This window comes from Eucalyptus grandis, chromosome 3, assembly GCF_016545825.1.
Source record: "Eucalyptus grandis isolate ANBG69807.140 chromosome 3, ASM1654582v1, whole genome shotgun sequence".
Classification (NCBI taxonomy): domain Eukaryota; kingdom Viridiplantae; phylum Streptophyta; class Magnoliopsida; order Myrtales; family Myrtaceae; genus Eucalyptus; species Eucalyptus grandis.
In genome coordinates this window covers 30,180,786-30,252,242 of record NC_052614.1, presented here as the reverse complement: position 1 = coordinate 30,252,242, position 71,457 = coordinate 30,180,786, and the positions used below count along the sequence as shown (strand labels likewise).

The 71,457-nt window shown below is 40.1% G+C and overlaps 4 protein-coding genes and 1 pseudogene across 4 annotated transcripts; 2 read left to right on the top strand and 3 right to left on the bottom strand.

Moving 5' to 3' along the window:
- The first annotated feature begins 29,708 nt into the window (after positions 1–29,708).
- On the top strand, positions 29,709–30,128 carry LOC120291800 (G-type lectin S-receptor-like serine/threonine-protein kinase SD2-5). Its single transcript, XM_039309541.1, has one exon. The coding sequence runs from the start codon at positions 29,709–29,711 to the stop codon at positions 30,126–30,128; it is 420 nt and encodes a 139-aa protein (XP_039165475.1).
- Positions 30,129–39,148: 9,020 nt separating this feature from the next.
- Positions 39,149–43,882, bottom strand: LOC104437108 (pentatricopeptide repeat-containing protein At4g31850, chloroplastic). Its single transcript, XM_010049994.3, is given in 4 exon segments — positions 39,149–39,669; positions 39,823–39,943; positions 40,147–40,499; positions 40,502–43,882. Coding segments are annotated over 2 exon segments (3,339 nt in total). The 5' UTR covers positions 43,560–43,882; the 3' UTR covers positions 39,149–39,669; positions 39,823–39,943; positions 40,147–40,218.
- A 2,554-nt stretch (positions 43,883–46,436) lies between these two features.
- On the bottom strand, positions 46,437–46,718 carry LOC104439428. Its single transcript, XM_010052496.2, has one exon. The coding sequence runs from the start codon at positions 46,716–46,718 to the stop codon at positions 46,437–46,439; it is 282 nt and encodes a 93-aa protein (XP_010050798.2).
- Positions 46,719–60,103: 13,385 nt separating this feature from the next.
- Positions 60,104–65,800, top strand: LOC104437109 (BTB/POZ domain-containing protein NPY1). The gene is made up of 5 exons (XM_010049995.3): positions 60,104–61,102; positions 61,279–61,383; positions 62,838–62,907; positions 63,467–64,639; positions 64,975–65,800. The coding sequence occupies exons 2-5, from the start codon at positions 61,322–61,324 to the stop codon at positions 65,503–65,505; spliced, it is 1,836 nt and encodes a 611-aa protein (XP_010048297.2). The 5' UTR covers positions 60,104–61,102; positions 61,279–61,321; the 3' UTR covers positions 65,506–65,800.
- Positions 65,801–67,309: 1,509 nt separating this feature from the next.
- Positions 67,310–69,068, bottom strand: LOC120291342 (annotated as a pseudogene).
- Between the last annotated feature and the right edge of the window lie 2,389 nt (positions 69,069–71,457).

The window sequence follows — 71,457 nt, the reverse complement described above, 5'->3', positions numbered from 1 at the left end:
AAGAAACTCGGTTCGTTCATCCTCCTCCTGACCTTTATCAACCACCATATATAATTCATGTCCATTCCTAGTGTTAGATTCACGTGGTACGGACTTCCTTAACAACATTTCTCCTTGAAGAACACCCAAAACTCTTGGACCCTGACTCGGTTGAGAGGCGATTGTAGGTGCTCGTCTAGGACTAGAAGCTTTCGTGCTTTGGGTGTTTATTTTTGACTTGACAGGTTTGTTTGCCCATTCTTACCAGCATCTACGTCACTAAGGTAGTGCTATGCTTGAGAAATGTATTAAATATGACATCTCTAAATTAACTCACCAAGATATTGTGGTTATGTCGTAAGGCACATCCGTAAGTCAAGTCCAGTTTTCACATATATATTCTAGAATCACTCTCTTTCCGTTTGATGCACAATATGGCTCATTTATACGCCATTTGCCATTCTAGAAGTCTGCCAAGAGTCGATCCTTGTCCAGACCTTCTAGTCTTGACGACCACTCCTAGTCTTGTCAGATCGGATCGGATCGTTACATCAAGGTCTCTTTTGGCCGTCTTTGTCTTCTGCCGTCTTTGTCTTCTTCCTTCTACACTTAATCACCCTCACCTGTGTTCAATAGATCTCGCCCTCAAACGATCACCCTTGCCACTGCGGCATATGGAGAACTGTGAGCGTTCTATTTACACCATTGTTTACTTCCTTCACCTTCAATGCCATAAGCCCTATCCAGAAGCCACTTCGTCCGAGGGACCACTCGCTCTTCAACTTTATCAATTACAGGAAATTGAGAACCTCTTCTGTGTTGGCTTCTTCTACAAACTCCTCCGGGCAAAGAAACCCCCGATTTTGGTCAGAGCCTTCGAAAGCATCAACTACTTTGCAACTCCTCTGGACAAAGAAAGTCCCCTCTTGGGTTTCGGATCTTCAGCACCTGTTGCTGTTATGGTATCCATTGACCACATTTTGCTCAAGTGAAGGTAAGTCTGTAGGTTCTACTAGTTGAAAATAGAAGAAGAAATAAAAGGTGGGGAGAGAGAGAGAGAGAGTAATGGGTAAGAAACTAGGGGTAAACGGTTCCAGGGTGGGCCTGTTCCTACCCTGGAACCAGGAACTTGACTAGACGAGCCAATTTTCAATTCCCGCCTGGTCCTAGAATCAAAGGAACTGTTCCACCTTCTCTTATTCGGATGAAGCTGGTCCAGATTTTCGAGGAAACAGCCCTTTTCCTCTCTTTAGCTCGTTCGAAGAACTTCGAAAATCATTTTTCTAGATATGTTGGCTCTATCATTCCTTGCTCCATCAACATGCAAGCTCTATCTCACGTCCAAGAGCACCAATTTTCTTGGTTTGTTGTGTCTCCTTCATCCCAGGCGCTGGTTTTGCCTATTTCATGATTGTCGAATGAAAACGAGCCTGAGCTTGAAACACCGCCCAGACCAGTTTGAACTCAATATCCGGCATCCTTGTGCCAAAAGAAAAAAAGCAAGACAGGTAGGCAAGAGTTGAGACTTGAGATGAGGCCGCAAGAGGGAGGTGTTGAGTGAGAGAGTTACTAAATAAACCAAAAATTAGAAAGAAATCTTCAAACAAATAGGAAATAAACAAACAAAAATTCAAATTAAATAGTTTAATCCTTTCCCACGTCACCTCAGGAACAATCTGATTTTCTGTTCCTTTCCTTCAGGCAGAAAACTCCTGAATCTTGTGTCCTCAACAGTACATCCTCGTTCAACCCTAGAGTACTCTTGGTACTTAGAAGTTATCAGTATATATACACCACTCATATCATATCAGTCTTGATGAAGTGATAGCTTTAGTAAGCATTTACTCATGATAGATGTTCAGCAACATATACGTGCATCTGAAGTAGGCCATCGGGGTGGGGACTACCTGCCGTGAGCAAGACTAAAGCCAAAAACGGAGAGGCTGATAAATGACCTCGCAAGTCTGAAAGTGATCTCACAGTGCCAATGTATGCATGCCATACATGAAATATGCTTCACTATTCAAAAGATTTGAAAATGTATCAGTTTGTATTATATGTGCTATAACAGTTTGCTATCGAAATAACGCATGAAATTTTATGTTCGACAGTTTGAAGAAGATCAAATTAATGGCCAGAAGAATTTGATGGAGCTAGTAAAGATCGCCCATACAGGAACCTCAATCCAAACATCGTTCTTGTACGCTAAGCCAAAAGAATCATCTTCTGGAGGGGGGAAAAGGATACTAAAATGCTCTACCCTCCAGATCTTGCCACGCAACCTTCTTGGCCCTTTTGTTACTCTTCAAGGAGCTCTTCATATACGCAACTTGTTCTCCCGGTCGCAGCAGATTGGCCTCTTCCATGCCTTCTGCCGCCTTGTCTTCTTCCCGTTCAAGCACGGGAAGTGAATGCTCAGAAACAGCTTTTGAGGCACTGTTGTTCCACTCCTCCATGCCTGTATCTTCCACACCAAGAACTTCCTTAGTTCGAGTACCACGAGATTGTAGCTCCATCAAGTACTCATACCTTTCTCTCAGGAAACTGTCAACAGGCAAAAAGAGCAGGCGATCCGTGTTATTTGACTTCAGGCGAATAGAATACACATCGATACTCCACAAATGGAGTAGAGGGGTAAGAAAAAGGACTCACTGAACTTCGGCCAAAAGGTTTTGCTTCCTCTCCTTTGCTTCTCGCAACCTCTTCGTATCGGAAGCAAATTCCTATCGACAGGTTAAAAAAGGTCAATTGACCAAAAGAATGCTCACGTTTTACATGATGATAGGATACCACCAAGCAATGCAACAGTAATATTAACAGACTCGAAAAGGGTCTCTCACACTCCGCAAACTGGTTACAATCCAATAGAATTCTAAAGCCACACTCCAAGTATCAAGCTAGAAAACACAATAGCATACTAGACTAAAATTTCTAGTGACATATCCTTACCAGCTACGAAGCAAGAACTCGAAATCTTCGTTTTTCATGAATCTAGGGATAGCATCATTGTAATATAGATCATAATTCGAGGAGAATCGTAATTGCCAACTCATCATACTCACTTTTCTTTTGGAACTTCAACTTCGAATGGCGAAATTATTATAACATAAAAATAAAAGAAAATAAAGTAGACACATAAATCAAATGTAAATGGCAGGAATCGACTAACCTTTTGCAAATCCAGATAGTCTTGCCACAGATGCTCATGTCTGAGCTTAGCCCTACCTTCGGCGCTAGCCGGGATGGATTCGCGAGAACTCACGGAAAACCTTTTCATATATCCTCGGCTCATGATTCTTCCTCGAACGAGAGAGATTAAAAAGAGAAAAAGATCCAAACTTTCTGAGAGAGAGAGAGAGAGAGAGACGGCGAGAGTAATAGGATCGCAATCCTGAACCAATGACGAAAATCAGGGTCCTAGTAGGAGACGACGAGCTGCGTAAATATAAAGAGAAAAAAAGGCGAAGAGGCGCTTTGCTTATAGGGAAAAAACGAGAAAAAGAGGAAAAACGTATAAAAAGGGAATTGAGATTGAACAGAGAAAAGAGACGAAGAGATCAGAAAGAAAGAATATAATTAAAAGGAGGGAATGAGAGAGTGTGTGTGTCTGTGTCTGTGTCTGTGTCTTGTTCGTCTGGATAAGCAGAAGTTAAGAAGCCAAAAAAATCCCACAAGGAAAGAAGACGCGCCGACATCGTAGACGGAAAAACAAGGGAGGAAAAGGCGAGGGCGACTCGGATGAAGAGGTTCTCTTTGGTGGCTCTCCATGTTTCCTACTTTGTTCTCCAGTTGAGGCTACAACTTCTGATCGACAAAGATTCACGTTCGGACCAGCCATGAGAGAGAGGGAGAGAGAGAGGGTTTTGTATTTGAATTTGGCGTTGGACATGTGATCCGGGAGTTTCCTGATTGATAGGGGGTTTAACAGTGATCGCCGATGTTTTGTAAGAAATTTCTTTAGCGCTTCCTTACTGTTCGAATCTAGTCTTTTGTATATTGTTTTTAAATCACTTGTAAAGCTCAAAATATTTATTTTAGAAAAAATACCATAGAAATCCTCATTTTTTCGCCCCATTCCGACTTACCCTCCTTTATTTTTTAAAATACCTCACAGAAACAACTTTCCTGGCATATTCCACTCCTCAATGCCTGTATTTCCCACACCAAGAACTTTCCTTGTTCGAGTACCACGAGACTATAGCTCCATCAAGTACTGATACCTTCCTCTCAGGAAAACATCAACTGGCAAAAAGGTAAGGTGATTTATGATATTTGATTTCAGGCGAATATAATGCACACTACACAAATTGACTGGAGGGGAAGGAAAAAGGAACTCACTAAACTTCGTCCAAAAGGTTTGCTTCCTCTCCTTTGCTTCTTGCCACATCTCCATCTTGGAAACAAATTCCTATTGATAGGTTAAGAGAAAGGCCAATTGACCAGAAAACCACATAGATTTTACAGGATAACCAGATATCGCTAGGAAATGCAACAGTAATATTAACAGATTTGAAAAGGGTCTCTACAATCCACTAATTGATTACAATCCAATGGAACTCTCCTCAAGCAAGTGTTTGAACATATCAAAGTATCAAAAAACAAGATGCAATAGCATATAAGACTAAAATTTCAAGTGAAATATTGCTTACTAGCTACAATGCAGGAACATGAAATCTTCGTATTTCATGAATCTAGGGATAGCATCATTGTAATATAGATTGCAATTTCAAGCGAATCGTAATTGCCAACTTGTTATACTCACACTATTTTTTAAAGCTTCAGACTCAAATCACGATATTATTACAGTATAAAAATAAGAAAATAAAGCAAACACATAAATCGAATGTAAATGGCAGGAATTGACTAACCTTTTGCAAATCTTGATAATCTTGTGAGAAATACTCATGTCTAAGCTTAGCCATAACTTCGGCCCCAACAGTGATGGATTCGCGAGAATTCTCTAATACCCTCTTCATATTTTCTCAGTTCATAAAAGAATTCCACTAAAGAGAGAGATAAAAAGTGAAAGGATCCAAACTTTCCAAGAGAGAGAGATGATGAGAATGAAAGAGATGCATATTCCCAAATCGATGATGAAAATTAGAATCCTAATAGGAGACGACAACCGCATAAATATCTAGAGAACAAAAGGCGAAAAGTGCTCTACTTATAGGGAAAAAATGAAAAAATTATACTTTTAGGCCGCATTTGATAACGATTTTATTCCTTATAAAATGTTGTGGTTGAAGAAAGGCACTGAGGTAGTTGTTTCAAAACGATGCCTTGTTACGACAAGATATGGTGTGATGTTCTGCGATGGATGTTAATCACATTATTCTTGGTCAACCATGGCAATTCGATAGGATGAATACGCATGATGGTTATCGAAATAGGTATTCTTTTGATTTTGGAGGCAAGAAAATTACGTTGGCACCTAGTATGGAACCTTTGAAAACTCCTGTAGTTGAGAATTCCTTCTCCCCTACATTGCTTACAATGAAGGATATGAAGGATGCTTTGAAAGGAGTTCATATCTTGTATATTTTACTTAATAAAACAGGTGGGAAGAATGAAGTTGCCTTTGTTGTTCCTCATTGAGTTCAACTTCTTTTGGAAGAGTTCAAGGATGTCTTCTCGATGGACTTACCCAATGGTTCCCTCCTATGAGAGATATTCAGCATCAAATTGACTTGATGCTCGGAGCCTCTTTGCCGACTCTCGCTCATTACCAAATGAGTCCGACCGAACATGAGGAATTGCATCGACGAGTTATGGAGCTATTGAATAAGGGTTTTATAAGGGAGAGCCTCAGTCCGTGTGCCGTTCCAGCTCTTTTAGTGCCTAAGAAAAATGTTACCTGGACGATGTGTGTCGACAGTAGAGCAATCAAGAAGATCACCATCAAGTATCGATTTCCTATTCCTCGCCTTGATGATCTCTTGGATCAACTTTCTGGTGCAATTATATTCTTGAAGCTGGATTTGAAAAGTGGATATCATCAAATTAGAATCAAACCCGGAGATGAATGGAAGACAACATTTAAAACGAAAGATGCGCTATATGAGTGGCTAGTCATGTCATTCGAATTGTTGAATGCACCATCGACATTCATGAGGTTTATGACTCAAGTGTTGAAGCCTTTTATGGGAAAGTTTGTTGTGATTTATTTCGATGATATCTTGATTTTTAGCAAGTCTACTGATGAGCACTTGCATCATCTTCAAGAAGTATTATGTGTGTTTTAGCAGGAAAGATTGGACAGCTCTCAACAAGTGCTATTTTATGGTACCACAAATCATTTTCTTGGGGTTTCATATTTCAAAGGATGGCATTTCGGTGGATGATTCTAAGATCAAGATGATTTGAGAATGACCAACTCCAACAAATGTGCATGAAGTGTGAAGTTTTCATGGCCTCGCTTCGTTCTATCGACGGTTTATTGTGCATTTTAGCACCATTGTGGCGCCACTCACGTCTTGCATGAAGAAGGGAGTTTTCGAATGGATGAATGCAACTCAAAAAAGTTTTGAACAGCTCAAAGAAAAATTGAGCACAGCCCCGGTACTTGCATTGCCTAATTTTGATCTTGTTTTTGAAGTGCATTGTGATGTATCAGGTACTAGCAAAGGAGGAGTTCTAAGTCAAGGAGGTTGACCCATCGCCTTCTTTAGTGAAAATTGAATGGTGCCAAACTTCATTGCAACACCACATTATTTCGCACACTTGAGTATTGGTGGCAATATCTTATTCATCGGGAGTTTATTTTATATACTGATCATGAAGCTCTCAAGTATATTTTCGGACAGCAAAAGCTTAACTCCAAGCGAGCAAAATGGGCTGAATACATCCAGGAGTTCACTTTCATTATTAAGCATAAGGCTGGAGCTCAAAATTAGGTTGCCGATGCCCTTAGTCAAAAGAAGAGCTTGCTCTCTACAATGCATTCTACTGTTCTTGGATTTGATTCTTTTCACTCAGCCAAGAGCTAGTTGAGATTCCTCGTGTTTGCTCTACTCTCTCTCACATGTGTCTCTCTGAAATTCGGAATCCCCCCCTCTCAAAGTTTACTACTCTATTTATAATATGGCAGCTCCAAGTTGGTCAAATACGTGCCAAATATTCTCTTTTGATTTCATTTCTTCAAATTGAATATCAGCTCGCAAGTTTGTCGATTTCTTCCCTTTCTTGCTGTGAATAGAGCCATGAGTATATCCAACAATATTTCTTTCTTTGTCTTTGAGTTAGTGCAGAGAATTCGTTTCCTTTTTGCTCAAGCTTATGAATGCATGCGATTTCTTTGATGGTGCACTCTTTCTTGTTTTAAAACAAGAAGTAATGAAGCATAAATATCACACTTTTTTGCACCTAGTTGATCGAGATTACCTTCTATTCCTCCTTCAATCTACCAATATATTGATTCTTTCAACTTTCTCGCCCGTATCCCTTTTCTTTCCTATTCTCTGCCAGCTTTTGTTTCCTCAAAGACGTCTCCCCCACATATTTCCTTTCCTTAATTACTGAAAGTCGCGTGCCCACTCAAAATTGAAAGAATTTTTGCATGGGTCAATGGGTCAAAACTTTCGCTTAACAGAATTAAAACTCTGGCATTTAAAGAGTGCGGTCATCATAGCCTTTCAATGAGCTTGACCCCATTTTGCGATCCAGTGGACTGGAGATGTTTTGAAGCCGCAGCCAGCTGTGCAATTGTGTCCCATCGTTATCTTTGGTAGTCACAAGGTTGTCCGCATCTCCATCTTCGACAACTTCTTGAGCGCATCGGACTGATCGTTCTTCACTTGACCCTACGCTTGATGGCCGTGTAGTGGAACGATGTCCAGCCACCTTTGTTCTTGATCATGCAAAGATCAGGGCCTACTATTAGAAGCTCTCTCGTGACTTCCTTGCAAAATTGGGCTTTCCTATGTTTCCTGATACAAGAGTACAAGGAAAGATGGCTACACAAATATAAGATCCAACACTCATGCATTGAAACATAAAATATACTTGAGGGCGTCAGTAAATTCCAAACCGAAAAGGAATGAAAAGTTAGTGATAATAGTGAGCTGACTGATGATAACACCATGTGACAATCATCACAAGCTTTTGGACATGTATGCAATCTGACACATTGAACTATGAACTTCCTAAAGTAGCTTGGAACTAGTCAGTTTCGACCCAGTCTTGATGATGTTTCCAAAGTTTAGCATGTGAGCTGTCTATGTGACATCCAAAATTTTGGGTTTTAATTTCTACTGGATAAATATGGCCATTTTCGTTCAATTGAAGCCATAGATTGTGAAATGGGGATGCAAGTGGGCTACATTGGTAAGGGAAAAATACCAATTGGAATGATGAGGTGTTGGATAAATTAATGGGGGCCAATTTGATTTAATTCAAGAGGAATTAAGGCTCAATTGGAAAGAAAACCTAGCAAAATTCGTATGCCACCTCTACCCCCACATTTTGGCCTATCTAAAGCTTCTAGAAGGGCATTTTTGGCAAGGAAAAGAGAGTGGAAGACAGCTGGTTCGGCTGACCTAAGAGAGAGAGAGAGAGTGAGAGAAAAGAAAGAAAAATTGAGTTTTCTTCCTCCCTTCTCTTCTCCTCCGTCGACGGATTCCCCCTTTCTTCCTCTTCTCTTCGGTGGCTCGGCACCATGGAAGCCGAAGAAGCCGAAGAAGCTCCGCCGTCGCCGCTTCTCGCCGCCGTCGTTGCCCACCGGCCGGAGCCGCCGCCGCTGCTCCACGGTCGTCCGCGCATCTCCGCCCTCTCTCCTTCCTCTCGGTTCGAACAGAACCGAGGCCAGCAGGAGCGAAGCAACGATCGGCGTTGCTTGAAGGAGCCGCGGAGCCGCGCGCACGCCGCCTCGCCGTTCTCGGCCCGCGTCGCCTCGCCGTTCGCCGTCCCGTGCTCGTCCGCCTCGGCCTCTCCCTCGCTCGGCCCTGTTTCAGCGAAGTTTCAGATCTGGTGGAGCTCGCCGAGCCGTCCACCCCTCCTCCGCCACCGTGAAGCCTCGCCTTGGTTTGGTTCGGCCCCTCCGTCCATTTCCGACCCAACCCAGCTCCGGATCCGCCCTCATTCGCCCTTAACCAGCCGCGCACGAGAGTGCGGGAAATGGGTTTCTAGCTGGTTCGGGCTCGTTTTGGGTCGTTTCCGCCCCGAACCCGAGGCCCGCTTTGGGAACAATCGTTCCTCGCGTCGCGCGGATTGATCCGATTTGCGCGCGGGTGGTGAGTAATCTCACTAATCCTGAATTAGTTGGCTAATTATGCTTTAGGTTGGTTTAGTTTTAATTAATTATGTTTAGGTTGTTAGATTAGAATAAATTAGCAATTATTAGTCAATTGTGATGCGATTTAGATAAATTGATTGCGCAATTAGCAAGTAGACGCGGTCTACTAATTGTTGGAAGCATCTCGGAATTTTCCGATCCCGAATCGGGCTTCAATTTGGCGATTCGGGCCTAAGTGGGATTTTTGGCATTTAAATATTAATTTTCGAAATTAAATTAAATAATTATTTATTTTCCGAAAATTCAACTGAGATGGTCCGAACCGAATATTGTGCGATGACCGTGGTGAAGTCCGTTTATTTAATCGGGCTTTATTTTGGGCCAAATTGAGTTTTAATATTAATTATTTAATTCTAGAAATTAATTATTTATTTATTTATTTTTCGGAAATTAAGTTTGAGATGGCCGATGACCGAATTTCATGCTGATTGTCATGGTGTGGTTCGTTTATTTATTCGAGGCTTAATTTGTGAGAAATTGATTTATTAGTGATTTTAGGATTTATTCCTAAATTGAATAATCTTTGGTTATTACTTGAAGAATAACCGGGCATCGGTTGATAATGCCAATATATTGAAAAAGTTGTCGAGTGGGGCCGTGATACCACTACATATGACATTGCCGAGTGGGGCCGTGATGCCACTACATATTGAAAGTTGCCGAGTGGGGCCGTGATGCCACTACATATGACATTGCCGAGTGGGGCCGTGATGCCACTACATATAACATTGCCGAGTGGGGCCGTGATGCCACTACACATTAAAAGTTGCCGAGTGGGACCGTGATGCCACTAAATCTAAGAAAATTGCTCGGTGGGGCCGTGATTACCACCTATAATTAAGTTGTGTCCTAAGGACCGTGATTCATAATTGGGAATTGAATTGGAATAGTTGAAATGACCGGAAGTGGTCTTGTTGATATGTAATCGACTAGGTCGGTTGATCATTGCTTGATCTGATGTTGTGAATGGGCGATTGATTGGAAATGACCATGAGATGGTCGATTGACTTGTAATCGACTAGGTCGATTGATCGATTATTCGATCTGAGTGTGACTTGATGTGATTCATTGCCTTGGTTGGATGTTGTGAATTGAATGATTGAATGGAGGTGATCATGAATGGTCTTCCTGGCATATAATCGACTAGGTCGATTTGATCGATGCTTCGATAAGTGATCGATTGCTTGGGTGCCTATTATGAATTGTACTAACTCGCGGGTGGGATATGAGGCCAAGGTACGTCTTCTGCCCTATGCGTGTATAGGCAGCCTATAGTATAATAGTTTACTAATTGGGCTTAGTGGGGTAGAACTCGCTGAGACGTAGTCTCATCCCAGTTTGGGGAAAAACATTTCAGGACCCCGTTGAGGAGCTGAGGAGGAATCTGAGAAGGAGAACTCGGAGGTGAAACCTGAGTAGAAGGACTTTTGGAAGAAGAAGATAATACCGAGAGAGATTTTGAGTATGACTGAAGGGATTGAGATTTCATCTTCTTTTGTGAACTCCAATTGATGTGAATAGTTATGAAGTTCTTTAGTGGATGTCATGTACAAAAGTTTGGTTATAAATTTCAATATGAAAAATATGACCCCGCTTTTCTATCCCATCGTTTTATTGTCAGGGGATTTTAAGCGCTTTCCGCATGTGCTTAAAAATGAAAGGGTCGGCGATACATTGTCCTGGGATATCGCATTATAAAATCGACCAAGTGAGACGGATGTGTGCGTGCCTGAGGATCGGGGCGTGACAGTCTACACCTCTATCCAAACACATCTAATGGTTTTGCATCAACAAATAACACCATGCTGACTTAGCCTTCTTCATTGTAGTCTTCATCATCTTCATCGGCTTCAAACTTCTCATTCTACACAGTTGCATCCCCTCCAAGGCTCAACAAATGTATACTTAAATGAAATATGCCCCTAATATCTATATGCTAAGCAATTTAATTTAAATAATTTTGTTTAGGGGTTAAAATTAATCCCTAATTTTTTAATACGATAAATGACTAAACGGATTGCCAAAATTTAGGTGTCAACATGCGCAAGAGTGGGGTGAGAATGAGAGAGGAAAGAGAGAAGGGGGGAGAGAAAGTCCAACCTTTGGCCAATTGGAAGCCTAACGAAATATCTAAGCACTCAAGCAAAAATGCCTCAAAAGTTTCATGCCAAAGGTCAAGGGACCCTCCAATCACCATTTTCCCTTCAAATCCTCACAAATAAAATCCTTTTGGCAGCCAAATAACCCACTTAAAGAGCCCATCCGAATTTCACTTTCATATTCCGATTTGTCCAAAATTCGATTTTCCACAAAAATTCCGAACTCGTCAAAATTTCTCCGAAAAATGAGATGACGTTTGATAAATTAATCATGACACACTCGAATGTCTGAATCCTAAAACTGAATTCAATTTCGTGGTTAAAATCAACCGAACGCGATTTTAGTACAACCTAACCCATCGGATAGCTTTTAGGGATTTTAGCGTGTTTGACCCGTGGTCAATAATTTTCGATCCACGTTTGTACATCTTCGACTCGTCGGCGACTCTCGGTTGTCGTAAAAATTGCAAGGTTTCAATTATGGGTACCGAGTATAAAATCGACATAAAATCGGGTTAGTGCCATTCGACTCGAATTTCGCAATCATGCAGAATCACCCACAATTTAATTACGTGTTTTTGTCGAATCAACCTATATCTGATCACTAATCGATTATAACGGTGTCGTATTGACCCTTGCCGATTATTACAGTTGAGTGATCAATTTTTGATTGAATTCTCAAATATGTCGCATTTATATCTCTTAACGGCTTCATCTAATAAATTAGTTAACTAGTGAGTGGCTAGCTCAGAGTAAAATGACCATAAGCGCGTCAATGAAATGTCCATTTTATATTATCGAGACGGGTCAAATTTCATGATGTCACATAAAGCTTGCTGATTTTGGGTTGTTGAAGCTAATTGATAAAGACCAAAGCCATGTCATGACGACCATGCGAGGAACACCCGGTTACCTTGCTCCGGAGTGGTTGAGCTCTATTATCACAAAAAAGGTAGATGTGTACAGTTTTGGCATTGTCATGTTAGAAGTCCTATGTGGGAGGAAAAATATCGACCTCTCTTTGCCCAGTGAAGAAGTGCATATGTTGACCCTTTTCAAGTGCAAAGCAAAACAATAACAACTAATGGAGATGGTTGATAAATCTAGTGGTGACATGCAACTACATGGCCAAGAAGTTGTCAAAATGATGAAAATCGTAGCACGGTGTTTGCAAGATGATAGTAGCAAGAGGCCCCCCATGTCGAGAGTGGTTAAATGCTTGGAGGGCTCAACTGATATAGAAGATTGCTTGAGACATAGCTTCTCAGTTCCTTCCAGTCACAGCGATCACAGTGTTGATGATGCTACTCAGCTATTGCCATCACAACTATCAGGTCCTAGGTGATGAACAAAACCAGCTTCGGACATGGAACTCTGATGCTTAGATGGGATAACTTCTTTTGGCATTTCTGCCTTATTAATTTTCTGTCTCGTACTAGTACTTATGATCCCATAATTTTAATGAAATTCTAAGTGGCTTGTCATTTTCGTTTAATTGGTTGAAATGTCATGGTACAAATAAAGATTCCAACCATAAACCAGTTGGCAGGAGACAATGCTCGATTCCATCACTCTTTCTTGTTGCGATCCAAATAGAGGATGGACATCAAGTTAACCTTTTTTGTAAAAGACCTTTCGTAAATCACCATACTGTTTCTTGCTGTCATGACTACGGTATATGATATTTCTCATTTCCAAACAAAGCAGCAGGTCAACACACAAAGCACTTTGTCCTGTTTGAAGTGTTTCCGGGCCTCATCATAGCAAAGATAGCTTAATATTACTCTAGATGTAAACTTCAAGTTTTTCTATACCAACCCTAGTGAACTAACACATGGTCGAATAGCAAAACATTGCTCTAAAGAAAGAAAGATCCTCTCTCTAAATCAAGATGTGTAACGCATCATATGTACTCATTAACATTTTGAACACCATAATTTGATTAAGAAGAAGTCTGACAGGATGGATCTGAAACTGTTTATAAAATGGGTTGCTAGTAAAAATTTCTACCACTCCCAACTTCAGAGATGCACCACATTAATAATTTAAATTCCAGAAAAGAGATGGGTAAATTTGGCTAAAATGGTGTGTGTAAGTTTTGCCAAAGGAAGGGATTTTCCAGAGGGAAGATGATTTTGCTCTTAGTTGGGGAGAGGAGGGAAGACTATCCTGAGCATAGAGTAGCTGAATTACAAAAACTACAGGATCTACATAATTAGACCGCTAGAAAAGAATCATGGGCAACATACAAGGCAAAGATTAAAGCACGATCTTAACAGACCATATGGAGCAGTTGTTAATGAGTCATTGTTGACTTGTGGAGTTGTGTGAGCTTCTTAACAGACCATCAGATGTGAGGAGAAATGAGCAAAACTCGCCAAAAAGTCAGAACTTTCAGTGATTTGTTAGGGATCTGTGAGTCATCAAAGGGCAATTGACAATCATGACATGATGGAGTTGTCATGATCAAATGAGCCATTTTATTCATCTTCTCAAGCAAAATATGAACAATGCAATGAAGACATCAGAGATACGTTATGCAGATGATGACAGAAGTAACCAAGTGGAGATAAGGGAACTCATTACCTTGAGGAGAAACGAGTATGTTTGGTGTGAGGCACTAGTCAAAAAGTCATGAACTTTTGGTGAACAAAGCTCAGAACATGAAGGGATCCGTCCAGCCAAGAACAGAATCAGTCCGAATCTGGAAGTCATGGTTTAGCAATGAGGGAGACGCACAATCAAGCAAAAAGAGTCAAAAGAACCTAAACCATCCAACTCCTGGGGATGCTCTAGTCATAGCATGTGGATTGCAGCTGAAAATTGCCTTGCTTGCATGCACCTACCGATTGGAACCCTCTGTAAATACGCTGCCAATTGCACGTTAGAGCTTGTTCATCAGTATTATATCGATTTTCTTTTTCTCCTTATGGGTTCGTTGCATCATTCTGGCCTTTGAATAGTTGGTATGTCAAATTAGGTACTTTGAGCAAGTAACCAAAAAAAAAAAAAAAAAAAAAAAAAAACATAGAATTTGTGAAGATATCTTCATCACAGTACTCTTTAATTTTGAGTACTCTCTGCAGGAAGATTTGTCCCACAGCTTAAAAATGAGACTTCTTGGAGGGAGGGAGAGAGAGAGAGAGAGAGAGAGATCTATTCGGCAAATTAAAATGTGTTTGGAGTTTACCGTTTGGACAAAAAAGGCATCTCGACATTCTACCAACAGAGCAATCTGCGGAAGAAATTGGAAAATTTAGTTCATACGGGACTACGTTAATGGGATGAGTTGTGATAACATATTCTAAAATTGGATTAGGAAAGTAGTTCAAAAAATATCAGTTTTATTGCGCGATCTTACGCCTAATATTAATAGAATCACATGCGTATTGCACCTTCGCTTTTCTTTTGTTGGGAGTCGCCTATATCACGATAAATTCGAATAATTAGCTAATTACCACAAAATTTTTTAAATATTTATATCACGGGGTTGGCATGTTAAAAAATAAAATAGACAACTGTTTGATTAAATGCCTGAGAGGCACTCGGAGATGAGTACACGAGTCCGCCCTTGCTTGTCATTGATTTTTTTTGTGCTGAAATATGCAGTGGCAACCACGGACGGTTTGATCAGCATGGTGTCTGCAAGATGATTTTAGTAGGAGGCCTTCCATGTCTGCAGTGGTTAAATGCTTTGAGCGATTATTTAGTACAGATAGCTCAAGTTATTAGCTTCTCAGTTCCTTCCAGTCACAGCTAGCAGATTGTTGACGAAATTACTTAGCTGTCAGCCTTGCAATTATCAGGTCCTAGGTGAAGAAAGCTAGCTACCGATATCAGCTCTGACACTTCGATGGAGGGAATGCTAAGCTTCTCATTTCGTTCGGATCACAGCGATCACATGGTCAATCAATTTACTAAGCTAGCTTCGCAATCTTCAGATTCTGGGTGGACAGGACTCGTTTCGCTTATAAGCTCCTATGCATTAATTCTTCAAGAGCCCTCATTGCAGTATTAAACTTTCACTCTCAAGTGGTCCTTTCAGATAATGATACGAGAGGGGTAAATGAGCTTCTTTTGCAAACATTGGAGCTGACATAATCTCAAAGGAAAAAAGAGGACGATGAACCATGGTCAAAGGCAAAATTTAAATGGATTATCCAAGTAGAACATTTTCTTTCTCTGCTTTACATGCCTTGGTTTGTTGTTCTCGAGCGAACACTGAGCCACTGACATGTCTAATGTAATTTATTTGAAGATGCTTGTCAACCTGTAAAATTTCCATTCCGATCAGCTTCGTCAAAGCTTTGAGAAATTGTCTCGGTCACTTGCTTCTGGTCGCGCCTCGGTTTTGCGGGCTTGCCGTTTTGATGACAGCAAGGCCCCTTCTGCTTCTAATACGAAGACAGGCAACTTGGAGTGCTCACAAGAGACTGCTAAGCGGTACATCTCCATATCCTGAGATGGACTTCCGATGGGATGGCCGTTTTGCCTTATTTTCCAAGATGTTAATAATGTAGAGGACCGCTGTCAGCTAGAATATTTTGAGCATTTGGCCTTTTCATTTCCACCTTTTTCTTCTACTCTGCCTTCTCACTGGCCCATTGTGGGATTTTCATTGCTGCGACATGTGAACACATTATGTGTAATTTATTTGAGCGAGTTTCTCTGTCTGTCGTTGTACCTTGAGAGTTTCCCTCAGTTGACAGGAATGTTTTCATTCGTCTTTCTAAGAATGTTCAATCTATCCTGCGTCCGAAACCAAACTGTGCCACATGTTTTCCCAGTATCATCACAGAGACCTACCTAAATTGTTTTTCCGTTCATCAGACTAAAGCAGCTTATGAAGAACCTACGAAAATTGCAAATCAAGTGCTCCCGGAAGAACTCAATGGCCAACAATCAACACAAAAGAGTTGTGACATTTTCTCGATTTCAGTTCAAAGGAAGTGAGAGAAAGGTGTTTGATATCACTTTGTGATTATAGAAAGATCACTAGCAGCCCAATATGTCATTAGTATATAAAATCTTGGGATGTGACAAACATTCTAATTTGACCAGCATTTTAAGGTCCGTATATTATTTTTCATCAAGATAAAACCCAATGTTGATGAAAAGTTATTTACATTTCCAAATATGAAATTTCGAAGTGATAACAAATGATCTATAGATTATATGAATCAATATCATCATTTGGATCATCGTTCATGATGAATTTAGTTTAGATGGTGGACGAAAGATCATTTGACTTTTTTTTAAGACTCCCGTTTAATGTAGAATGTCAAAATGGTAGAGAGGCTACTAAAAATAGTTCTAAAAATATCTCTAAATAGACGACACATTTGGTCGACCGATTGGCAAAAGATGAAAACCACATAAGTTAACCAATCGCACGTTATTTTATAATTCACAAATTGAAACGTCATGGGAATAGATACAAGAGGGCGTTGCACGTTTTAACCTCATTGCGGTCCGCATTAGAAATACTGCAGTCTGAAGTACGAATAAAGGAAGAAGGTCCGAAGAAGATTAGGTTTTGTTCTCTTTATTTCCGCAAGGTTGAGTTTGGCAATAAAATTGCTACAAATCTAGTGCGGTAGTGTCACACGATGTCAATTGTCAAGTATGGGGATGCCTCACGCTTTTGACATTGGGGAACGTTGAATTTTCTTTAACTGAGTTAAGCCTTCGTTTATTGAGAAATAAATTGAGAAAATCTCATAATTTTGAATGCATTATCTTTCTTGTATAATGTATACTCAATATCTGGAAATTGAACTAGTTCGTGGTAAATATGCATAGGCACATATGGCCATGACTTACGTAAACAGAGAAGTTTTGTCACTCAAATCATCTTGTATTTACTTGATTCTGCAATCTTTTTGGCGATTGTTTTCCCTCATTGATGCTTATATAATTAACACGGTTGGGTGTTTGATATGGTTTATGATTCTACTTTGAAAATATTTTACCCAAAATTGGTGAGATAAGTATGACGGTAGAAGAAAGCGATTGTATGTGGGGAACACACGTCACAAATACGACCCTCTCATTTCATATCTGGGGTACCCTGGTCTATGCTCATGATTTACCTTTGTTTATGGTTTTTGTTGTCATATTAATGCGGAAATGCTAACAGATCCCGCAACAATTCAATACGAAATCATCAGAGAAATAAACGAGAAACAATAAAAACATCATATATTTACGTGATTGGATCCTAGTGTCGATGTCTACTCTACAGGAAAATTCAATAATAAATAATTAGCTAATAATTGGAGAATCAGAATTATAACTACTTACACGCTCGATTATTTTCTCCGCCTAGATTGAGCCGAAACTTACATTGTTCACAAATAAACAGTTCAATTAGATACAAAACTCAAGGCCCAAATTAATTTCCGTGTGTGCTGCTCCTGTGCTTGGCCGAAGAACAAACTCTTTCGTGCGTCCAAGCAAGAGTCCTATGTTCGGTTTGTTGTTAATTCTTTTTGGAGGACACCGTTCGGCTTAAACAAGAGCCGCCCTTTTTTTTTTGTGTTTCTTGTGCGCCTTTTATGTTGACTAAGGAAGACTAAGGGTGCATGGTTCCACAGAAAATGAGTAATTTCGAAAAAAAAAAAGTCAAAAAATTAAACTTTTCCATCACATATAAAAATAAATGAATGGAAAATTTTTTTCATTGCCTACAAAAGCAATTAAGCATAGATTATTATCAATGATTAAATAATTTTTCTAAATGATACCGGCTATTATTTTTCGAAAAATATTTTTAAAATTATTAGTTTTCCGAAATCTTTAAGAAAATCAAATTCAAACTTGGAGAAGTCACCACCCCATATCTTGTGCTGAATCTTGGATTTTATATATATCCCCTATAATCCAAGATTATCATCCGTCAAAGGCAACACCAGATTTTGAACAAATCAAAATCTTACCATAGATATGAATTTCATACACAGCACAAATTCGAGACATAATCAAATGTTATTTTGTAGACTTGAAGTTATCTTTTTAAAGTGAGCTTAAGAAAAAAGGTTCATTGCATGCAAACATAGTCTTAAAGTTTGGTTGATTAGAAGATTGCGCGTGTTTTGGGCAAAATCAGGATCCCACCACCGACCATGAAGAAAGAAGGTTTGAAGATTACAGGAGCCGAACAAGACTAAGCAATGATTTTTACCGAGGTCCGCAACAGAAATAGTGCAGTCTCATTGCTTTGATCTCATTGCTTTTAAGTTTTGAGAAGGTTGACTTCGTCAATAAAGTTGCTGGACATCTCACGTGGCAGTACCCCACCACGTCGATTGTCATGCAAGGGATGCCTCCCACTTTTTGACATCAGGGAACGTTGAATAATTGTCAGCCGATTTAAGCCTTCGCTCATTAAGAAATAAATCAAGAAAATATTCATAATTTTGAATACACTTACTTTTTCGTGAATCTTGTATGCTCAATATATGAGATTGAACTAGTTCATATTAAATGTGTATAAACACTTGTTAACGTGGCCATGAACCAATTATATAAATGGAGAAGTTTCATCACTCAATTCGTCTCATATTTGCTTAATCTTATAATCCTTTTGGCAATTGTGCATATTGCTGCTTGTATTATTAATATCAGTGTGTGTTTGATTTGGTTTATGATTATGCTTTCAACAAGTTTTACCCAAAAGTCTTAGGATTAGTAGAACAATTAAAGGAAGTGCTTGTATATGTGGAGTAAAGACACGACACGTATACGGTTTTCTATAATTCATAATAGGGTAACCCATTTGGGTTTGGGCTCATAGATTACTTCATCTATGGTATTTCATACACTTATCGTCTTTAAGAAAACTGTGTTCCTGACATACAAAATAAGTTAATCTTTCCGTATCGGCACGTTTGGTTGATTGGAAGATTGTCTAAGTTTTTGCCAAAGGATCAGCGACCATCTTTAATTTTTGTCAAAAAGGTCTTCATAGAGATAGTGCTGGTCTAAGGTAAATAGAAGAGTCGATGTAGTAAAGAAGCCGAATAAGACTCGCAATGATCTTTATTTTGCTAACACATTAAAAAGAATTCTCATTTTTAATTTAACTAGCATTTTCTTTTTATCATACTCCGTATTGCCCATTAAACGTTCATAATACAAATGATTTGGGTAAAAGATAATATTATTGATTGATTATTTTTATTTTAGGAGTACAAGAAATAATTAATACTTATTTTCGTGTTATTTCAAAAATCAGCTTAGTCTCACTACCCTTGATTTTCCTTCTCCCATAATTATTCTTAAAATCCAACAAAAATTGCTCTCTATCCATGAAACTTAACTCTCTATTGTTACATTTAAACTTTCCAAATAACATCTAATTACCTCCTTAGGATTAGCTTTATATGCAATTGAACTCATAAATTAACTTTATCTATCTTATCAATGTTCTCAATAATCCCATGAAGCAAACTTCTTTTCATTTTATGTATTCATTTATTTACAAGTGATCCTCTTGTATCATTCTCCGGAGTAAATGCTTTCGTGGACCGTACTGTTGTTCATTTAGCACGTGAATGGTCTCAACTTATAAAAAAAAAAAAAACAAAAAAAAAAAAAAGAACAGGGATTTTTCGCGGTATGAGGAAGGAATGGACTTATTCCAAACTTTGAAGTCTTTCAACAATAAAAGAGACCTCTTGTTTATAAAAGGTGCAATCTTTAGCAGATCTCTAGTAATAGAGGCATTCCTTCTTCTAGTTGCCTCAACTTACTTGCACACGACTCAATGGCCCTACGTGGTCGAATAATCCCTTCTTGTTTCCTTGCTCCTTTCCAAGCCTCCTCCTCCTCCTACTTCTGCCACTAACTATCGCCAAATTCAAGAATGGACCTTCATCGGTCAGTGTTCCTGCCCTATGGACTGCCGGTCAGTCTTATTTCAATCTAACCGATCCCTATTCAGTCACAAGGTCGTGCTTTACAGGCTAAACTCAGGCCCAAGTTTCTTTTTCGGCTTCTTATGCTCTGATGACGGTAGCTGCTCTCTAGGCCTGTTTATTTTCCAACCAACAGAAGACATGAAAAACATCCATCCGGGGTCAATTGCGACGGTTTGTTATTTTGGGGAGGCACCCTTGAACAGCACTATCCAATTGCTACTCACCCAGGAGGGTGATTCACTAAGGGCCTGCATGGTAACGTTTTTATTTCTCCTGATTTATATTCTTTTGTTCCTCAGAACAAAAAAAGAACATAAATCCGTCTTCTTCCTTGTTGTGGCCACCGCCGGCCGCCTGCCAACCGTTGGCCACCTCCTGCTGCCCGCGACCACCGTCGGTAGCCGATCGCTGGCGATAGTTGCCGTCGCCCGTAGCCCATCAGCCGATGACCTTCATTGTTCGCCGGCAGCCTGCCGTCGCCAATCACCGTAGGACCACCACATGACCGTCGACCATTGGTAAAAATTTATAAATTTTTGTATTGATTTGTTTTTTCTTCTTACTCACGGACCGCCGATTGCCGCCCGCCGCCGCACGATCAGCGCACGACCGTCGCACGATCAGCACGTCGCACAATCAGCACACAACTGTCACACGATCAGCGCACGATCGGCGCACGTGCCGCACGACCGCCAACCATCGCTGTCGATCGCCGCTGTGACATCCTGAAATCTAGGTTCTGCTTTCGATCGAAATAGTTGGGCATTTCATCGACGCATTTATAGTTCTTTTCCCTGAACTGATCACTCATGAGATGACTAGTCTATCAGGTGAAGCCGTTAAGGAATTTCAACTCATTAGACTTGAGAATTCGATCAGGAAACGATTGCTCGATCGTGCAAATCTGCAAGAGATCATTACGACACAATAAGATCGATTAGAAATCGGAGATAGGTTGACTCGACAAAGGTATGTGATTAAGTGTGGGTGTTTCACCTAATTGCACAATTCTTGTCGATCAACACTAGACCGATTATTTCGTCGTTTCGATACCTCGTGTCTGTTTTTGAAACCTTGAGATTTCTACGACAATTGAGAGTCGTCAATGTATCGAAGATGTACTTTGTGGCTTGAGAATAATCAACCACAGGTCAAATGCAAGAAAAATTCCTAAAAGTTACCCGGTAGATTAGGACGCACTAAATTCGCGTCGAATTAAAATTAACCGTGAAATCGAACCCGAAATCAGAAATTGAGAGTTATGTCAAGTCACAATTCATTTTAGGAACGTCGACTCATCTTTGAAAGATTTTTCTACAATCGAGATTTTGCGAAAAGTAAAGTAAGGCCGTTTTTGTTCGAATCTGTCAGAGGGCCGTTTTTGATCGAATCTTTGGGAAGCAAGTTGGATCATTTGATGGGGAAAAGTCATAAGAAGGTTGAGGACGCATGGGCTAATTTAATTGAGCTTCAATTGGATGGGATTGATTGAGAATTGGTTGAATTAAGTGTACGAGATTTTATGCCACGGCGGAAAAAGAAATTGGACCCATTGAACTAAGATTGTGAGAAATTGGAGATAGTGAAACATTACATCATCAAGTGATGTCATGGTGGGCCTTTTTGGGGGATTAAATAAAGAGAAAAAGAAAAAGGAATTGCCTCCCCCTCCCTTCTCTCTCCTCCCTCTCCCATTCGTGCGACTCCATCGGCTCCTCTCCATCTTCTTCATCTTCTTCTTCTTTGAAAACCCAGCCCGGCCGAAGAAGTCGCAAAGCAAAGAACCCAAGCAGCTAACGCCGGTCGCCGTAAGCCCACCGGGAGGCCGTCGCACGTCCACTGCACCTCCGCCTCCCTCTCTTCCCCCTCCCCGCCGCCGACCGACCAGCTCTTCTCTTCCCTCGGGGTTGTGCCTTTCAAACCCAGAAATTTCATAGGAGAAGCCGCACATCGCCGGAGCCGCCGTACACCGTCGCCGTTCGTCGCTCCTCGCACGCGCACGACCGCTGCTCCTCGCCCGCCTGTGCTTGGCCGAAGCCCAGCCACCCTCGTCTGTCTCGGTCCGCAAGTTCTAGGAGCTGTCGGAGCTTGTCCCCACCGCCGTGAGCCACCGTACGCCTCCGCCTCAGCCCGCTGGAGCTCCGCCTAGCCCTCTCGGCCCTTGCATGCCCCAACCGAACTTGGATCTACCCTTTCTCGGCCCTAAACCGCAGCGAACAGCAGCAACAAAAAATGGGTATGGCAGAGGCTTCGTAGCCCGTTTTGGCCGGCTTCCCGACCCCGGAAGCTAGGCCCGCTTTGGAGTGAATCAATCCCCTCAGCGTCCCCGTCGATTTGAACTGCTCGGATCGCTAATCGGGTGAGTTTAACTCACTAATCCCCGCTTAGTAAGTTAATCACGTTTAAGGGGTGTTTAGATTAAACTAAGTAGGTTTAGGTAATTAGATTAGTTTATTTAAATGTTAAGTGGATTAAGGGATGTGATTAGTTTAGTGAATAATTAATTAAGGCTAAGTAAATGTTTGGATTAAAGTAATATTATTTAATCCTTAATTAATTATTTTAAATTAAATAATTAATTGAATTTGTACTATTATAATAATATTATTATATTATATTATTATTTTTTAATTTTCGGAATAAATTTAATTATTTATTATTTTCCGGAAATTTTGACCAAGGATAGTGGTGACCGGAATTTTATGCGATGATCATGGTGAAGTCCGTTTGTTTAATTGAGCTCCTATTTGAGCTAAATTGAATTTATTTTAATTAATTATTAATTTTCGAAATTAATTAATTAATTAATTAAAATTCGGAAATTAAGATTTAGATGGCCGCGACCGAAATTCCGTGCTGATTATCATGGTGCGGTTCGTTTATTTATTTGAGCGTTAATTTGTGCTGAATCAAATTAATTGTGAATTTAGGATTTATTCTAAATTATCTCGATTTTGGTTTATCAATGGAGAAATAATTGGGCGTCGGTTTACGGTGCCAAAAAAAAAAAAAAAAATGTAATGGGCTGATGAAATTGGTGGGATATTTTTAAGTAAAATTGTTATATTTTTTGGCCAACAAGTGTACCCACACACGACTATTTATCGTGAATGATAAAAATGATGAATTTACTATATGGTTGGAGTGGTATACTAAATCGGCCTTCGGGTGATATGTCAGCTTTGGGTGAGCAGTATACCGGTATACTATATTGACCTACGGGCGATATGTCAGCTTTGGGTGAGTAGTATACCTTATTATCAGCTTTGGGCAAGCATATATAGTATACTAAATTGGCCCGGGGGCCCTTGTTGCGACCCGATCTCGCCGCCCCCTCAAAAAGTGTCCAAGGTGGGAAAGGTCGGGTTTAGGGGTACTTGATCTCAAGATCGCGAGCTCTCCCAAGCTCGTACCCCGCGTGACAGCGGATTTATTTATATGATCTAGGTATTTAACAACCTAAGAATATACAGGAGTCGCCACTAGCCTCAACTTTAGGGGTCGGCTAGAAACCCAATCGAGGGTCGGGAGTGTTTCCTCGATTCCTACGCAAATGGAGATATCTAGGTTCGGGGGACTTGGGTTACGCTAATATTGCTATTAGCGCCCTTTCGATACCTAAACAATATGTTGTGTTTTTCCTAACATGTCCATGTGTTTCTTTTTACATTTTTCAGGATCATCAATTCCTAGACTAAGTGATCATGCGTGGTTGATCATTTTCATTCTATTTTATTTCTGAGAAATGAAAGGAAATCAAACAATAAAAATGAAAATTAAATTGCAAGACATGAAGTAAACAATCAAGATAAAACAGTAAACCTAATCATGCAATTCTAAAGAATATAAAAGAGAAAACAATCGAGAAAGAAAGGAAACCCGCAACTCGTCGAGCTTTATACAATGCATAAAACCCGAGACATATGTCGGGAAAATGAGCATTACATGATAATAGTCGGAGTAGACATCGACCTTCACCATCTTCACACCTTCTCCATCTTCGGGATCCTAATCTAAACCTAATCTAATAAACCTATAACTAGGTATATGTAGTGGAAGGAAACAAACAAACATATCAAAACATCAAAAGAACAAGACATTATTAGTGTTCAAAAATAGTGACTAAAGTCATGAAGTCCTTACACCAAATTCTAAGTGAAATCCCAAGATTTAGCATCATTATGTATTATTACACCTAAATCATATATCTAACGATCACACACAAAGCATATAACATGACAAACATTCAAGCCACATGACCTTGGTCCTCAATCAACCCAAAACAATGAATGAACCAACTAAAGATCACTTATTCCAAAACATGCACCATTGAATTCACTCAACATATGTATTTAAGGTAAACGGAGCAATCAATGTGTAACCCATATGGTACCTAAAACCGTTTTGTAGACAATTGATAAATAATGTCATTCCATGAAGGAAGCACCTCAAGATTCCTAACGCATGAATTTCTAAAAATATTAAGAACATGAACAAGTCAATCAAGAATAGATCATAGTAGCATGTCACACCATCATTCTACAACATATTAAAAGCAATTTGGACAAATCTACTATCTCATCTTAAGACTAACAACAACTAGCCACAGAAAAGACAGCATTGCAGTTCAAGACAAATTCCAAATTTCAAAGCTCAATTTGAAGAAAAAAGAAAAAAGAAAAGGGCAGGGCAAATGATGGCCAAATCGCACATATAATATGTCAATGGAAATTTTGAGAAGCCTATTACGAATCTTTAGAAGACATTAAGTCCTAATAACATCATCTTCCAGCTCGTTCCAGTTAAAACAGAAAATTGCAGTAGGTCAAAACAGCAAATCAACCTAAAAAACTATTGCATAATTGACAGATTTTGTAGGTGTTTTTCAATGACCGAATGACGTCCGTTCAGGGCATGCAACATATCAAATCAAAGCTTGAGAAGTCTATTTTCTATGTCTAAAAGGGCTCAAGACCAGAAAGCCTCATCTATCACCTCATTTAAGCCAAAACGGAAAGTGACATATCAAGGCAAATCAAGTTCAGTCAACTTCAAGTTCATGATCATTGATCATCAATCCACAGAAATTCATTAACCTCAGTAGATTATATCAATATATTCAAGACAACGTATGACTAGAGAACAAACACAGATCATGCTAGAAACTATCATTGAAGAATTGAAGTCAAAATTCCCAGATTCAGCTCCTAGATTTAGTGGCTTGTTTCTCACAGCAAATGAACTTCAATTTTAACAGGCACCCTACTGATTCGAAGCTTTAAGAAATCAGAATTATTTTTTCTAGCTGATTTCTTCCATTAATCTCTGCGTTTAATTGTCCAAATCAATCTATTAATCACATTGACTCATTAACCTCCAAAATCCTAGAACAGATTAACATTGGACGATCAATCACCAGTCAACTCCTACTCGGCAGACTCAACATCCACCTCCCCAAAAATCTTTCTTAAGGGCAGCGAGATTTACACTGATGGAAACATAAAAACTAAAGGGGGAACGAGACCATAGCACCTTTTTAATATTTGTTACTAGGACAACTCTTCATTAGAAAGGACCCGTTGGAATTTGTTCTTGATTTGCTAGTTAAACCAGATGAAAAAACGCAGTAGAAAAATAACGCTATCTGCAGCTTGCGAAGACTAACTGAGTTGGGTCAAACATTTGGTATGAGTATGATTGAATGGTTGCTTGCCACTGAGGAACAGTATGAACAAGTATAAACGGTTTTTTTTTAGTCTTTTGAAAAGAGAAAAATAGAATAGTTCTATTCAACAGAAGGTCAGGTTGAACAAAAGTCAAGTAAGCCACCACACTCGCAAATAACAATGACAACTTGCTTTCTCACGTTTTCATCATAATCCAGCAGTCAATCGCATAAGGCATCAATTATTTGAGGAGATTAAGCTCTAGAAGGATTTCACAGCAGGAAGTTCTTGACATAGTCAAGTACAGATATTCATACCTCAACAACTTTATCAGTCAGCCTCTTCAAGAACTCTGAAAAAATTGTCTCTGCTTTGCTGCGTCTGTCTTCAGATGATTGGAGCTGTTCTTCGAGTAATGACGAGATCTGAGAGGAAAAACCCTCGGAAATGACTCGATTAAGAGGGAAATCGTTGCTGAGCCTTCTCTGAACTCGGTGCGGATCCGAGCCTCGCACCTCCACCTCTTCAATAGGCAATTGCTCTGTCTTCTAAGGTTTGAGGGAGTTCCGACGGTAGATGATGAACAAGAAGATGATCGGAAGCCGCTGTCGTCACCGCCATCGATCGAGCTTCGAAGCTCGGAGCACGGAGTCAGAGCCGAGGCGAGCAAGCGGTTGATAACGAACATAAGAGGTCGAATCAAGCTCTACCGCTGCTCCCGTCGTTGCTACCGACGCCGATCAGTTTCGGAAACCGGATCCTCGAGTAGATTCCTCGCCGAATAGAGGACACACCTCCAATCGCGCACCGACGAAGGAAAACCCTAGCCTCGATTGAACCAACAAAGAATCAACTTCCAGAGATGTCCGCTTTTCAACGATGATGAAGCCGCTCTTCGATCTCGCTTCAGGAATCACCGGACGTTGAGAATATCGAGTTCGATTCCGGTACGAGAGTTGTTCAACGCCGATCTTCAGATTCTGATTTGCTGGAACAGAACACCAGCAACCTCTAATGGCCAAAAAACCACGTCTGATGGCTAGATCAGCAAGAGGAAAATCCTCCATTGTCCTTCGGCGAGAAGAAGTCCATGCTCGAATGAAACAAAACCAGCAAAAGAAAGCCTCCGTGGAGAGAATTGCCGAGAGGATTTTGTTATAAAAAAAAAAAAAAATCCTGCTATATACAGAGAATCGGTGGTCGAAGAGGGCCAAAACGTTGAAAATTCCCCAGCCTCTTGAGCGAACACTTGTTTCGCTTTTTCCTTTTGTGTCGAACGTGGAGTTCTCGAGAAGAGAGAATTTTTAGAGAGAGAGATATAGTGAGAGAAAGTAGATCCCCCAGAGAAAATTCCCGTGCGAGCTAAAACCCCCTTTTTCTTTTTGTTTTCTTCTCTTTTTTTTTCTTTTTCTTGTTTTCATTCTTTTCTTTCTCTCTTTTTTTCTCCTTTTTCTTTATTTCTCCCTTTTTTTATTTTTCTTTTGATTCCTTTACTTCTTCTTTTTCTTCTCTCTGTTTTTCTTTTCTTTTCTTTTTTTTTTATGTTTTCTTTTTTGCTTTTCTTTTTTTCTTGGCTCTTTATTTATTTTTTTGTATTTTTGCAAAATGGATGATTAAAATGTTGACGAAAATTTCGGGTGTCAGCCCTAATCTATCGGCTTTGGGCGAAGATATACATAGTATACTATATCTATCGGCTTTGGGCGAGCTATGCTATCTATTATCACTTTGGGTGGAGTCTAGACTATGGTCGGACTTTATAGATAGTATTGAATGTACCGAAACCCAGGGGAAAGGTCATGGTGACATGTAATCGATTAAGTCGATTGATCGGCGAGTCGATCGATTGGTGGAATGTAATTGTTCTTTGTAGTTATCGATATTATTAATTGAACTAAAGTGCGGGAAAGGAACCGATGCCAAGGTAAGCCCTTTGACTGTGTTGTGCTTAGGCGACCCTTATGGCGTATTGGCTTCCTAATTGGGTCTTAGTGGGGTAGAACTCGCTGAGACATAGTCTCATCCCGGTTTGGGGAAAAATATTTCAGGTTCCTAGATGACGATTGTGGAGGACTAGAAGTCTTGAAGTTCGGAAGGTGGAGGCTGAAGAATCGGCAAATGGGTCTGACTAGTGGATGTTAAGACAGTCCCCTTTTTGATAAGCCGTTAATTTTGTAAACAGCCTAAGTTTGTAATTAACCAGTTTGCTTATAAAGACTCGTCTTGGTTTGAAAAATATGATCATACTCTTCTATCCCATTGTTTGATTGTCTTGGGATTTTATTAAGCTTCCGCATGCGTATATAAATGAATGGGTCGGCGACCTTCCTAGGATGTCGCAAATAAATCGACCAAGTAAAAGATGGACGCACGCCCGAGGATCGGGGGTGTGACGTCGCCACGGGACCGCCGCCCCAGCTCACCGGCCACTGCCCCCTCTTGCAGCCAGTGGGCTATGGGCGACAATCTTGCGACAGCAGTCGATAGCGACGGTCGATGGTCGTGCGGCATTCGTGCGCCAGTTGTGCGCCGATCGTACGGCAATCGTGCGACAATCGTGCGGTGATCGTATGGCCGTCGTGCGGCGGCGGGCAGCAACCGGCGGTCCGTGAGTAAGAAGAAAAAACAAATCAATATAAAATTTATAAATTTTTACCAAACGCATTTCTATTCTTTTTCTATTCTAAGAATATAAATTTTGTATAATTACCAAACATCTTATTTTACTCAGAAATTGTTCCCGAAGTAGAAATAGAAAAAAAAAAAACTCTTTCTATAAAGAAATAGTTCCCATAATATAAATGTTGCCATGCACACCCTAATTTTACTTGGTGATAATGGAAACAAGATTTGGTCGGCAAATACCGCTAGCAATTTAGTTGTAAGCTTAAACCTGACTGAAGTTGGAAATCTCATGCTCTACGACAAAAATGATGCCATCATTTGGCAGTCTTTCGATCACCCTACAAACAGAATTCTTCCTAGATAGGAACTACGTCTCAACATGACACTAACCACGCCAACATATTTGCCAAATGAGATGGGCTTTGTCGCATCTCTACTGGGAGTCTCTTTTCCCCAAATTTACTACAAAACAAGCAATGTAAGCAAAATGAAGAGCGATAGTGGACAGGTTGCATCACCTTACTAGAATGAAAGCTTCGGTGAGTTTCATTTCTCCCAACTTTATCGGCTTAGTATATCTAGCTAGATTTTGATGGGCATCTGAAATGTTATATTTATGATGCATTCTCCAATTGCTGGAATGAGGACGATCTTCTTGAAATTGATGATTGCTATTATCCACTGGCGTATGGTAGTTATGGCATTTGCTCATTTTCCAGTCAGTGTTGGTGTCCAAAAGAGAACGCAAATTGCACAGACGTCTTTGTCCTACAGTTGCAATCGCAACTTACCTTTCTCATGTGATTCACACAATAACTCTTTCGTAGAAATTGTGAATGTCACCGTCTTTACTTTGTGGGACGACAATATTAGTGTTGACCTGTCAAACACAACTGTGGAGAGTTGCAAGGAAGAGTGTATGAGGAAAGGGTGCTCATGCTCAATGGCACTATTTCGTAATCGAACCAATTTCTTCGGTGGATACTACTATTTATTATCATATTCATTTTCCCTCATAAACGATACGTACAGGCTGTATTCCATCTCGGCATTTATCAAAGTCAACCATAATTCAAACACACCGATGCCATCATCAATCTTTCAAAGAAACAATAGGGGACGAACGATGTTAATCCTAAGGACTACTGTTGGAGCAGTTTTAATGTTCTTAATAAGTATATTTGGGATTCATATTTCAAGTAAGGAGAGAAGAAATACTGTTGAGGATGATGATCTGGACTTACAAAGGCTTCAGATATCTAGATTCCCTTATGAGGACTTGAAGGCCGTGACAAGAGATTTCAACATCAAGCTCGGGGAAGGAGGATTTGGCTCGGTGTTTCTAGGAACTTTATGCAACGGCATTAGGATTGCAATCAAGCGTCTTGATGGTTTTGGTCAAATAAAGAAGTCATTCTTGGTCGAGGCCAAAAATTTTGGCACAATCCATCATGTCAATATGGTAAGATTACTTGGATTTTGTGCAGATAAATCACATAGGCTTTTAGTCTATGAGTACATGTGCAATGGTTCTCTTGATAAGTGAATCTTCCAAAATGATCAAGAGTTTGAAGTCTGTTGGCAAGTGAGGAGAAAGATTATCCTCGACTTCTCAACATTGCCAAAGGACTAGCCTATCTCCATTAGGAATGCCATCAAAAAAATAATCCACTTGGACATCAAACCCCAAAATATACTTTTGGATGAACATTTTAATGCAAAGTGTCACGTCCCAAATCCCGGGCACGCGCACATCCCTCAATAGTCGACTAAAAATGCGACGTCCCAAGACAAGTCACCGACCCTTTCTTTTTTTGTTTTTCTTTTTCTTTCAATTAAGCACATGCAAAAGCGAATTAAATAAAACACCCAGTCAACAAATAAACATAGGGATAGTAAAAACAATGGACAATTTCTTCACCAACTATTGACCCTAGAAAGTCTATTAATTGCAAGCCTCTCATCGGCCACTTCCTATCGACCCTCTCAACAACCTTTAGGGATCAAGGTCACCCTAAACTTTGCTAATGGCAGGACTAGCCAAAAGGTGTCGCATCTCACGCTCACCACATCCGCACTCAATAGATCTCCATGCTACAATCATGAAAAAGGTTAGTCACGATGGGGTGAGATAAAATCTCAGCAAGTTAAAACCCTAAACCTCAATTAGGACGTAAATTCGCCTCGAAAGGCAATCCTAAACACACACCGTATAAAACTTACCTCGCCTTGGCATGTACCTACACGTTAGCTCAACATATATACCATCATCAGTGCAGCAAACACGGTTTAATAACTGGAACACATCATTTCAATCACGTGGATTCCGATTATAAGGCCAAACCGTTATGACACGTCTCATACCGTACCACACAATTTTGTCCCATAATCAAGTGCAACTATCACAACCATACAGGCGTGTTCTAGTTACTACGACCCAATGAGCGCAGTCAACTCAATAGTTGGCGGTCTTCCGGCATAATTGGGCATCGTCCTACTCCGTCGGGCATGATATCATCCGCGTATTCATACGCATCAGGACGGTATTCCACACAGGAGCATCGGCCCGGCCTCCATGGCGACCGACATCCGTTGACATGGGACATCCGAACTTAATCAGGCATCATCCCACATATTCATACGCATTAGGATAGGTTCATTACCCCGCATATTCATACGCATCAGGGTATTAGGTGATCACACGAGCACACCCTCAATCAACCCATTTCTTATCTTCCTTATTAGCCAAGAATACCAAAAATTCCTTTTAAACCAATAAATCTTGCAATCCCTTTTTTTTTTCAAAATCTTCCGAAATAAATTTGTACGGGGTCACGTATTTGATATTAACTTGCCAAACTTTGCACGCATCTAGTATAAAACCTCCTCGTTTTATTGAGCACATAAAATCTGACGTCCAAACCCAACACCTCATTTATTTTCTATTTTCTTTTCCAACTACCCCTTTTTAGAACTAAACTTTAGTAACCCCTTTTTTTATTGTTCAAAACTCTTAGAAATAAATCCATAGGTGCTCACATACTCAAAATTAATTCGTCAAACTTTGCACACACCTAATTTAAAACCTCATTGTTTTATTGGGAAAATAAATTTTGGCGTCCAACCCGACACCTAATTGTTTTTCTAATTAAAAGCTCATAAATTTATCTTTGGCAATAATAATAAACAACCAACATAGAGCAATCAACCTCATGATGTCACACATGAGTTCTCAGCATGCCAAACATCAACCAAATCACAACATATTCATTTCCCAGCAAGTAAGATATCAAAAATAACTACAAAACCACAATCGGCCCTAACCGGCAAAAACTAGGTCACTTGCGCGTCTCCAAGTTTTATAGCTTTAAATAAGACTCCATCTAAATAAATGCAGCTTTTTTGTTCTCTGTGTGTGTAATTACTCCTTCTTAGTAATTAACAATCAATAGGCAACACTAAATCTGCCAATCTCGCCAAGCAGTGTAATAACACCTTGTGCAAAACGTAGTATTTCAATGGAAAAACACTACTGTTCAGATATCTACCCCTTGATTCAAGGTCTCGGCGTTTTGACAAAGCTCTATAGACTGTCATCTTATCCACTTCAAATATCTTGCAAGCCAACACCAGGCATTTAAACTATTCTCTTAATCCTTATGGCACTGTCCTCAATTGGGGGAACTGGTCAACTTGTGGTTGAGGACAGCGCCGTAAGGTGTGTCAACCCAGCTATGAGCATTTCACTCACCCTTACTTACTTTAGGCGCAAGAAGCTACTATATTTGCCTACCCGGTAGTAGTCAGAATCGAAGTCCTGACATAATATCTACCTTCACAACCGTGAGGCCCCCTAATTCCCTGTCTATCTTTGTCTTCTCGACAGAGAGGGAATAGGAGAATAGCGCGAGGTATCCCACCCCAAGGCGGTTCTCCCATATGTTTCCTCCATTAGCATTTTAAGGACCTACTCAAATCCAGATTTAATCTCAAATCAAAACCTAATAATACAAGGACTATCTCCATGTTGACACCTAAATTTTGGCCAAAGATCATTTTCATCTATTTTGAAAAAAATTGGAAAATGTTTATAAAAAAAAACAGGGGAAATGTGTCCCATGCTTGCGCAGATGGCTGCGTAGCGGAAGAAAAGTTCAAGACGCTGGAAGGCTTGGAGATATCGCAGGCAGCCGAGGGCTTGACACATTACTCTAAGCTCGAAGTACCAGACATATTCAATGTGCCAGACTTAGTGAAATACGATGGTTCTTGATGCCCCAAAGCCCACATCCAACTCTACATGCACAGGATGGCTCATTATGCTGAAAACGTACCACTCATGATTCAGGCTTTATTAGACAGCCTAACTGGATCTTCCTTCTTGTCGTACACAAATATTAGGGCCAATCAAATGAAGACATGGGAGGAATTGGCCGAGGCCTTTGGGCAGCAATTTGAGTTCAACCTTGACTTTGCCCTCACTCGAGATGACCTATCATGTGTCGAGAAGAAAAAGAATGAGTCTTTTAAGGAGTATGCTCGAAGGTGGCATGGACTGGCAACTCAAATCTGCCCCGCTCTAATTGAACGAGAGATGATTGAACGGTTTTTCGAAGACCTTGCCCCAGGATTTCTACTCTTACATGATTGGGTTCACCGGCGATACTTTCTCTAAGCTGGTGCCTATTGGCAAATGCACTGAAACTAGATTCTTGACCAGGAATTATGAAGTACCTAGAAGAAAAAGAATGAGTCTTTTGAGGAGTATGCTCAAAGGTGGCATGAACTGGCAACTCAATTTTGCCCGCTCTAACTTTACGAGAGATGACTGAACGGTTTCTTAAGTCCTTGATTCAGGATTTCCTCTCTTATATGATTGGGTTCACTGACGATACTTTCTCCAAGCCGGTGCCTGTTGGCGATTGCGTTGAAACTAGAGATGAGCATAGCTCTAGGGCAGAACTTGGAATTTGAGAAACGGAACTTGTTCGATTCCAGGTTTCAAGGTATGTAAAATAAGTTCTAAATCTCAAAAATTGATAAAATTATTTTTTGACAGATAAGTTTCAAGTTCTAAGTTGGAGGAACCTATAACATATAATCTCGAATAAGTTTTTGTGTTTTTTTGATCCATGTCTTGCATGCAATCCTAAAGTATTCCTTAGCATTTGATGCTAATTGTATAATTTAAAACCACTAATCTAATTAGGAGTATGCAAAAGAACTAGGAACCGCCTAGACCGCCTGGGACCAAACCGAATCAAATCGGAACCAATGGTTCCCAAGGGACCGGTCCAATTCCCGGTTTTAGGTGTGGAATTGCTCACCCACCTACTTAGACCATACCAATAATATATAAATATATATTTAATTTTTGAGAAAAATTTAAAACCAAAAATATTAAGAAAACGAAAACCTTAAAATCCCTAATCTAAAGCTTAACACTCATTAACCGAGTGCTTATCTTGTCTCACTCTCACTTCGCATGAGTTGTCCCTTTATCTCTCACTCATAGCCTTCATTCTCAAGCTCAATGCCCATTGACTCACGACATCAATTCTCAACTTTTAATATAAGTCAAATCTTTTTACTAATCTTGCAATTAAGAATAGGGAAATTCTTTTCTTTTTGCTTTAATTTGGCTTGTTGGAAATTGTTCTTGAAGCTTAATGTGGCCAATTTCCATGGACTTACTCGGGAAATGGATTGGACCGGCAATCCAATTCTTAGGTAGATCCATGGAACCAACGGGCGGTTACCGATTTTAATTTTTCAAAACTAGTCCTTAGTGAGTGGTTCCCAATTTCAATTTTTTGGAACCATCCATCCAAATCATGCTTACCCCTAGTTTGATCTTCTATTTAATGACTAAGACTTTTACTTTCTTAATTCGTATGTCTAAATATAAATTATGGCCAGTGAATTGTAGCAGCAAGTGATGGCCATTAAATTTGATAATTCATTATTGTCATTCAATTAACAATATAGGTAGAACCTGAGTAATCCTTGAAACTTGTGACATGATAGGTTCCAAGTTCTAGAATATGTAGGATAAGTTTTAGATTCCAAAAAATAAGGAACTTATTCCAACGTCTAAAATCACTCACCCCTAGTTGAAAATTATATTTGCCAGCGAGAATTGTCCAGGCTATCTGAAAATGGCAAGATGGTTTTCGAAAAAGAACCAAGACAAGGGGCATGCCATAGTGGTAAACATTACCTGGAAGACCCATAACTCGGTAGATAGGCATTTTCGTTCAAGACAGAAGGGGCAGCAGCCTAGCCAATTGGATGGAGTTTCATTGTCCTTTCTTTGTTTCCGTCCTCGAACGTTTACCATTTCGCAAAGTAATTATCTTAGATTACTGTTTAGTAAAGATGATTGCACTCGGAAATTGTATTTCGCATTAAGAGCACGTAAAATATACCAAATTAACCATGTGATGATCCATCTCTTAAGGCTAGGGTTTAAATATTTTTGAAAAATGAATTTCGATGAAACATGCACATTTCATATTGTCGATTCTAATAACCATCTTTTTGTCCCAAGTCCGCAATGGCATGGATCTTTTCACCGTCAAGGGGTAGTAGGATAGTATTCTCTTCTCATAAAAATAATTAAATAGAAGATTAAAAAAAACAAGGGAAAAAGTATTTATTATCTCATTATGGGAAAATTACCAAAAACATCATAAACCTTTTATAGTTGTGTTAATTCAGTCGTAAACTTTTTTTTTTCTTTTTGTTAATTGAATCATAAATATTTTATAATTGTGCCAGTTCAGTCATTTCGGCCAAAATTGACTAACCAACGACCGACATGGCCACCGGCCAATGTAGGCAACAAATTTAAAAAAAAAAAAAAATTTATTTTTTCAAATTATTTTATTAATTTTTTAATCTTTTTAACTTTTTTCTCTTTTTTTTTTTTTTTTTTTTTTTGCTCCTTCCTCCCTCCTCGTCCCTCCTTCTTCCTTTGGCTCCGACAACTGGCCAGCCCTTACCGATCACCAAATTGATGCGGTGGGCCAACTTACCTTGCCATCTCTAGGTGAGGGTGGCTCACCTGGGCGCTAGCCCGGCAGGGTTACTAGGCGAGGGGTAGATCCCCCAACCACTAGTGGGGGGAGCTCCTACTGGATCTGGCGAGGGCTCACCTCACTATCTCGAGCGACAGCGATGCCCCCCTCGTCCAACGATGGTGAGGGAGTCCTCACCCCTCGCCCAATGATAGCGAGTAAGGGTGAGCATGGTCCGGGTTGGTCCAGGCCACCCCCTAACCCTAAGATCGACTCGTACAGTGTCGGTCCTCAATTTTTAGGACCGAGGGCCGAACCTATTGAGCCTGGGACCAAGGACCGAACCAACCCAATGGGTTCAGTCCGATTCCAGGGTCAACCTCGGACCGATCGATAATTTATTTTGTCTTGTTTTTTATACTCCCTAAAAATACAAACCTACAAATTCAAATTACACATCCATCGACAATGCAACATTGTGCAACTAAACTATAAATACCAATACAAGATCTCAAATGAAGCACAAAGTAGAACTCACTAGCCAAGTTGTGTTCGGAAAGCAAGGGCGAGCCAAGCGTTAGGGTTTCTAGTTAAGGCTTCTCTTTTTTTTCCTTATGATTTACTCGGCAATAAGTGAGGCGATTGGCGCAAGTAGCGAGTGGCAAGCGTCGAGCGTCGAGTGGGGCGAGCGTCAACTGGCAAGCGGCAAGTGTTTAGTGAGGCCAACGGCAAGTGTTGAGCGAGGCTAGCGGTGAGTGGTGAGTAGCAAGCATTGAGCGAGGCCAGAGACGACATCAAAGGGCGAGTGGTGAGCGGCGAGCGGCGCAAGCAGCGCACATGGTCAAAAGTGAGCAACGCGGGCAACCAGAGGCGAGCGGGATGTTGCTACTTTTGATTTTGGCAAATTGAAGAATAAAGAAGACATAATGGAAGAGAACGTACTCTGGGGAAGGAAGCCGTGAGGAGATTTACGGTGTAAACTTCACGCCGTTTTAGACGTCGTGAGTCCATGACCTGTGAGGAGTCCTTGGTCCTCACGGTGAAGAACGTACTCTGGAGTCTGGACTGTGGAGGAGGAGGCCGTAAAGACCTTTACGGCATAAATTTCATGCCTTTTGGAATTGGATGCCGTCTGTCCGTAATTGTGAGCCTGGAGGAGTCAATAACTTTAATATCATTTTACTTAGATTTTTTTAACATACATTTTACTTAAGTTTAAATATATAAAAAAATTATATATCATATAATATAACAAAAAATTTACTTAATTTTGAAAATATAAAAGAATTATAAATAATATAATATAATATAATATACAAGATTGGTCTAGGTTGGACCGACCCAAAACTCTCGGGGACCAAGGATCAATTCACACGGTGTTGGTCCTGGAATTTCGGGACTAAGGACCGACCTAGTCCCTTTGGGAATCGGACTAGGGCCAGGTAGGATTGGGCCGGTCAGTCACCCAAGGTTGACCCTAGGCGCTGCTCAACCCTAATAGCGAGGTGAGCCCTTGCTAGATTCGGAAGGCTCACCTTGTAGTGGTTGGGCAAACTCACCCTTGCCCAACAACGGCAAGGCGAGCTCACCCGATCGCCAAAGCCAAAGGAAGGAGGAGGGGGAGGAGGAAGGAGGAGGGAGGCAAAAGAAAAAGAAAAAAGATTAAAAAAATAATAAAATGATTTGAAAAAATAAAATATTATTAAAAAATTTGTTATCGCAGCCACGTCAGCGCCCTTACCGGCTAATTTTGGCCAAAATACTAAATTGACACAATTGTAAAAGATTTAAAACTTAATTGACCAAAAAAATAAATTTAAGACTAAATTGGCATAACTACAAAAGTTTAAAACTTTTTTGGTAATTCTCTCTGTCTCATTACCACAATTGAAGAAGTTCAGATTCTTTGGAAAATTGAGTTTAGCCTTACACTTTTCATGCCAAATTGTCCCAACAGCTTTCACCAAGTTCGAACATTGAATGACACTATGAGAATGCTCTGCTTAAGACTCACTCCTGAATTATTTTCCTATTTGTGGAAACTTCATTTTACCAGTAAAACCGCAACTTCTGGAAATTTACCAAAGAAAGAAAAATATCAACTGCGTTCGAAAATTACAAAAATTCAATGAAATGTAGAATCCAACATGTTGTGTCCAATGGTGAAACGGCATCAAAGTCCAGTGGAGTGAACGGTACAAGCCATTAGAAGTTATCGGCACACTATAAATCATGGAAAAATCTGGATTCCACCATTCTTTTAGGAACATAAATTGACTCGATTTAGATGAGCTTTTCTTTACCTAATCGAAAAAAGAAGACCAAGGTGATTCCTCCAATAGAATAGGATTCTTCTTCAACTTGACTAATCGGAAAGAAGTCTAGTCAAGAGCTATTTTGATTTTCCAACTTGAATTGAACGTTGAAAGCTTCCAAGTGACTTTTGAAATGTTTCACAGTACCCAATTCACTGACTTGGCTCTCCTACTAAATGCGACAAAATCAGGTGATCGTGGTGTCGAAGGAAATATAGCGCGACCCATCACAACCATGCGACAAGTTTAGATCATGAACATGACTCGAACAGGTCCAAAATCAACAAGGAAAATACCTGTTCACGAGCTCGAACATGTAATCTAGAGGGTCAATTCCCTTGGACGGTTCATCAGATTCGAGCATTGACAAATTGCAGAGTCCCGTCTTGGTGAGGAAGAGTGGTTCTACGTTTTCGGTTTCGGCAAAATCGTCGAGAATTTGCCGGCTTGGAGAGAATGCAAAGTTACTTTAAGTACCGAATTTGAAACTTTTGATGCTTGAAACTTGAACGAAAATGGTCATGAATACTTCAGAGCAGCGATACAGTTTCCCGATGGAAGACCAACAGTTCGTGCTTCGACTTTTCCATCTCTCCTCTCTCGGTCCCTCCGGCGGTGGTGTACGTGAACAGAGTTTCTGCTGAGGGAGCAGGTCACGTTTATGTAAAGGAGCAAAACTTGAGCTGATAAAAATTGGGTTCAACTGGCCGGTGGCTTGTCAGGTTTTCGAAAGGCTCAATGACGAACTCTGGCAACAAATTTAAGTTCGATAGCGGAAAAACCACAATCTATTTTTTTGGATGACTGAAGACGAATGAGGGCAGATAAGAGAACACTTACAGAGCCCCAGTTACGAATGAAATAGAATTACAAAACCAGTAAGTTATCTTTCTCCAACACAGCCCGTTTCCGAATCAGCTTTGCATGTTGGACATGGATCAACCCAACAGGCCGAACTTGGAACGATCAGGCAAAGCTTTCTCAGTTACCATGAGCAGCTCATCACTCCAATTCATTTAAACGGAACTCAACCGGTCCTCACCCAACTGTGGGTGCTCAAGTACAAAACTGATCTGAAAGCTTCGAAGAGAAAGCAGAAGTTATAGGAGTCACAGCCACTCGAAATGCTCTACCATAGTGTAGAGCATACGGTCCAATAGCATAGTCAGAAATATACATTATAAATTTTACTTTTTTTTTGTTAAGAACTTAGAGAAATCAATAACGCCAGATGCACCAAACACAAGGCTAGGCTCCACTCCCCCATCACCAGTAATCCCATATTGACACTTCCTCTGTAAGCTATCCTCCCAGCAAGACAGGAGATAAATACTTCCTATTGAAATTACAAATTCCTATAATACATTTGTAATTGCTGTACAAATGTTAATTACAAGGTGTCATCCTAAAGAACAGATCACCAAGAGTCAACCAGGTTGGATGCTACCTAGAGAAGAGTTTGATCAGATAATTACCAAAGCTCTTCCTAGATGAAGGGATCAATCAAGTGATTTAATTGGAAAATGGCTACAGAAGGAAAACATTTGATGCTGATAGAAGCTTCAAAAATAAATGTAGCTACCAAGAACTATGGTATATATAATTTGCTTTATGGATGAACCCGCCATCCAGGAATTCCACAGTGATATCCTCAACAACAGCAGCTTGCTCTCCACGTTCTGATCTCCATTACAGTTGACTCTGGAGTATGTACGACAGAATAATGACAACCCACACATACGCGGAAATGTACCTGGACCATCATAGCACACCATTCATGAATTCTACTTACACAGTATTCAAAAGTAGGCAAACATCTAGTCTGTCTTAGCTCTAATAGGTGACCTCAGTCAGAACATATCTATTTAAATGCTCCACTATTTATTGTCCTGGTAAAAATCCTTACCAGAGGCAATGTCTTGCAAAGAGGAAGAATCTGAACTCTTAACTTCAGAGAAGCATCTTGTGCAGCATGCAAAGCATAAACAACTGCCATGTCAATCGGTCCAAATCTTTTGCAATTCAACCTAAATAATCAACAGTATTCTGTAAGAATCCCCCCATGGGCTTTGAAAAAAAATACTTTTACCAAGATAAACAAGTTAAAGTGCATGACGGAAAATCTGCTCAAACAATATATGAGAGTAATGCACATTTTACAAACAATTTAACAAAAATTGTACTGTACATAAGACAAAAACATCACTACAGGTTCAAGAAAGGAGAGTACCTAACTTGTCTTCATTATGGACTCGCCATAAGGAGCAACAGATTGTAAAGCAGGGTCAAAAGTCAACAGTGATTAATTAGGGAGCTGTGCAAATGTTCCCTGGTTGGGGCTGCAGCCACTGACCCTCATCCTTTTGTAGACTGCATATGCAGAATCTGGTTTTCCTGACAAACTGTATCCCCGAATAAGAGCATTATACGTGAAGACATTTGGTTTAAGGCCATTAAGGCGTATTTCATCATACATTTTCCCAGCTTGTTCTACCATTCCAGCAATCCCTAGATTGAGTATCAAGGAATTGTACATGTAGAGGTCAGGACATAAACCTTTATTCTGCATCTCTTTAAAAAATAGAGAGCTTCATTTATTCTACGTGATCTGCCGAGTCCATCAATTATAAGATTATACGCAATTAAGTCAGGATCAAGGCCAGTTAGTTTCAGCTCATTAAAATAGTGCAGAGCATCATCCACTCTGCCCACCATACAGAAGCAATCTACAATAATGGTGTATGACCTCAAATCAGGCCTTATTCCCTCCTTGACCATCCTTCTAAATAGAAGAGATGCATTTTCCACATCTCCCATCTTCCCATACCCATTAATCAGTATGTTGTATATTGCACAATTAGGCCTGCAGCCATAGTCCCCCATCTCTTCAAAGATCTTCTTTGCTTCCTCTAGTCTTCCTGACTTAAAGAGACCATCTATGAGAGGGCCATATGTACAGGGAGTGGGTCTAAAATCTCCACTTACCAGATGGTAGTACAAGTCCACGGCTTTATCCAAGTCATTTGACTTCACAAGACTGGAGATGAATATATTGTGAGTCACGGTGTTAGGCTTGCAGCCCTTCCGGTGCATCTCCTCATACAATAAAAAAAGTTCCTTGAGTTTCCGAGACTTTCCAAGGGTGTTGAGTAGAAGGTTGTATGTAAAAATATCTGGTGCACAACCTGCAGTCTTCATATCATTGAAAACATACCATGCCTTTTCCATCTGATGGATGTCAATAAGCCCATTAATCAAAGAATTGTATGTTTCTACTGTAAAAATTACCCCTAGGTCCTTGGTAAATTTTTCAAATATGGCATATGCATTAAGGGCTTTCTTATGCTTACATAACATTCTGACCAGAGGTATCAACACAGAGTCATCTTGGCATATCCTGTTACACACCAACTCTTCAGCAAATACAACTGCTTTGGATATGCCTGCTGCACTTAAAACACCAGACATTAAATCTTGCCAAAAGGCCCCATCAACACAGACCCTGTCCTGATTGACAAAATTGTCTGCAATCTTAACAGCATCCTCAACCCTACCATCTTTCACAATGCCAGGAAGGAGGGTGCATATAGTTACATGGTCAGGATAGAGTGATTTCTTCATCTGAAAAAAGAACCAGAATGCACGATGGACACTGTTAATCTTAATTAAACCAAAGATGATAGTGTTGTAAGTCAAAGCATCAGGACAACATCCCAGCTCTGCCATATTGTACATCATAGTAATGGCCAGATCCACCTCATCGTTCTTGCAAAGGCAATCAAACACTGTGTTAAAAGTTATTGTGTTTGGTGAGCACCCTTTCCTGGTCATACTTTCAAAAAGTTCGAGGACCTTCTGCACTTGACCATCTTTCCCCAACCCAGAAAGCAATGTGTTGTATGTCACAGTGGTAGGGACAAGCCTCATGATGGTCATCCTATGAAACATTTTCCATGCCTCATCTCGCCGACTGTCCTTGAAAAGTGCGTCAATTAAACAGTTGATGTTGACCACATCTGGTTCACAACCACGCTCGATCATCTCTGAAAGCAACTTAATGGCTTCATCTACTTGCCCCACCTTAATATAGCACTTCATCATCATGTTATAGGTTATAGAATCTGGGGCAAGTCCACTATTTCTGAGACCATAAAAGATTTCTTTTGCTTCACCAATTTTTCCAACTTCTGCAAGACTATACAAAGACACATTAACCGCAACAAGATTGGGAATGATGCCCCTTTCTTTCATATTATTAAATGTCTCAAGAGCACTTTTACAATCTCCTTTTTTTCCATAGTAGTTGATGAAAAGGATGTATGTGTAAGCAGTTGGCTTTACACCCAAAGACTCCATACTGCCAAAAATTCCTAACGCATCATTCAGTCTATTTACACTGAGGAGGCCACATATCAATGTGTTATATGTATGCAGATTAGGCAAGATTCTTTTCTTCTTCATGACATCCAAAGTGGCAAATGCTTCGTCCACATTGCCAGCCTTACAAAATGCATTAACAAGAATTGTGTAAATAACAACATCAGGATCATAACCATCATTTTCCATTTCATTCCAGAATTGCCTCACTGATTCTACATCACCCCGGTCACTAAATTTATCTAGCAAAGTAATATAAGCTACTCTATCAGGCTTCTGGCTGCTATTTTTCATTTTGAAGAACAGCTCTTTGGCATCACTGAGTTTTCCTGCATTACATAGAGCATCAATAAGCACAGTGTAAGTAACCACATCAGGCCCACATCCCTCACTGTCCATTCGCTTCAGTATTTCATGTGCCTCGTCTATTTTACCAGCCCTTCCCAATACTCTGATGCATATAGTAAAGGTGTATATGTTTGGCTTCAGTCCCAGATTCTCCATCTCCTTCAAAAGACTCATGACCATTTCAGTGTTCCTTCGCTTTCCCAGAGCTACCATGATCGCCGAATAAGTCTTCATGCTAGGCTTCAGCCCTTCTGAAACCATCCTTCGATACACCTCCAAAGCTTCATTACAAAAACCAGACTGAAGCAGCAGGTGTATCAAGCCATTGTACGAATACGCATTCAAAACAAAACCAGCTTTTCTCATCTTTTCAAGCGCATACGGTGCTTGCCGAATGCCACCTCTTATGTACAAACTCTTAAAGATAGTCAAGTAAGTGCTCAAATTCCGGTTGATTATTCGCTTTTGCATCATATCGAACACAAACACCATGTCTTCCACTTTCCTGTGGACCCTGAGGATTTCAAGCATGCAATTGCAAGTCTCAGTGGTATGAACGACCCGCTGGGGCAAGTCAGCAAATGAATTGAAGTACGCAAAAGCCTGCTCGGGGCTCGAGCTCATCTTCAGTACATCAAGAACTTCTTCAGGACACAAGGACCCTCTTCGCTGCCCCTTCGCAAAGATCCCATCTTTCGAACAATTAACAACAACCAAACCGAACCCACCTCGTTTTTTACCGTTCCCATTCGATTTTCCAATAGACCAGCGCTTGGGAGCTCTCAAATCCCCAGACACCGACGCTTCCGCTGACCCATAAATACTCCTCACAGGAAGTAAACCACAGTCGGGCGCAGCTGGGCCGAACCCAATACTCACGGAGCAAGAAGCAAAAGGGCAGACTGTCAAAACAGCCATGGGGCGAGGAGGGAAGATAACAAGACCAGGTGGCTATGCACGGCAGGTGAAATCAGAGCCGGGGCGCGTTTCCGCACGAAACACAAGTGGGTCGAACCGCTCGCCACGAAAGAAGGCACCGCGAGAACACGCATGGCATGCGAAGTCACGACATTCCATTCAGAGAGAGAGAGAGAGAGCTTGCTTATCTGGAATGGAACGCAGACTTATGGATGCTCGACCAGAAGTGTTTCCTTCTTTCGTCGTCCTCACCTCGTGGATTCGTCCATGAGAGATGAAGAGATAGGAGGGGGTGGTGGATATTTTCGAATTTTGGAGCTTCGATATGGTCCAGAGGTGGGGCTTGGAGGCTTATTTTGTTTTCCTATCCTTGTCCATGAATGGAGCATCAGGGTCATCGAGTGCATTCGGGACAACTTCAAATTTAAGACAATGTTCCAAAAAAAAAAAAAACTCATGAAATACTTTGTTTGATAAACTTTTTGTTATAAATGTTTAGTACAAAGTAATTTTTAAATTTTAAAAAATAAGATCAGGAAATAAAAAAAAAAAAGTCTAGGGCAATGCCGACTTGTCACGACTCTAGGCAATAGGCAGACGAGGTCACGCAATCCCATCTACTTGGGTCATGCTAGCCTTAGAGAGCACGGCTCTATATTGCTCTACTTGTGAGAGTAAAATTGGAATTTACATAGTTTAATGAGGATAAAATTAAAAGGAAAATAAATTATTAGCTCGAAATTGCATTTTCAAAAAATGATAAAAGCTCAACCCAAGGGAGAATTTGCGTGGGCTTTGAGGTTTGGAAATCAAAAATCTAAATCAAAGGCTCTTGAGACTGTGTTAATAAACACCAAATATTTGGCTTAGGGGTCTTTGGAGTTGGGGTGATTGGTTCTACCTTGCAACCTAGAATCGAATTGTTTACTCATTTGTAGAACTAGAAATCAGCCAACCCGATCCAAGTTAATTTTGAAACTGAGGAGTCCTCTTTTGGTTTTGTTTCTTCTATTCCTTACATGTGGAGTCTTCCAATATTAAAAGAAAAATAAGAGCATTATGTTTGGTTTATTTGTCAAATAAATGCTTACATGATAAGTGGAGTCTTCCAATATTAAAAGAAAAATAAGAGCATTATGTTTAGTTTATTTGTCAAATAAATGTTTACATGATCGGGGGTTTGACGCTAATTGATGATCGACTAATCTTTCACTGAATTTCGTAGTCATTACTTTATTACATGCCATCACATCAACATATGTTAAATAATAAATATATATGGACAAACAAAATTATGGAGGAATGCATAGGGTTTACTTATATATATTACATACGACAGTCATTACTTCATTTCAATGAAAATTGAAACATACATTACCAATATAGGGTTTACTTCAGAAAAAAATAATTAAGTAATTTGGGCGGACGGTTCCTTACATAGATTGCGGAGCTAGATCAGTTATTATCAAGAATTGAACAAATTACTCAAGAAATCTTCTAGAATTGTCCGGTCCAGCTCTCAAATTGGACTGGGCTGCACACCCCTTTTGGAGGCCCAAAGTTGCATGTAAATGCTCAATCCGTGTCGTTATTTTATTGCAAAATATCCTGTGAAGTGAATGCAATGTTTTTAATTGTTTTGGTAATAACATTACGGATCCACCATTGCAAAGCCGAGGGCAAGGTATTCCTGGACTATCCTATCTCCTAAAATAAGAAGCATAAATCCTGGTGGAGCAGGCCGAACAATTGAGACTGCTGCTTCATGGACGTGAGCCATGATGACACGTGCTTCTCCCGCGAGTGGTATTTGTTGAGGAAATACTATTCAAGTTCAGTCAATGAGATTTTTTTCTTTTCTTTTTTTGGTCTGTAGTTCAGTCAACGAGATGAAGGCGCCTGCTTGGAGGCAGTTTTATTACGTCTACATAAGTAATTTATTTATTTATTTTTATCTAATTTCATGAAAAACCCCAAACTATCATCAATAACAATTTTCCCCAAATAAAACCCAAATTGATATACTTGAAGATAAATTCACCATTTATTATTTTTTGTTAAATTTTATGGTCAAATTACCGACACACACAAATTACTGACATGTGATAATTGTCGATAATTGTCGAGTGTATTAATTTGAAATTTTATCCTTATACTTATTAATTTAGAATTTTACTTTTTATCTGACATGTGATAATTGTTGAGTGTATTAATTTGGAATTTTATCCTTATACTTATTAATTTAGAATTTTACTTTTTATTTATCGTATGTATCAATTTATGATTTTTAGAATTTTACTCTTTATTTTTATCGTATGTATTAATTTGTGATTTTTTAAAATTTTACTCTTTATTTATCGTATGTATTGATTTTTTTTCTTGATATTAATGTAAATTTATTATAAATATATCGCTTTGAAGTTTTTAATTATCAAAAAATTAATTTATAAATTCATCACAAATTTAAATTTTTTTGTAATAAAAGAATTAATTTGAGGTAATTTTTAACTAATATATCAATATAAATTTTTCATGATACTAATTCTTTTATTTGTTAAAAAGAAAAACTGTTTTTCAGATTATGACACAAATTCGAGTTATTTGGATACAACTGAGAAATAGTTCGCTCCTGTGTCTGCTGCACGACATTTCTCCATGCCTTATGTTTTCTTTGTTTGTCATGAAGAAACTTAGGCTCGTATTCGAGCAATAAGCTTTGAGTTTAATGAATAGCACATGTCTACATAAATTTCAGGAAATAAACAAAGCGAAGTTATATGAAGATCTTATTTCTTTATCGAGTATATATCCTTCTTGACGCGCAAATATACAGTCACGGCTCCGTTAAATACAAGCTTGTATTCGCTAGAATTTCTTTCACTTTCGTGGGTGAGCATCAGCCGGCGGCGGTGGTGGCGGAGGCGGCGGCCTCTCGGCGACACGATCAGCCACCCTCACCACTTCGCGAGCCTTGTGCCTCCGGTTGGCATAGACCGTGTAGAGTCCAACGGCGGAGACCAGGAGCAAGCCGCCGACGAGCATGGTGGTCGTGTTGTACGGGAAGCTCTTGCCGCTCGGCCGCCTCCAGGCGTCGGCCGTGTCGCCCACCCTCACCTTGTGCGTGTCCGCCGCTCTCCTCCAGTAGTTCTCTCCAGCCATCTCTCTCTCTCTCTCTTCTCTCAAGTTTGCGAACTCTTCTTCGCCGGAAAGTGAATTTATGAAGTCCGATGCGATCGGCGAATGCGCAGAGGAGCGGCCACGTTGATGGAGTGGGGAGGTGAGAGGACTGGCGTTGAGGAACACGTAGCAATTCCCATGCGCCTAGCTGTCGGTCCACAACATACATATTATGTTACCTGAATAGGATTAGGAAAACTCGAATGCTATAATTCGGGATGAAATTGTAATTTCACGTCGTGTCGTACATATATATTAGAGTTAATATTACGAAAGTCCCAAACTGATATATCCCATCGCAAATTTACTCCAAATTAATTTATTTTGATCACCAAAAATTCAAATCAGTATATTTGTGATAAATTTATCCCCCGTTTGTTTTTATTAAATTTTACCATCAAATTGCTGAGTTGAATGACATATGACAATTGATGGGTGTACCAATTTAGAGTTTTATTCTTCGTTTATCAATACCAAATTATGATTTTTCATGGTATTAATATAATTTAACATAAACTAAATTGTTATAAATATACAAATTTGAGATTTTTAGTGATCGAAAAGTTAATTTTAGATAAATTTGTGATAGTTGTACCAATTTATGATTTTCGGAAATCAAAAAATCAATTTGAGATAAATTTGTCACATGTACTATTTTGGATTTTTTGTGGTATTAATTCTATATATCATGTCATTTAAATAGGATTAAAACAAATTTGAACTTTAAAATTCAGTAACGAGATGAAATTATATCATTGCGTCGTGTTGTGTCAGGTCGAATTTTGTGAGTGTAGTGTGAAGTAGATATATACATACACATAAACACACATATACGTTCTGTATAGTTGGGGTAACTGCATAAAGATGGAGTAACAAAATGAGAATAAGAGGAGAGGATAAAGAAAGGAAGATGTTCAACCACAGAATCAGTGATGTCCAACTGGCAGAGCCCCTGCCTTCACTCTCCCATGGGCCCTCCCCTCTTTCAGGCCCGACCCAAATCGGATCCTCCGGCCCATGATCCAGCAGATGTTGCAACATGTTCCGGGAGCTCCGCCTGCCGTTCCCGTCCGGTCACCGACCGTCGGCCAGCAATGACGGTCCGGTGGACCATCCGCCTCCCCTCTTACCCAAACATCTAGTCAGTTCACCGCTCAGCAACGCTGGTCTACGTGTAGGGTTGTCTCTACGCCATGAAGTCTCATTTTGACCAATCGTATTCAAACGCATTTTGTAATATTTTCTACGCAAAATATCAAATCCCACAAACGTTTCAAATGTTTTCGATGAATGACCGAATTTTATTGTCTTGTGAACCTATGGTCACCAATTCTCGACATAGTAGAAACGGATTGAAGCGTGAACGTACAAGGCGCGTAGAGAGAGATGTCTCAATTTTATGTTATCTTTAAAAAGAGATAAACTTATTTCCATAATAGTGTATACTTATATGCAACAAATCCTACCATAGAACACATCTACTTTCGATCTGCTACAAATTAAGTTTGCTTTGCCGATTTCCAGCATATACATGTAATAAAAGAATTCATCTATAGCTAAAACAAATTTCTTAATATTCAACTAACAATTTCAAAAAGGAACTTTGAGGTGATTGTTGTGACGGCAATCTTCACCGTAATCTAAGAATTCAAAAGTTCATTTGTGATCACGATCCATTGTAAGAGGTCTACCAATTGTTGGCCCCGGGCTCAATTTTACCGCGGTGCCACTTTGTTGTCCCCACTCGCTTCTCTTTAGCTCTAAGACACCAAGCAAGGAAAAAGTACAAGAGGGAAAAGTACCAAAAAAAAGTCATAAATATATTGTATTTCTGTCAATTTAGTCCTAAATCTTTTGACATTTCTACTCTCTTTTTTGTCTCCACTCGGGTTTCTCTCTAGCTCTAGGACACCAAGTCGATTTGCAATCGCGTCCCTAGTCTGATGCATCCCACCAAGTTCCCACTCCAGGTTCTGCTTTGAAATGACGAACAGCTATCCACAAAGCCTAAGCCCCCTAACCTTCGTTAGCGAGATGGCTGTTGTCATCGAGTCTCAACTCATAATCACGTGCCATTGGAGCGCACAGAGATGAACTCTCAATAATAATTTCTGATTTTTGATGAACTGAATTTACAAGTGCCACGAATGAAATATCTATAACCAAAAGCCCTTCCATAAAAAAACCAAACTAGGAGACAACTACGTAGAGATAACTTAGGAAAATCTGAAAATACTATCTATAATCTAATCTGATATAATCTAATTTGATATTCCCTGAAAATCAAACAAAATTATCAAGTATTTTAATTTAATCCCTAAAGTCAAACCAATAAAGAAATAAAACGTCAAACCCAAAAAAAAAAATTCAAATTAACTAAAAGATGTAAATCCAATCCCAATGTACCCCGCATCAAGACCTAGTATCGGGAATTTGTAGAAATACCATTTTAAATCTGGTCATGAGAAGGAATTGCATAATGACTTTGATGCTATGCGAAAGAACATCGAATCTATAGTTAGCAATACACCGGGTACCCAAGAACTCTGATTTTGCTAAATCAATCATACATAAAAATATTGTGAAAATTTCACAAAAAGGACAATTATTCCTGGACATTCTTTCAATTTGGTTGGCTGTAGCTATCGTCGCATTCGGAGAACATTGCTCAATAATTTTTGTCCCACATTTTATGGTAACAATTTCTCTGCTTGGTGGCCCAGCTAGGATATCAGATAAAGCAGCCATGCCCCTGTACTTCAACATTCTCTGGGAAAAGCAAAAGAGGCTCTCTCTCTCTCTCTCTCTCAATGCCAATCCCCCCGCAGAGACGACACCGGACGAGACGTTTGCATGTGCTCCGAATTGTGAAATTCGAAGTCAAGCTGCTTAGTTGCTTTCAGATGAAAGGTCCCTCACAGCTCACATATTCCTCTGCATGCATGCACGCGTGCATGCATGGCGCTTGTGCTTTGGTTAACTTATAAGTGTCCAAGAATGTCTGAAGGGTTGACCTGACGATGCAGGTAAACAGAGGCGCTGCCCTCCAGGACAAAAGAAGGAACTGAAAAAGAGGAGTGGTCATGATCTCCGCCAGCGTAAAGGATCGCCGAGCGTGCAAAATTGCTGCAGAAGACGAGGGCATCCAACGTTGCAGATGGTTGAATGTATACTCACGGTCGCACGTCTTGTGACCTGAATTAGGAATGGGAATTGATCAGGAGAGGTTTAGCAGCTAATCTTTAGGGTTTGGGCAGCAGCTTGATCTGAACTAAGAGTGGAGCTGGAGCCAAACGCCTTTTTTTTTTTTTTTTTTTTGAACAAAGCCAAACGCCCACTTGGATTTCACTGAAAGCTGCAATATGATAGTGTTAGGACTTGTACTTTGTACCGAGGAGGATAATTTGGCTATGTAGTAAGTTCAATATACGATGTTTATATGTATTTGGACAAGGCAACATGGCAAAAAAAAAAAAAAAAAAAAAAAAAAAAAGGAGTCCTTAATTTGGGAAAGTGTCTCGTAATAGGACTTCATATGTCATGTTCCAGCGATGGTGTTGGCGCTTTACTGTCTGGAAAATCAGTATTTGTGAGTTCTAAATTTGAAATCAGGGAAAAGTTAAATGTTGTGGGACCAATATCCATAACTATCGTTTATCAATGATGGTTAGAATTTTTAAATAATAAATTATGCATATATCTAATAACTTAAATTTTTAAAATAATTGGTAATAATCCCATCAAGTCTCATATAGTGTCAGGACTAAAACGCTTGAGTTTGAATTTTTCAGATCCCTATTTGCCTTCTTAAGGCAAAGTGTTAAAATATTTAAATAATAAGTCACGTTTTTATCTAAAAAGTTAAATTTTTAGAGTTGTTGATGATTATTAAATTATCAAATCGCACAAGATGATAATGTTTGGGCTTGTGAAGCATAAAGCGCCACATCTAAATTTGCTCATTCGATTGAAAGATCTCTCATATATACAAATACAAAACATCGAGCTCTCGTACTCAGCCCTCGAGGACTGAGTCATTTATACACCCCATCCTATTAAAATCCTTTTCAACTTCCATTTTTGGCCGGTCTAGATGAGCAAAAATTTCTTGCCCAAAACCCCGGCAAATCAGTCGATGATGCTCAATCTCTTGCGCTCTACACCTATCAGACCGTTCGGGAAACTCTCTTACCGCATCCGCGTTGGAAAACGTTCGAGGAAATCGACGAAGCAACTTCGCGGAAAAGAAACGAATCTTCTTCCCCCCGTAGTTGGCCAACAGGATACTTTGCCGAACAGTGCAACTCCATGTGACCACCACCATCTAACACACGATCTCCCTCGTTTCTCTTTGCTGCTACAGTGCGATCTGTCCGCGGAATCGGAGAAAACGGATGTTGGGGGCGAGTGGTTAGTGCAATCATGTCGACCCTTTTAAGAGCATAGGACCTGGAGAGAGAATCCAGCTGCTGTCGTCCCAAGACATACACGTATCGCCTTAAGGGAAAAAACATTCTTTTTTTAGGAAATTAGGGTTTCGGGCGTGATGGGAACTGACATGATGGTCCCCGGCACGACATTATGGCCGCAGCAAAAGAGCCGGATCGTCCACATAAGATGGGGGGCATCATGAGCTTGGGGATGGGGCCACCCGTTTTTTCGTCGTCGTCATCATTTATTTATGATGGTTTATCCCCCCCACGCCTGAGTCTCGATAATGATTGCGATTTAGAACCACACATGGGGTTCGGCTTTTGGCTGTGATTGCGGGCAATCCCTTTCCTGGGGTTTTAAACTGGGGGAGGCTCGATTAGGTAACGGGATGGACCAAAATAAGATATGGATTTTCTAGGGGGGATAGGCTAGGGACCAGGGGAATGAAGGCGAAGAACTCGAGCTCGACAAAGACTGTCTAGTAATGACTGGGGAACGGACTCTATTGCATTCTTCATGCCTTTATGCTGGACCATGTAGATTAATATCATCTCAATAATTGATTAGGTTAGTCGCATTGTAAATCTAGTAATCAATGATGAAGATGGCTTTGGTCCACATTATTTATAGACCATACAATATTTTTTCTATAATTTACATGTTTAGGCGAACTTATCTCTCGACCTAGTGATGAGGAAGGAAGAGATGATTTGGAGATTTTCCAAATCCTATAATCTTTTGCTACATCTTAGTGGAAGACTTTCATTGAGCTTGAACAAATAGAAAACTAATTATGTACCCTATCACTTTCTTTCTTTTTACCTTATTGGGATAAGATTGATGAGTGGGAATCTAATGCTAGTGACTCTCTTTGGACATTACTATGAGGTTCTCACAACCATTACAAAATGTTTAGATGAGCAATACTATTCCGTACTTTTTTATGATTTGAAGATCCGAAGTCGGTAAACCTATCACCATAGTCTCACTGTGATGTAATGGGCTTGCAAATCCCTCCACACTAGACATGCCGCAACTAGGCAATATGGCAATAGCCGTTAGAGGTTCACTCCGAAGTAAATCGAAGCTGTGATTTCATACGGGACAGATTACTCATTTATTACTGGGCTAACCATCTCTTCATGTACAATCAGATATGAAACATGACTAATTTCATAGTCACCTCCGAGACATTTATTACTTGAAACTTGACCGATTGATCATCGATCCACGAAAAACTAAATACATAATGGATAAGATTAATGTCCGAGGAGAACGTAAAACTCGCTCACAAATAACGTCAACTTGCCACATTTAAAGTAGTTCTGGACTAAGGGACTCTGTCATGATGTGGACAAGAATACTCACTGATGGAGGCTAATCAAACCTCGACAGCCATTAAAATCTTGTTTTCTTGGTCTCCCTTTGGAGATGCCTGCTTGTGGTCTTATGTAGTCTAACCTCCGTAGCCACCATATTAATTAAGAAAATGTGAGTAATAATGAAGGATTTGGAATGTTTGAACTTTCGCAATTGATGCATGTAATATCAGTATAGGAGAAATTCCAACAAGGAAAATGGTCGCAATGGCTTATGGCTTTAAATTGCATCAAATGACGTTAATTGAATAAACACTTATAGACTTACTGAAAAAGATTTTGTCGAGGAGCACATCCGAAGCACTTGTTAAGAAATCAAATGAGGAAATATCATAAATTCTAATCACTTATTGTTCTCGTGATATGCACAATCAATGATTTGAAAATTGAGCATCTCCTTAAGTATGCTTAATAGATGTCCCAGAGGCACTTGGCAATGCAAAACGCGAAAAGGTGAGAAAACGGTGAAATAGAAAATTACTCCGACTGCTGATTCGAATTTCATACGATCTTGAGAAATACTTCCCCACACACACAAGATGCAGCTCCGACGAAACTAAAACTCACACCTTCCGTAGGTGTTTTGAGTCATTCCCTCTCATTCTTTGGCAAAGAAAAAAGAAAAAGTCATTTGCTACTGCTCAGCTAAATGAAAATTTTTTTGCATAAAGGCTTTTGAAGCGGTGAAAAACTTCATTTAGCGCCCGTTTTGGTTGCAATGATGGATAGATGGATTTCATGCTTATGATTCAATGCGTTTGATAGATAGATGATGGACCATCATGGAGAGATGGGGACAAAGTTAGGTCTATCAATCAGCTGTTATCGTTGAATTGATGGAAGGTTCCCACAAGAACTCAAAAAGGGACCATTTGGCATGTCCTAGTCTATATATTATCGCCTTAATTTGCTGCCATGGCCGTCGGATGGCCTTTTCAGCCTTGTCGCGAGGTAAAATAAAGGAAAAGTTATCAGGAAAATCAAGCATCTGATAATATTCATTTTCGGTCCCACAACTCCCCATGGTTACCAATCGGTGACGATTTTAGGGAAACCCTTTCGGTTTAGATTAAGAAAGCGATTGATTTAAACATTATCGATTGGTGTCGGGAAGCCCACATGACCATATCGATCGCAAGGAATACCTGTAGCCATGTTAATATGGAAGGTGACCACATTGTTAATCAGACAGATAAATGGGCGTGCATTTTACATGTTGATCCAATTAATCTCAATGTGATCTCTAGTGTAGTTGATATTTGCTTATTCTTGAGATCTCTTATCAAACGACTTGTTCGGCCATAAGCCAAGTTCCCACAGATAAGAAGTCAATTTCTCAATTTTTTTAGGATGAATTTTCACTTGGGAACCACTCAATAAGCACTCTTCAATCCACATGGATCTAACCTTGATAGAATATCTAAATATTAAACCATATCTTTATCTAATAATTTAAGCTTTTATAACTATTAACAATGATCTTACAAAATTTCACATAATATTAGAACATGAGGTCAAAGTTCAAATATTTCCAAGCCTCTATTTGCCTCTATAATTAAAAATTTCCACGCTTAGTTTTAAGATGTTACAAACCGCCCCTAATACAGTGCTAACGTCCTTATTAATTAGTGCGTGCCCACATAACCTAGTCAATCCACTATTCACCTGGTGCATTCCACATTTTTTGCCATCATAAAGGCCAGCACGGAGCTGCATTTGATCTAAGCCCTCTCGACTTGTCAAGCACTCCCTATCCTCATCAAATCAGCTAATTAAGTATGTAAACAAATCTCAGAGCAATCGGAGGGGATCTAACTTCGATACCATCTGTTATGGCACCAGCCATTACTCTTATTATATGAGCTAAGCCACCAAAGGAATACTTAAGTTGTAGTCTTTTGTGTGAGTAATTTACTTAAGTATGACATCTCAAATCTCTCTTTCATCCAAAGTAGGATTTGGAGTGTTATAAACTCTTCACTTACAGCATTAATGTCCTTGTTAATGTCAACCTAGAAAACCTTAGGATACACTCAATTGGATATGTGATTTGGGTCATTCCTTAATTATGACCATTCATCATATTTGAAATTTCAAGGAAAAGCCACACCTTATTTGTCCCTAACAATTGACTCCTGCCCTTATCTGGTCCGTTTTCGAATAAAACACATCTATTCAAGTGACCTTCGGTTCGATACTATATTGGCTTGTTTGGAATGTATAATGCCGCGAAGTTCACCATGGATGGGAGTTGGGGCTCACCATGGATGGGAGAAGGTTTGCTAAGTGATTCATTAGTAAAGATCCATCCTATGGTCCCAACTTCAATAGTTCTTTTAAAGTTTAGCCTGTTGAGAGGGACCGGTCGTTATAGTCGATGTTAGAGCCAAACTCCCTCCCATAGGCACGTGGTTGTTAGATGAGCCCAGCCAACCCTCTCTGCTAGGACAAAGAGCGACCGTGCGATTGCCACGGGAAGAGCACTCAGACAAAGTACAGCTCGTGGCAAACTATGGGATAAGGAAGCCTGATAGAACTGATTGACACATCCGATATGAGGGAAGTGTCAGTAGGCAACAGGAGCAAAGACCGGAGGTTGTCAATGCTTGAAATCAAGAGAGTTTATAACACCTCGAGGCTCATATTGAATGCTGAAAAATTGAAGTCAATGACCTCTTCGATAATTCATGAGTAAAGGCTGGTTCCCAAATGATCGCCAATCGGCTATTCCCTTTTCAAATATGAGCAGTGAGATCCAAAGTGTTTCTGCTTTTCATTTCTTCGATCACGAAGGCGAAGAGATCGGATCCAAGGCAGGTACGTACAGGTCTAGTCAATGCCAAAGGTACGATCCTTCAATGTTTGAGGTCGCATCTACCCTGAAAATAAGGTGTCCCTCAATAAATTGTTCCTGGCCAGAACTTAATTTGCACGTTACTTGCTACTTGCTAGGCAGAAATCTGGCGTCATTTGCCTTATGCCAGTCCATCTACACCAATCAGTCAATTACTGCTCGACAAACTCTGTAATTTCTTTTGCATCTTGACATATTTTCAGATGGATAGGCCACGTGACATCTTCTCAACAATACCGAAATTAATTGCTCGTGTACTATGTACGTTTTTTTAAGGTTTGCAAGTATATGTTCTCATCAATAGCTTTTAGCAGATAATTTGAAGGCACATCTAATATCGAACCAAATATATTATAAATAAATGAATATTATATACATATAATGGAATTGTTCTTCTCTTTTCCAAAAAATTCTTAGGTTCTTTCAAGAAAAGTACATATTTAAAGGAAAAACTCTTAAAATAGTGATGTAAATATGAACGGGTAAATATGTTGGGAGAATTTATAAATGTAGTGAAATGGACTATGTATGACAACTATATGATCAAGAGAATTCTTTAAATTCTCGTAAGAAAATTTTGAGGGAAGAATATTTTAGAACATATATATCTAATTATATTCATCAAAGTAAATAATCTGATTAATTTCATTAGAATGAGAAGATATTATTATCATAAGTTTGAGTGGAATTGACTACATTAGGCAGGGTATGTTATGTGATGAATAGAAAAAGAAAAAAATATACAATGGAGATATTGACTTTGTAATTTGGAATAGAACTTTCAGCACAACAAACTGACAAATACGAAACAATTTATAGGAAATAGAAAAGGAAAAAAAGAAAAGAAAAGGAATATACTACTTTTCGTCCATTAACTTTTCGGCTTTTGTTAGACTAAAAGCATGTGCTTTTGATTTGTCTAATTAAGTCATTTACTTTTACAATTTTTCTAGTCAAAGTCTCCCACTTTCAAATATTACCGGCATAATTATGACTGGATAAAATTTAGTCAATATGGAGGCCTATTTGGACACCACCATCGTAAAATTCAGCCAATCTAAACAATATCGGAATAAGATTGCGTATAAATTTAACCAATGTGGCCACAATTGTGGATGTCCATGTGGGAAAAATAGTTATCCATGTCTTTGCCGAGTGTTATGTCAATTGAATTTAGCATGATTTGATGTCGAAGGGACTTATTAAGAAAATTTATGAAAGTAAATAATTCAATTAGACTATTAAAAGTACAAAAGCGATTAGATAATGCGTGAAAATGTAGTGATGAAAAATAGAATTCATACTAGAAATCTACAACAGTATAGTTTGATTATACTTTCCACAATCTGTTATGTGGTAGAGGAAATATAGATAAATATTAATCGATCAAATAACATGGAGTATAAAATAGTTTGGTTCAATTCAATATAAAATGTAACGGAATACAATATTGGAGTTATTTTTGAGTAATTAAAGAATGGTGATTATGCTTAAAAATGACAAAATAATAATGTCAAATTTAAAAACAAAAATGCGTCTACATTAATACAATTATAGTTTAAAAAAAAAAGATGTTTAGAAGCGTAAAGTGATTTTTTATACCAGACAAACCAACCTACATGATTCGATCATATAACATTAATGTTTCATGATATTTTTTCTAAGATTATTTAATTTTTGTGGTTATTCTTATTGCTGTAACTCTAGAATCCACTATATTTCCTTATAAGGTGAATGTGAAAAAGTAAAGAAGGAGGTTTAGTGAAATACAAATTTTTAAATGTGAAGCCCATGTGAAGCATTGGCAACTACATTAGTATTATACTGAAAGTGATTTTTACACTTTTATTTTTGGTCAGAGACTTCTACACATTACATGCACTAGACTATAATTGAGGGAGTTTTTTTTTTCTTTTTCAAAAGAAAATTTAAGAATTTTTGGAAGAAAAAGTGAAATATCAGAGGAAAATTTCTTAACAATAAGTATTAAAATTGACTTATGAGAATGAGAAAACATTTTTGAAAACTTAAGAGAAATAAAATTTTAAAACATTAACATGGTTATAGGTGTTGGTAGGTTAGGTATAATAAGAAATATCTAAAGAAGTAAACACTAAAATAACTTTACGAATATGATAGTTTAATTATATCTATAGTTTCTCATGTAATCCATTCTATTATGCATGATATATGACGGGATAAAACTTAATGCCTTTTACCGTAAGCACGACAACTTATTATTTGCCATATCATCATAATTAAATAACATTAATTATGACATAATGTTTTAATTAGCACTACATACAAAAGAATTGGAGCATCAACCTTATGTTTTATTTGACAAAACGACATTGCGTTTCAAATTGGAATCTCTAGGTCCAACCCTCCTAAATTCGAATACCAGTTCAACTTCTTCAAGAACTCACTTTTATATCTATGCAATATGTAAATGACACTTTGATAATAATACCAACCGTGTTTCCATAGTCATTCGAATTAAATCATTGAAAAAAAGATATAAATAATTAATGAATTTTTAATTTGTTGAATGTAATTCCTAAACTTTTAATACATGTTCAATTTGGTCATTAAATTGTATAAAAATATTCAATATTGTTCATGAACTTGAGCTAATGGAATGATAACATTAGACTATTTATATAGTTTATGGACTAGATTGAAAATTTACTAAATTTCTAGAGTTGTATTAAACAAGTTAAAAGTTTAGAGACCACATTTATGTTTGATCAAAATTCAGAAATCATTTATGTAATTATCTCCAAATTATTTGTATGCAAATAAAATGATAAGTTGGACCAATTTGACAAAATCAGTATTAAAGCTTGTCTAGCCATGGGAATAGGAGCCTCCTCTTTTGCAATCGATTGTAATCGGCACATTCTCTATCCTTATTTGCATTGGCAATTTCACTTGCTTAATAGATCTATTTCAGGAAAAAAAATATTAAACAAAATTTTTGTCTCCAACCAAGAGGATCATGGAAAGAGCTTATCACATCATTGAGCAGCAGACTTTGGATTATCACAACCTACAAAAGGCACATCATGTTGAGTAACTATTAACAAAAGTTTTTCCGACATTTATTACATTTTAAAATCAATGCTCCAATGAAAAAAAAAATTAACTTTTCCGTTTTCTTTCCCCCGGTTCCTCACGCAATCGATCGAAACCATATAGATATTCCTTCAACTCAACACAGGTTGTCAAAAGGATCTCAACGACCCACCAAAGCACGGGTAGCTAAGGATCCTTTGGAAAATGGAAATCTCGATGTCCATCCTAATGATGTGTAAAATAATCTTCTTCCTTTGAATTATGATATCTCTCGATTTTTTTTCTCTATCCTTATTTGCATTGGCAATTTCACTTGCTTAATAGATTTATTTCAAGAAAAAATATTAAACAATTTTTTTTTGTCTCCAACCAAGAGGATCATGGAAAGAGCTTATCACATCATTAAGCAGCATAGTTTGGATTATCACAACCTACAAAAGGCACATCATGTTGAGTAACTGTTAACAAAAGTTTTTCCAACATTTATTACATTTTAAAATCGATTTTCCAATGAAAAAAAAAAATTAACTTTTCCGTTTTCTTTCCCCCGGTTCCTCACGCAATCAATCGAATCAATATGGATATTCCTTCAACTCAACACAGGTTGTCAAAAGGATCTCAACAACCCACCAAAGCACGGGGAGCTAAGGATCCTTTGGAAAATGAAAATCTCGATGTCCATTCTAATGATGTGTAAAACAGTCGTCTTCCTTTGAATTATGATATCTCTCGATATTTTTCCTTCGGAGCATCGATACTTTAATAGTTTTATAGCATGTCTCGGATTATCAGTTGGAATGAACCATTTTTTCACGAGGTCATTTATTATTATGAGGAGTAAGTTGCTTTTCAAATGAGAGTGCATCAGAATTTTTACTCTCCCTTGTACCTCAAGTAAAAAGGGCGAGAACCCTTAAGACAAAGGATTTATTTTTTGCCCGAAAAATGAAATTGACCAATTTCTTTTTCCCCCTCTCCACATGAAACGGTTGACTCGTTTTACGATCGAAGTCAAATTGACCAACACAATAATAGGTATTTCATCCACCCTCCCTTGCCTAGGTGTGGGTAGCTACCATACCACCCTATCCAACGGTAACCAGAGCAAGCTCTGATGTGAAGTCTACTTTCTCCATCAAGAGGCTCCAAATTTTCTATCTATCTTTCTCTTCTCAATAGAAAGAGAATACGAAGGACAGCGCAAGGACTTTCACCCTAATATGGTTATCTCATTTATTTTTTTCTTTAAGCCTTTTAAGAACATGCTTAAGTCTAAAAAACCCTTAAGACGAAGGGTTTATTTTTTGCCCAAAAAATGAAATCGACCAATTTCTTTTTCCCGCTCTCCCCATGAAACGGTTGACTCGTTTTACATTCGGAGTCAAATTTCCCTTTCCCTGCCCGAATTAAGCCGAACCGAATAATGGTACCAGCACAGCACCAAAAAAGTCAAAAGACAGAGCCGAGCTACGCGTCGCGTCGCACCACCACGGGACACGGCGAGGGCAGGGAGCCGAAATTCGGGGGCAGAGCGGGGGGCAAAAGGGTCCGCCGGGGGGGTTGGCGTGCATTAACGGCAATTTTTTTAGCGCAAAAGCGAGGAGGGAAGGAGGGGGGAAGGGAGAGAAAGAAAAGTCGTCGTCCCCTGCCTCTGAGCCACCCTGTACTACTCTCTCTGCAGCTGTAACCTCTACTCTGCTTTACTTTTAGTCCACCCCTACACGCATCGCCATTACACACGCTCCAGTCCCACTACTACACTTCACGCACTCGCAACAAACACGTCCCAACAACGCCCCCCCTCCCCCTTCTCCCTCTCCTTCTCTCCCTCTCTGTTTTTCTCTGTTTTCTGCAGAATTCAGGGCCAGCGGGAAGAGGAGAGAGAGAGCCCGGGCCACGGAGAGGAGGGGACAGGAGTGCCAGGTGTCATCACGGTTTGCAACCCAGAGAGGGGAAAGAGAGAGAGAGAGAGAACTGGGTGGTGGGTTTTAGAGAGAGAGAGGGGGTGGTGAGTGGTGAGATGGCATCGAGATTCGAGCCGGTTTGTGGGGAGTGAGGAGGAAGGGGGAAATCGTCGGGGCGGATCAGGATGATTTAAAGCAAAGGCGGCGAGAATTTATGATTTCACTTCATCCGATTGACAACTCTCTCTCTCTCTCTTCTCTCTCCATATGACGCCATAGTTTCTCACCAACTTTTCTCTAGCGAATTTGCCCTTGGGTTGTTTCCTTTCCCATTTTCTCCCCAGAGGGTATACTTCTTTTTCCACATATTTCTATTCATCATTGCTCCCTGCTGTGCATGTACGAACTCTCTCTCTCTCTCTCTCGCGCTCGCTAAGCCATTGATGTCTTGAGAAACTTGGCTCAACCGCCCTTCTTTGCTTGTCCTTCACTCCTCCCCTCTGCTTCCAACTTCTTTCCTTCTCCACTCTGGAAAAAAAAAGATAAGGCGGCTTCTTGCTCTGCCCTTTCTTCCTCATAGCATTTTCCTTCTCCTGTGTCTTCTTTCTAGCGAACGAAAGTTCCTTCTCTCGCGTTCTCTACTTGGAATGGCGTCCGTTAGAGCATCATGAAGGTCTCGAGCCTGGTGGGATTGTCTCCGTGACGGGTTAGCTCGTTCAAGTGAGAATTTTTCTCTCTTTCCAACGAGCAAGATAGTTCGTGGCACATAGCGAGTCCACTGTTTTCAGATTCCACTACTTTCCTCTGGCTTAGTGTCAGTTCTTCTCTAGGCTCGAAGCCCGCCATTTCTGTGTGACGAAAGAAATTTCTTTTTTCTCGTGGCCATTTTCCGACAGGAAAAAAAGGGTTGCTCTGTTCCTCTGCGAAAGATTACGGAAAATGAAGTTCATGAAGTTGGGATCCAAGCCAGATGCGTTCCTTGCAGATGGAAAATCTATCAGGTGAGATGAGAACGGTCCATTGTTTATTCTGTTCTGTACCAGTCCTGTTTACGTTCCTGTCTCTGCGAGCATGATATGAGCTGTGCGTGTGTACTTTTTTGTGTTGTTTTCTTGTCTTAATATAACCCTTGATCGCCCTCGGTTTTTGTAATAACAAATTGCCCATGCACTTTCTGTGGGGGGGCTTGTGGGTTCTTATGGGCTCGTTTGCATCTTCGTTCTTGGGGGTATTTCAGTACTTGGGACAGCGCATCTCTTTGTGGGATCAGTATTCAATTTCCTGTATCAGCCTGGCAGTGATTCTGTGTCTGCTGATTTTTATGGGGGTGAAATGCCTCCGCAAGGAAGAATTTGGCTGTAAACTACGAAGTCGAGGTAATAATTGGACAGAAGCTGTGCAAATTTATGATTAAGTATTGTGTTGTATTATATATATATATATATATATATAGAAGAGAGAAGAAAAGGTTGCTTTTCTTTCCTGGACAATGTGGGGGATCTGGTGCCCTTGAGGTTGTGGTCCAGCTTTTGGACTTACCTTTTTTGAGTTAGTGGTCCAAACGGGGGGAAAAGTCACATGGGGTGGCCAAGCCCTTTAATCATCAGAAAGAGTAATTCTTTTATCTCTGGAGAATAATGAGCTATGATTCTAACACGAGGTCGAGGCCTTTTGCTCTCAATCATTATGGATGAGCTTTAGTAGGAACCACTATTTGCTTTGAATCTCACATGTTTAGAGCGGAAAGGGGAAGATATTTAATGGGGTTGTTTTGCTGTCCTCCTTCATTTGACAGTGTTGAAAGGGAAATACTTGATGGTAAGTAAACACGTGGTTCCACTTTGCAAGAGGAATTGTGACCCAGAGGTAACTCGGTTTGGTGGCGGTTTCTCTCGAATTATGGCAGTAAAGTGTGTGACTATTCGAATTGGAATGATTTGGAAATGAGACGCAACACATTACCCAGAGGCGCAGAGTTGCAAAGGTCGACTGAAACATGACTACTGTCTATGCTTGGACGGGCCATGAGAAATAAGAACGCAACAAAATGTGTAATGGGTGATCCAATCTCACACTAAGATAAAAACCTACCAGTTCACTTATATTGTTTTGTGACTAGCAAGATCCATTGACTAAATATCTGAATCAAGCCTCAGTATGTGATCACTAATAGAGATCCAGATATTACCAATAAACACTTATCTTATACAAGTTGTAAATGTGAAATAAGCAGATATTTTCTTCGTCATTTGCCTTTTCCTATGTATATATTGGACAGTGCTCATTAGAAAGATATGTTTCTTCCTTCATCCTAATGGCATCAATGTTATAGTCAACCTTCTAGCTGATTGTTGGACTTTTAATTGCTGTTTTTGTTACTATGAAGCTGATTTCCATCGCAATTTAATTCATTGACATTCTTTGTTGGCTAAGCATTGTGAATGTACTGATTTAGGTATATATCTGCGGAACTGGCGACGGACATTGCCATATGTGTTGGTGAGGTTAAGTTCTACCTTCATAAGGTATGGAAACGCATCTTTCGATGCTGCCTCTAGTGTGCTGGAGAATGTTGTCTCAGCATTTATTTTTCTCCCGTGTGTAGGACTAGTTTATTTTGACATTACACTGCCTCATCTCAATTTGATGCTTATTTTTGCATTTGATGTGTAAGAACATGAAATTGTGAAAGCTACCATAGACATCCGCAATTACCGATAGGATTTTAAGTGTGTGAATTTGTCTATCCTATTATCTTAGTTCATTCATTTTTAGTCACTGCAGCTAACTTAGTATATTATATGCACACCCTTCCCCAAGAAAGGCATCAATACCAGACTAAGTACCAACTCTCCAATGCAAATATATTGACAGATCTTAGCCTGTCATTTTTCTGACTTCTGCTGTAACAGGATGAAGGCATGATGTCGTACAGCAGTTGAAGGCATCAATTATTTTTACATTACTTTTGAAGTTCATCTGATTTTTTTTTTCCCAAGTTTGTTTTGTGACCATTGTCATGCACAAACCATGTACATTCCTTTTCTAGCTGATCTGATCTATTTTCTTCAAACGCATCCGCAGTTCCCTCTCTTGTCCAAGAGCTATCGCATGCAGAAGTTAGTGCAGAAGGCTCATGAGGAGAATTCTGATGAAATTAATTTGGTTGATTTCCCTGGAGGACCAAAGGCTTTTGAGATTTGTGCAAAATTCTGTTATGGGATGACAGTTACTCTTAATGCTTACGACGTTGTGGCTGCTCGTTGTGCAGCCGAATACCTTGAGATGACTGAGGATGTTGATAGGGGTAACTTGATTTTCAAAATCGAGGTATTTCTCAATTCCAGTATCTTTCGGAGCTGGAAGGATTCCATCATTGTTCTTCAAACTACAAGGTCTCTACTTCCATGGTCCAATGACCTCAAGATAGTTGGGAGATGTATAGATTCTATTGCCTCAAAGACTTCTATTGATCCTACAAGTGTCCATTGGTCATACACACACAATCGCAAATTAGCTTCGGCAGATAGAATTGTTGAGGAGGGGATAAAGTTTCGGGAGAGAATGGAATCTGTACCCAAAGATTGGTGGATTGAAGATCTATGTGAGCTGGATATTGATCTGTTCAAGCGAGTGATCGTGACAGTGAAGTCAAAAGGACGGATGGATGCGAGTGTGATTGGAGAGGCTCTCAGAACTTATGCTGTCAGATGGTTGCCGGATTCTGTTGATGCTTTGGTTTCAGATGCCAACCAATTCAGAAACAAATCTCTTCTTGAAACTATCATTGCTTTGTTGCCATCTGAAGTTAATTCCGGTTCTTGTAGTTTTTTGCTAAAACTACTAAAAATGGCTACCTTGGTGGCAACAGATGGTTTGGTAAGGGAACAATTGGTGAAAAGAGTTAGTCTGATGTTGCATGAGGCATCAGTGATGGATTTGTTAATTCCTTGTCGGGCTCCACATAGCACAAAATATGATGTAGAATTGGTGAAGTGCCTTCTGAAGCAATATCTATCACATGGGAATTATGGCAGGGACTATGGCATCAAGAATAACGAAGTTGGAAATGGCATGATCCTTTTGGAGCATGATTCTTTGATAAATGTTGGTAAACTGGTAGATGGGTATCTCATGGAAATAGCACATGATCCGAATCTGCCACTATCAAGTTTCATCGAGTTATCACAGTCAATTCCTGATTCAGCGAGACCGATTCATGATACCTTGTACAGATCAATTGACATATATCTGAAGGTAACATTTCCTGCATTCATCATATCCGGTTCATTTTTAGATGCTATACTCTCTCTCTCTCTCTCTCTCTCTCTCTCTCTCTGATCTTGTGCTCTATTAATCCTGCTGCAGGCTGTTGTTCTCGCTTGTTTTTCATAATGACCTTATGTTTTTTGATTTTGACTATTAACCTGAAGCGCTCATTCTTTGCATGCTTAAGGTTTGGCATACCACATGATCTTTTGCATGGAGAGGGCACTTGTCGTTGCTGGTTTAGCAAGTGAAATTGGTGGAGAACCTACTCCAAATCATATGAAAGAAAGGGCATACCTCTAATAACGTTTCTTTGGCCACAGGAACATCCGAGCTTGACAAAATCTGAAAGAAAAAGGATATGTGGGTTGATGGACGTCAAGAAACTGACCATGGAGGCATCCATCCATGCTGCGCAGAATGAGCGTCTCCCACTTCGGGTTGTTGTCCAAGTTCTTTATTTCGAGCAGGTCAGAGGGGCTCAAGGCCTCAACAGCACTCAGCGAGACACTTCGTGCTCCACGACGAACACCGATGAGGAATCAGAGAAGATGACCACGGAAAGTTGCAGGAAGCTCGAGAAACAGATGAGCCACATGAAGATTGATAACGGCGAAGCGAAGAAGAACCGGAAGCTGGCCAAGAAATCTAGCAGGAACAGCCAAAGCGGGGCCCAGTTGCTTCCCTCGAGATCGAGGAGGATATTCGATAAACTGTGGCCCATCGGCAAGGGGCACGGGGAGCACAAGAGCTCGGAGACATCCGGGAGTTCTCAGAGCCCGACGTCTGTGGTTCCTGCAGATACCAGGTCTTCCGCATCGTCCATGAGACGCAGGCGGCACTCTATATCCTAGGAAATTCTTCATACCTGTTCAGTGCAGAAAATTTTAGGCTGCTCCCAAGTGTAAAAAAAGTGGTAGAAACCTCGGTAGGCGTCAGCTTCGTTTGCCTCGGTGGTATGGATGCTTTCACTTCGTAAAGACTTTGCTGCTGCTTAATTCTTAAATTCTGTGAATTCATGAATCGAGGGTGGTGAGTATTCTGCTCTCTGAAGTGGCTTCTTGCTTTCTCTGTGGAAGCTTAACTATGCCAAAAACAAGGAACTTTGTCATGAGCAAATTATTCAAACACTTGTTCGAATTCTGGCAGCATGATTCGACCATGACCCTTGTTCCAGCCTTAAGTGAGGATCGGCACCTCCTAGCTTACCATATCTTGGGTTTTGATAAAGTGCTCCTCTCTGTCTGGCATGCTTGAACTTTCTTTTCGAACACTTTGGGGCCAAGAATTCACATCAAGGAAATCGGAACAAGATGTGTGCACTCGGCTTGTTCGACTTGGCATTTAATTGTCTAATGACTCAAATTCTTTTTACCAAGCAGTGCAACTTGGAACAAATTGTCATGTTTATCTATATATATATTTAATATAATATTGCAAGTACTTTAAACATGGCACCAAAGTATTCAGAGGTTACAATTAATTTTTTTTCTATTACCCAAATTTCGATATAGATAATTTAAACAGTTTATGCCATTTTCACAATTTCACAACATGATTTCTTAGATTTTCCCATAACTTCCATAATTTCTGGAAATCAACAGACAATTCGAATATCTTTTCAAATTAAGAAAACTTGCATAACATAGTGCGCTCACCACTAATTAATGTTGTTGCAATCCAATGACGAGACGAACTAGACGGCCCCGTGGACCAGGTCGGTTTTCCAAACTTTTAGTTCCTAGGTTGCCTTCTTCAAGCGGTCATACGCCTTTTTAGAGAGCATCGAATTACCTAACTTTGATGTCCATGTGAAGCTCCCATTAATTGTAGCAAGAATGCCACAATCCACTACCCCATAACTTTTAGAGAAATACATTTTTTGGTGACAAGTATTCTTACTCATTGGTCTGCGAATTCAACTTTGCAAAAGCATATCTTTGAACGAGGCATCGAAATCATGTGCTCTATAATCCCAAGGGTTCCCAATGATTGGTGGAGTGCTTGGTCATGTCAAAAAGTGTCCACGGAAGTTTGCCGATCACCGTCAACAAGGGCAAGACAGGGGTTACCAGAAAGCTTGATAAAACCATAAAAAGTTTTCAATTGAAGTACATCACCTACCATAAAGTTCAAATGCCGAAAATTCGATAGAGCACATCACTTATTGTGATTATTTTTAAATAATTATGATATTTAAGTAATTGATTGAAAAGTTATATAACACTCGATAAAAAAAAAGTTATTATACCGAAATGAGCTGTGTATAATAATTATGACATTCAAATGATTTCGGTCATTTAGATTTCAGAGCATCAACGACTTTTTCACGCTCTCGATGGATACCTATGCACTTCGTCAAAACCCAGGCATAAAAAATGCGTACGACCTTCATCCTTTCGTTCACTAAAAACAACACACCATAAATTGTCCACATGACATCACTCGCCGGCTTCTGAACGTGGCGAAACAAGGGCCGTTCCTAAAGATATCAAAGAACTACGGCAGTAGCGTAACGACAAGATTACTGTAACTGCGCTCCCTAATAAAAAACCACACAACGAAGAGAAAAAATGCTTTTTTTTTTCTTTCTTTTTTTCATATGCCGGGCTTACATTTCATATGCGAACTGAATCCCACCAACCAAAACAGAACACGTCTCGCGTGACACGTAGTTTAAGAATTAAATCAAAAATAGGGTAGATGCAAAGCATCAAATCCCATTATTTTTTTTCTAGTTACTAGAATTTTTCTAGGGTTTTCCAGCGTGCCCTCCATAGATATTTTCATGGACCCATTGCAGCTTAGCCTTTCACCACTCGCAGCAGATTTTTTTAAAAAAACCACACAAATGGAAAAATGGCAAAAAAATAAAAATAAAACAATGGACAAAGGCAAAAAGCTCAAGCGATGTTCCATGACTGTACTAACTCAGCCAACGCGACCTGAGCCGACCCGCCGGGACTGAGCGCCGCCTGCGCTTCCTTCTTGAGATGCTGCATCCGCTCCCTGATGGCCTCGCCCTCCGGTCCCATCAGCCCTCGGATCCGCCGCTCCACCTCCGCCGCGCTCACCGACCGCTCCTCCCCCGCCGCCTCCTCCATCGGCAGCGCGACCCTCATCGCCTCCACCATGAACACCCGGTTCTGCCGCTGCTCCGCGTAGAGCGGCCACGCGATCATCGGCACCCCCGCGCACACGGCCTCGAGCACCGAGTTCCACCCGCAGTGGGTCACGAACCCTCCCGTCGCGCCGTGGTTCAACACCGCCACCTGCGGGGCCCACGACTTCACGACGATGCCCCTCCCCGCGGTCCGCTCCAGGAACCCCTCCGGGAGAAGCGCCCCCAGGTCCGGCTCCGCCGTGGAGACGGCCTTGTGGCCTTTGCCGGTGGCCGGGCTCCGGACCACCCATAGGAACCGGTGGCCGCTCCTCTCGAGCCCCGTCGCTATCTCCTTCAGCTGCTCGGTGGAGAACACCCCGAGGCTCCCGAAGCTCAGGAACACGACGCTTCCTCTCGGCTGCGAGTCCAACCATGTCAAGCACTCCGGCTTGTCGTTACCTGGGCCGCCGCCGGTCCCGGCTTTTCCGCCACTCCCGCTCGAGACGAGGGGCCCGATGCAGTAAAGCGGAGGGGTCGGCCCGTCGGGCACGCATTTACCGTCCCGGATGGCTTTCACGGCTTCCTCCTCGAGCTTCTCCAACGTGTTCGCTATAATCCCGGACGCCATCAGCATGTTCGTCGCGCTCTCCAGCAAGAGCTCGTAGGCCCGGTCGTTGCGGTCTTGCACCAGTTCGGCGAGGTCGGAAGGCAGCAACGGCGGCGCGCCGGGGAAGCGGAGGACGGTGTCGGTGGCGAGGTCCTTCAAGCTTTTGGTGGTGGTCCTGTGGAGGACGGGCAAGCCGAGGAAGACGGTCAAGCCGCATCCCGACGAGCTGAAGAAGTAGTAGCAGGGGATGCCGAGACCGCGCGCGACCGACAGGGCGTTTGTGCAGAAGAAGTCGATGACGAGGGCCTGGACGCGGTGGGTCTCGGAGATGGAGACAAGGGCGCGGTGGACGTTGGGGTTGTTGAGGCGGAGGAGCTCGAGGGCGAGGGTCTCGAGGTGCGGGGAGGTGGTGGAGTAGTCGGGAGGGAGGGAGGTGGGAGGCAGGTGGTGGAAGGTGATGGAAGGGTGGGCGGCGGAGACGGCGGTGATGTAGGAGGAGATGGAGCCGCCTTCGTAGGCTTGGCTGGGGAGGAGGACGTGGATGGAGAGGGAAAGATGGCGGGTGAGGAGGAGCTTACCCAGCTCCACCATGGGGTGAGGTGGCCGATGGCCGGTGCAGAATACAGAACCACCGCCTGCTCCTTCATGATGGGTGGCTCTGGGGATCGGCGGATTGGGAAAATCTCGAGAGATATGTGCTCCTTTGGTCAAGTGTAAGCAGATCTATTTTACATGTCAAAAAAGCAGATGAATTTATAGTTGAATTTAGGTTGACCGGGTCATACCTGTTTCTTGTGTATATGTTTAAAAACTAAATTCGGATCTTTTAAGAAGTCTTTCAGTTTGTAGGAGGGATATGTTGTCTAAAAGTTCTAAAATTTATTACGCCTCCTAAAATTTATATATATATATATATATATATATAATTAAGTTTAAAATTTATTAAATTAATGCAATGAAGTCCTTGTGTTAACATTAGGGGTGATTGGATCTAGTGTGGGTAGAGTCAAGACTTGGATTCTATACCTAATCATATTATAATAAGTTCCTAATTTTGGACTATATACTTGATTCTATTTACAGTGGACCTTGTTTTGGGACCATTCTCTTTTTTTAGTCCGGTTCTTGGGTCAATCTTATTTCCATTGGAATCTGTTTTGTAATTTCTTGATATCCTATGCAGTTTTGAATTTTACATTAATACGTAAGAAAACAATATAATCTTCTTAATTTGTATTGAAACATTAAACATATATAATTAATAAGTACATGAATTTTTTTGACTAAACGAAAATTAAGGACTCATAAGATTGATTACCATAAATAAACATCATAAGGCAAAGTAAAAATCCTATGATTGCGGAGTGATTTTGATTTGTCTATCTTAGGCTTTGCAAACTAATTCTGTAATGTCTAGGCCTCCACTGTATAATATTGTCCACTTTGAGTCACCCGCTCTAGCGTGGACGAACCGTCATTCCAGCCACGGCATTTTCCCTCACAGCTTTAAAACGCATTATGTAGGGGCAGAGGCCATCCCATAGGCCTTCCCTCTTCCAAGCTATAATATTGTCTTCTTTGGGCCCCGCACTAGCGTGGATGCACCTCGGTCCCCACACGTGCGCAAGGAAGAGGTCCATCTCTTGTCCCACATCGCCTAGGGAGAAAGTCCTAGGCTAACTTATAAGGCTTAGGTCCCTCTAATTGTACATACGCGTTTTCTTAGGGTAGTATGAACTGTCTCGAGAGGAACAAAACCGTGAGGACTTAGTGTTCAAAGTGGACAATATGTGTATAGTGGAGACCCGAGATGTTATAAATTCAAAGTTCAATAAAAGACAATTGGAAGCAAATTTTCAGAGTGATTTCTTGGTTTCCTCCCCATGACTGTGGAGTGTGGACTAGTGGTGCCAAAATGGTCAATAAAGTGGCAGTCATTCTTGGATAAAAATGACTCATAATCCTTCTTTTTCTCGTATTTCCTTCGCAATCTCTCTCCTCTCTCTCCAAATGCACTCTTCAGGGTTTCCCTGTGTTTCCATGACCTAAGTAGCACCGACATTGACACGCGACACGTAATACAACACAACATGCCAAAACGTCGTTTATCAAAAAATAAATAATTCTGACATGTTGGGACACGTTGTATATTAAATGTATATTTTTATATAAACATAATAAATGATCATTTTTATGATTATTTCCATCAAATTAATTTTATTCAAACTCACAAATAAATAAATAATTAAAAAAAACCTAGAATGAATTTATACTAAAAGTATTAATTAACCATTTATAAATATTATTCATTATTTTGAGAGTGTTGGAAAGTGTCGGACACGTGTCGAAGTGTTCATCACGACATGAAGGCTCTTAGAGTGTCGGTGCGTCGTGGGCCATGACTACCACCGCCGTTTTCAACCTCCTAACCCTAACCCTCTCGCTCCTTCCCCTGTCCCTCTGCCACACCTCTTGTAGGCCCATCCCCGCCTCCTACCCCTCCGCCATTGACGACAACTGTAGCTCCTTGAGCTTCCGCCGCATGCTCTCCTACAATACCTTTGACCTCTTCTTTGCCACCCCCTCCGGCACCTACAAGGTCTAGCCCATCGACTATGCCAAGTGCAAGGTCAACGTCTTTGACCCTGCCATGTTAGCCAAACATCCTTAAAAAACATGAACTTTCCACCAATTTGACAAGAAATCCAGCTCGAGAAAACATCCCCAAGAAAAAAAGAAAAACCCAGCTTCAATTTGAAAGAATATTCTAGAAAACCAAAGAGATTCTCAAGCTTATGGATGAGGTCTTCATCATTGATGAGATGAAATAGAGTGACCGTGAGTTGGTGATGGACGGTGCGACCGTGAGCCAACGAGAGAAGGAAACGAGCGAGGAAGAGGAACATCGAAAGTGGAGCATCACGCGAGAGGAAAATTACAGTTTTAATATTAGAAATCACGTTACAAAAAGATAGAGTTTTAGACTTTTGAGCTTACAAAACCGGTTCTCAAACCGGTTCCCAAACAGGTCTGGTCGATTCAGTTCTTGGGTGGTATTCACTCGGAACTGAGGACTAAACTAGTTCAAATCGGTTT

What these genes read in the sequence shown, in the direction of transcription:
- LOC104437109 (XM_010049995.3), top strand. Translation starts at nt 61,322, where the DNA reads ATGAAGTTCATGAAGTTGGGATCCAAGCCAGATGCGTTCCTTGCAGAT. An exon ending in GCAGATGGAAAATCTATCAG is followed by an intron (nt 61,384 to 62,837) that starts GTGAGATGAGAA and finishes GTACTGATTTAG; the next exon opens with GTATATATCTGCGGAACTGG. An exon ending in CAATTGACATATATCTGAAG is followed by an intron (nt 64,640 to 64,974) that starts GTAACATTTCCT and finishes CTTTGGCCACAG; the next exon opens with GAACATCCGAGCTTGACAAA.
- LOC104439428 (XM_010052496.2), bottom strand. Translation starts at nt 46,718, where the DNA reads ATGGCTGGAGAGAACTACTGGAGGAGAGCGGCGGACACGCACAAGGTG.
- LOC120291800 (XM_039309541.1), top strand. Translation starts at nt 29,709, where the DNA reads ATGTTAATCCTAAGGACTACTGTTGGAGCAGTTTTAATGTTCTTAATA.